Source organism: Schistocerca piceifrons, chromosome 2, assembly GCF_021461385.2.
Source record: "Schistocerca piceifrons isolate TAMUIC-IGC-003096 chromosome 2, iqSchPice1.1, whole genome shotgun sequence".
In the NCBI taxonomy this organism is placed as follows: Eukaryota; Metazoa; Arthropoda; class Insecta; order Orthoptera; family Acrididae; genus Schistocerca; species Schistocerca piceifrons.
Genome location: NC_060139.1, coordinates 416966183 through 417038271, shown reverse-complemented (window position 1 = coordinate 417038271; position 72089 = coordinate 416966183). Strand labels below are relative to the sequence as shown.

The window sequence follows — 72089 nt, the reverse complement described above, 5'->3', positions numbered from 1 at the left end:
AAGTACCCAACAGGACGGAATCTGAATATAAAGAATGAAAAATATACATAGATACATCAATCAATTTATAAACAAAGAAATTAAAGCAGAATGGTATAAATTACTACAGACCACATAACTGAACTTAATTAAATATTTGTACTACATACTATGTCTATACAAGCCGTGGCCAGTATTTGGCTACACTGAAGACACAGCTTTCTGCCGGTGCTAGTTCCAACACTGTACACGAATTTCATAAGAGGCGGTGCTTCATGGGCTGACTAGAAGTTTTTTCTCGTTTCATTCGCAAAGTGAGTACTCATCTTACGCAATGCCCCATTTCTTGGCTGTATCCCTGGATCTTGCAACGGCCGATGCACAGTCAGTTTAAGGAGTTCCACGTACACCGTCCCTCTTCATGATCAGGTTGCAATTTTTCAGTTTTCATAAGTAATTATCAAGATACCTCTGTTTCCATAGTCCAACCCTGGCTGTTCTTGGAGCTGACTGAAGAGCAGAAGAACGTAAGAAACTCATCCTGGACTTCAGACGAACCGGTGGTTGCTGATGTTCCTGGTGAGGATGGTCTCAGATGTTACAGATATTCTGTCTCTCTATATCAGCAACCATTTCACGTCTAACCTTTGGTTAGTCTGCGGATTTCATTCAGGGCAATACCGACTTTTTATGTAAGGAGACTTGTATCACGTAGGATTACTATGTTCACCATCAGAGTAGCATATTGCCCTTACTGTTTGTGAATGTCGTCGTAGCTTTAAGAGAAGCTGCAACATCAACTTAGAAAACACGAAGCGTCAAACGGTCTACATCTGGTTAATCGAATACTTCAAAAGTGAACGTACCTTAACAATTGGTGTTACTTCTCTCTGTGGATACGAGGAGTTTTCATCAATGGATTCTCGGTTTTCCGAGATAAACTGAAGTTATTTGCTAAAACGAAATTTCTTGGCCACTTTCTGATACTCTGAATGTGTGACGCAGTGTATGTATGTAAATATTTGTCTTTATCAGTGGTAAAACACAAAGCACTGGTGTAATATCCTACCATATTTGTTACTTCTCAAATCCGATTTCGGATGTTATATCATCGTCAGGTACAAAGAAAACTATATGTTGCAGTGAAAGTATTGTGGCAGCAACGGTTTTAAAATAGTGCAACTGCAGGGTATCGAAGTTGGTTTCCAAAGGTGACAAGTGTTAATGTTTAATTTAGGCCTAAAATTGGAGACCTTACATCAGCAAACATGCCATATAAAATATTTACATTACATTAAATAAGTGACACATCAAATTCAAAACTCCCTGTCAAATTACAGTTACTCAAAGGGAAAATATCTGGTTATATGTTCCAGTGGGGTGACTGAATAAGATACTCTTGTCCTTTAAATGTCAAATATTACAAACACGTACAGTATAAAAAACAAATGGGACTAAACAGGTAAATAAAACATCTGTCATAACACAAAGCAAGAGTATGTGAAACTACATTAGGGGAAACAAAGGAACAATTGGGGCATGTGTGTAGGATGGCTAATTTACGAAATGGTCCGTAAGGGATTATTAGCAGTACCTACAATTAGAAGAGCAGAGTAAGAGCTCGGTGTCTTACTATTCATTATTAATCTCGAGCATGTGGACATACTCATTTTTTATTAATTTCCATCATTTCAGAATGGGCCCTCAGACTTTGATAAGAATATAATAAATCCAGTTCCAAAGGAAGCAGGTGCTAACAAGTTTTATATTACCGAACATCAGTTTAATAAGTCATACTAGCAAAACACTAACACGAACTCTTTAGAACTGGTAGAAGCCAACCTCGCGGAGGATCAATATGATTCCGGAGGTATGTCGGCAAACCGCCCCGTCGACTTATCTTAAAAAATTAAGGAAAGGCCAATCTATGTCTTTAGATTTGCAGACTTAGAGAAAACGTTTGACAACGTTGACGGAATTCTCTTTGATATTCTGAAGGTAGCAGGGAAAATACAAGGAGCGAAATGCCATTTATAGCTTCTACAGAAACAAGATGGCAGTTAAAAGAGTTGAGGGGCATGAAAGGGAAGCAGTAATTGAGAAGAGTGTGGGACAGGGATGTAGCCTATCACTGACATTTACATTGAACAAGCAGTAAAGAGCCCTAAGGAAAATTTGGAGTAGTAGTTAAAGTTCAGGGAGAAAAATAAGAACTTTCAGATTAGCCGTTGACATTATAATTGTGTCAGAAACAGCAAAGGACTTGGAAGAGCAGGTGAACAGAATGTACGGTATCTTGAAAGGAGGATACAAAATGAACATCAACAAGAGCAAAACAATACATGGTATGTAGTCGGATTACTTCACGTGATATTGAGGTAGTTAAATTAGGAAACGAGACACTTAATGTAGTAGATGACTTTACTTATTTTGGCAGCCGAAGTAGAGAGGATATAAAACTTAGACGGGCCTTGATAAGAAAAGCGTTTCTGAAAAAGAGAAATTTCTTAACATCGAATATAGATTTAAGTCATCAGGAAGTCTTTCCAGCAAGATTTGTGTGGAAATTAAATATGGACGATAAACAGCTTCAGACAAGAAGAGAACAGAAGCTTTTGAACTGTGGTGCTGACGATTAGATGAAATCTGTGGCGCAACCTGACTAGAGCAAGGGATCTGTTGGTAGACGCATCTGAGACATCAAGGGATCACCAGCTTAGTACTGTAGGGAAAAATGGTGTGGAGGGAGCAAAATTCTTAGAGAGAGACCAAGAGAGAATACAGTAAGCAGATTCGGAAGAAAGTAGGCTGCAGTAGTTATTCGGAGATGAAGAGGCTTGCACAGGCTAGAGTAGCATCCGTTGTAGCATCAGTCCAGTCTTCGGACTGAAGATCTTAACAACAACAACAACAACAAAAGAGACATCTTCCTTCCTTTCTGAATGTTCAATAAGAGTATTGCACCTAGTTCCTGTGGCATTCTTTAAGCAGATCGTCCGCAAAAGTAGAGTCACGTTTTCTAAGTTTCTAAGATCTGTGGAATTCCTTCAAGTGGACTGGCCAGTATAGAAACTGCCACAATTTGATTTTTCGTATTTCACACTTTTCCAAAGCTCAAGTGCTGTCTTTACCAATGGTCGGAATGTGTCCAGCTGCGTTGTGCATTGAAAGTGATGTTTTAAGGTTCCTGGATTTAAGCTTTCTGACAACATTCAGAGAGGCTTTTTTCTAAATATGGAACCCTGCCGCATTTATTAAGGTCTTGAAGTGGTGGGTCAAGCACGGGGTGAAGAAGAGAGGAGACCTGTTATTTTCGTTTTATGCATTATGCAGCCCAAGAAGGAAGGAGTGTAGGCATTGCTTGATGCTATTCTTTAGACTGTAATTCACTTTGGAAGTTGTCATAACTCATCGGGGTGGATATTAGGCGATGCATCATGTTTGTGGGCCACTGGGTATTGATTATTGGCAGCTATAAAAGTGTAAGTGGTGATAGTGTTCCTGTACATTTTGAAAATACGAATCTCATCACTTATATATACAGTTAAGTATAAATAATTTTTGGTGTTAGCCCCATCCCATTGTATTGTGAATTTAGCTGCTTGCAGACCATTTGAAGTCGTCTGGTAGTACCTGTCCATAAACATATCACCACAGTTGTTTTATTTACCCGTTTAGTCTCACTTGTTATATTTTACCTGTTTATAATAGTGGACATTTTGAGAACAAGATTATCTTGTTCAGTTACCTCTTGGAGCATATCACCAGATTTTAATATGTATTATTCAACTCATTTTTCAGAACAACACTTATAATTCACCACAGAGTTAATTTTACGTGTCTGAAATTTTCTCTAACTTAATTATCCCAATTTTACTGAAATAATCCCTCTATGTTTCAGATCCAAATCAAACATTAACAATTTTTTTAACAATTTTTTCCTAATGCGGGGACACAGTCATTAAATACTTCTTTAAAGTCAGTACCGCCATTAGACTGTTGTTTATTTGTGTTATATTTACACTTACACGATTATGATTTTGGCTTCAAAGTGCCATTATCAAAGCCTACTGCTTTATTTCACATTCAGTGATGAAATAAAGCAGTAAGCTTTGCCAGAAATATCAACCCTTAGACAATGTGTCTAATAGTGTATTTTAAATATGACAGTATGCCATCTTAGGCTCTGTATACCACTTAAAACACTTCATAATGGCACTTTGAAGCCGAAATCATAATCGTGGAAGTGTAAATGTAACACTGTAAATAAACAACAGTCTAATGGAGGTACTGACTTTAAACAAACATGAACAGTCCTCATCCTTGGAAACCAACTGACATGCTGTTACCTACACTACTTTAAGGGGAGTTCGAAAGGAATTTTTTTTTCACATTTTAGGATTTTTATCTTATTATAAAATTTGCAATTTTTCGACATATCACCTATCAATTAAGATGGGAAGTATTTTATTTTATTTTTTAAGTATAATCTACACCGGTCGAAAATGTTAAAATTTTTACGTGCATTGCTTCAAGATCTAATAAAACTGGTAACTTTTTTATATAGAATGCTGCGGATTGCTGTTATAAACTGGAATGCGTTGGTCACGTCCAGAAGAGGATGGGCGCAATGTTGATGAAGTTGAAGCAAAGTTTGAAAGACAAGAAACTTTCTGATGTTAAACCTGTAAGAGGCAGGCTGACAGAAATATGATTGATGGAGTATAGCAGTATTATGGGATGCCCATTACAAATAATACTGAGGTTTTTGTTGAAAAGGAAGCAGGCAGTATGGGCTACCTTCTTCCACAGACTATCAACTGATGAAGAACTAGTTCACCACATTTGCCCTCCTGGACCTGATTTGTGGTGAAATTACCGCAATGCCCAGTACTCACACAGTTCCTACAGCCATAAACAGTCATCCCAGCAGTCATTGATATCATAAAACCTATTTACAGAGACCTGGAAAATTCTGAGTTACTGAATAAGTGTCTGCATGGTCAGACGCAAAATATCAGTTAGTCATTCAGTAATCTTATATGGGCTCACTTACCAAAAAATGTTCTTGTTGCAATGAAGACACTAAAGCGATGGGTCAGAGATGCTGTTACTGCTTTTAATTATGGCAACTTTGGTAGGATGGAAGTGCTACAGCATACGGGAATTAATCCTGGAGGAAACGGCGTCAGAGAATTTGAACGGATGGACAAGGTTCGCATTGATAAACCAGAGTATACAGCACAGTTGGCCACTAAGGAGTCCAGAAAGAAGAAAATATGAAAAAAACATGGAACCAGAGGATGTTATTCAGTATGGTGTAGGGTGCTTCTGAGTGGCTAAAAATAGAAAAAAATTAAGCATATTTTTGTGGCGGTGTTCGTTGCGACAAACACTTGGCTGTAGAAATGGCTTACGAAGTCACCGCCACACTTTTAATAGCGGGCCGACCGGTCCGCTGGAACAGTAAACAGAAAGATGAAACCCCAAACACTCTGATTAAATAAAAGTCGGTACTTATCTTTATTACTGAAGATACAGAAACACAGTAGTGAACTCGGTGTCTACAGAAATCTGTCTAGTTCGAGTCGGAGCGGCTAGGTCAGCGTCGGCTGACGACAAACAACAACTCTGCTGTGATGAACACACAACTGACTAGCAAGTACACAATTCGGTGGCGAGTATACAACTGAGCGGCGAATACAGAACTGTCCTAGCGCTCGCGACTCCAGCGCTTAAGAAGCCAGAAGCCAGCGGTGGCGCGCGCAGACTTGCGGCGATTTGCTGTCTCGCTGGCGCTGCTTATGCGGACGGCGTCCGGACTTTGATGCTGCCAACCTTTTGGCAGCGGGCTCGGGTGGCATTACTGGCTAGGACATAACACATATATTATGTGAGTTACAGTCTTTTCAAACTTTACAAGCTGTTTCTGAAAATTTGCATTTTCTTTTCATTTTTCCCTAAATCTTAGGAATCACTTCTAGTAGAATATTCAAATTTTCAGGGAGTAATAACATACATAACCTGAGTCCACTGAACTAAGAGAAGAACATAATGTTACGTATAATTAAAATTATTTAGGATAACATACAAAAAAGTACACAAAATTTTAACTGTGTAATTGAAAAATTGTATTTCTGAAAGCAATGGCTGAAATGCAATTATTGTAGTAGAGTTGACTCAGAACATAATGTTTAATGTCGTGTAAAAGTTTCAAGGTCAATGGCTACAGTGGTTCCTGAAATACAGGGAAGGCAAGTCACTAAATTTAACATTTTCGAGATAGGGTGTTCCAAGCCACCTTAAAACCTTAGATTCCACGAAACTTTTATGGCTACACATATTTATCTTTATTGCTGTCGATGGCACAACAGTCGAAAACCGGTTGGTGAAATAATAAATACTGTAGAATATTGCATCAGTCTCACGTGTCTTTCCATACATAATATACAAAAGAACAAACTGAATAGTCAATTAATGTAATACTGTTCTCAAATACGACTCTATAATCTTGTTATGCTAAAAGTGCAAAGAAATGAGTCGGACTACAGTTAAAAATTATTTCTTACACCGAAGTCTGTATTTGGTCCGTGATCTGTCACTGTCAACGTACATGTAACACACCCAGAAGAACAATTTCGAGGCAAAACCGAACAGTACTGAAGTCTGAAGGTGAAAAATAAAGTGGCCATTCTTCTTGTCAACAGCAAGTAAGATGGCTGACTGGAACAAGTTTGCTTCCAAAGAGGACACATAGTGCATACTGTCGACGGTTATAAAGTTGAGTAGATATCATCAGTGCAATACAGATACAAAGGTAAAAGGGGCAATAAATCAACGCAGTTTCTCTGTAACGAGCCACCAGACATCAGTGGTCATGGACCTTTATACCGAAATACTCTGAAAAAAATCGTTCCAATTTTTGAAGTGAACAACATTAATCTTGCTTGGCAATCTAACGAAAAATACATAGTGTAGACGACAACAGGTATTTATTTTTCTGGTAACGGGTTTGAGTCACAGAAGGACAATCTTCATATCAGTATGTAGTAAAGCCAAGACTACATACCATGCTGTTAACACATTAAAGATACGTTGAGTATGTAGGTTTTGAATACAGTTAGATGAACAAGAACATCTGTTTGTTTCACAGTATACTAACCTTTGTTAGAGACTGCATTAGGTTTACTTCTTCACAGTTGATGTACTTAAGCTGCATTCAAATTCTGTTAGAATTAACAAATTTAGAAATCAAGCTTTCGAAGCATTTCAAGCTGATTAACTTTCAGGTAGACTGACAAATGATAAATACCACGTTCTGTCTTAGCAATGTTGTCTATTCTCACAAACTCTGCTGAAGTGTAAGAATAATAAACAAGTTGGAATCAACGTGGTTTAAAAATGACCGTAGTTCTATAAGTCATTGTGTCTTTGGAACTGATTGTGCGTAATTTTAAATTAGGTCTGGGTCTAGCAACATTAAAATTTTTATCTGATGAGCATGGTAGGTATTATGTGTAACATAAAGCTATTACTATTTTTTAATTTTTATTGTATAGTGATATCATTAAAATAGTCTAGTCATCATTTGTATGTTTAAATTAATCTGTTTGGTTATTTACACAATTCTAACTGCATAAGTAACCTTGATTATTGTCACTGAAGGAGATAATAAGACAGATTTCCAAAATAAGAACATGACTGAGTTAAGGAAGGAAGTGGTTGGCTGAAAACGAGCAAATTAGGGTAATAAATAACCAGGTAACATCAATCAGAGGAGAATTAAATGAGGTTCATTAACAACTTAAAACCGAGCGAGGTGGCGCAGTGGTTAGACACTGGACTCGCATTCGGAAGGACGACGGTTCAATCCCGCGTCCGGCCATCCTGATTTAGGTTTTCCGTGATTTCCCTAAATTACTCCAGGCAAATGCCGGGGTGGTTCCTCTGAAAGGGCACGGCCGACTTCCTTCCCCATCCTTCCCTATTCCGATGAGACCGATGACCACGCTGTCTGGTCTCCTTCCCCAAACCAACCAACCAACCAACAACTTAAATTAATTAGTGGAATATTCGATTCTGAAGTAAGTAGGATCGAAAATACTATTGGGCCAGCAACTGATACAAATTTTTCTTATTAAAGATGATACAGATGAGCAAAGAACGATAAAGATCTTAGGGTTGAAAAACTTTGTAGTGAACGTTTAAAACGCTGTAGAAGCGCTTACAAAAGTATATGAGTGAAAAGAAAGCAAAATCGAAGGGACAGCAGAAAATGCTACCGAAAATCTGTGCAAAGAAGTTAAATCTTTAAGACAGCATTTGAAAACCGGACCAGTATTATATTAATAATGGTATGCGGTGCTGAACCTCTTTTAAAAGAAAAGTTCGACCCTGAGAATCAACAAGGAGGATGACATATTTTCGATTTTATTAAGAACTGTGAAAGAAGTTTGCTTATCGAAATGAATGTCAGAGAAAAAATCAATATAGTAACTGACACTATGGCAGGAAATGTGAAGACACGGTGATTGATTTCAGATATTTCAGATTTAACATTTGTGCCTTTCAAAGGCAAATTTATTGCAGAATTTTGGGCCAAACAACAAAAGCAGCATAATTTTCGGAGAAATTTCGTTGACGTTTGTACGCCAGAATTTCATGAGAGAAAATATGTGAAAGACAAACGTGAAGATTACTTTCGTAAACTTGAACATATAAAAGAGATAATAACAAACAAAAATAATTTTAGAGCTATGAAAAAGATATCTAATGACACTAAAAGGAACGCTGGAAGTAAAAACAAATTATTTTCTGCCTTCGTTGAGGAGAGTGGTAACAATAATTTAGACAAAAGGAAGTATCGAAGCATAAGAGGAGTAGGGGAATGGGAATAACCTGCGGATCAACATGATATTAGGACGTGGAAGAGGAGGCTACGCAAGTCATAGTCACAACCACAGAGAACGTGCTAGTGAGGGAAACTAAAGGCGGCGGAAGACATAGTAATTGGCATTATGAGAGAATGTGGAGCAGAAACAAACTATACAATAATATGTTCACTGGAATAACTAACAGTAGGAAGAACATGCAGTTCAGGAAACAGTACACAGTGTTAGGGAAGATGGCAAAAGTGGCAATGTGAGAGACGTTAAAGACGACTTCTGCAACTCATTAGTAAAATTTCCCAGTGAAGGGCAAGAGTTTATCATTGATAGAGAACAAAACATTGAAATCATTTGGGTTCAGAAACATCGTCATGGGCTGAGGCAGATACACGCAGAGTTCGAAGAATTGGAATGAGAGTTGCAGCAGTTTACTATTGGTGGCAGAAACAGCAAGCGGAATTGTGGTGTCAGTAGTTCTGAGGAATATTTTGAGCAAGTGGGGCACATGTTTTCAGGTTTACAAGAATGGTAATGAGAGAGGAAGGTGGAAGCACAGAGAGAAGGTAGTCACCTAAGGGAAACACCACCAAAATTGAGTGTAGAGACGGAGAAGAAACCAGGAATAGGCCACACTGCAGTCACATGTCTGGATGAAATTCAAGAATTTGTTTAGAGTGATATATACAGTGAGTATATTTTAATGTCAGGGGCAGATAATGCTTTAAGAAGTGCAAAACTTCCATAATCATCAATCATGGGTCAAGTCTTAATTGTCACGTGAGGTGATAAAAATAAGGGACTCACACCAAAAGGAATTTTGTGGGACAAAAATTGTAAAATTTTGAAAGAAGAACTCTTAGACTGTCTACCTAGAAAGGAACATAGCATGAACAAAAATAAAGAAAAGCTCAGAAGAAGAGTGAAAAAACAAGCAGAAGCTCAATTTAAGCAATGCTTTAAGAATCCAAGAATGACGAAATTTAAAACAGGGGATTTGCTACTTGCCCAGACTCATGGAAAGTCCAGTGCATTGCACAATGAAATTTTTAAATTTAACTTCATTTATAATAGCCCTTTTAAAATGACAGACACACCACTTACCAATGCTTACTTTCTAGAGCACCCCATGTTTGGTAAATATCTTGGCTTTAGGCGTATCAGTGATCTCAAGGAATACACTGCCAGAACTGACAACGAAATGGCGTTGGGGAAAACTATCATTTTTTCAATTGTTTGAATATAATGATGAAATTTCTACTGGAAAGTTGATTGTAAATATATTTGTAATATGTAACTAATATTAATGTTTAAAGAGTAACTTGCAAACAATTATAAATGAGAATTTTTCTTATAACATTTGTATAAATGTATAGCCAATTAATACTAAATATGGAATATGAGATGAATTAAATAAAACAAAATATTCTAAATAGTTACATTGTTGTATTGGACAGTGTGTGAGTAACAGTGTGAGCAATAAAAGGAGGGACGCTATGAGATTACACTGTACAATACGAATAGAAAATAAAAGGTAGTATAATAAATAGCATCGATTTTGTTTAAAGGAAGATGAAACAAACTAAATTAACTAAATGATAATGTAAATAATAAACTACTTGTATGAAAAACTGTTGAAAACTTCTTCTATTTTTCTTTTCATGGAACAGTAAATAGTGTATACATTCATAACAAAAATTTGCAATGTAGGTTTCTAAAATTTTATTTTTATGTTACACTCTATAAATGGTGGGATACATAATGTGAAATCTATGTTTTGTGGGAAATGAATGTTAAATATTGATGTAGTTAATGAATTCTAACTAAAGAAAATGTGATGCAAAAGTATAAATGTAACAAAGCATGTAAAGCTCTTGTCTCGCATTTGAACATACTTACTTCTTTATAGTTACCTTTCTCTAGTATACCTAAAAGAAATTTGGAGCATGTGTAGTGTATCTACACTAAATACACACAACATCACATAACATCTGTTTTGTCATAGCTACATTTACGTAATTTATAATTTTTTTTCTAAACCTATTTAAAACAATATCTTAGTAATGTATTGATTGTAATCTTAGTATTTTTATTTTTTTGTTTGATTTTATGTAATTTTGTAACATTATTACTATGCAAAAGTGTGTAAGAGTAATCGTTACTTTTAGCTATTGCGTAATATCTCACACTGAGTATAGTTTAAATCACATATCTTTAAAATCACATGTCACAATGCGCCCACTATATTAGTGTCATGCCCACTGAATTCCCCCACTGTATTAGTACCATGCCCATTGAATTAGTAAGTCGTTACATAGGCAGTGAGTCCCGAGCAGCCAGGAGAGCAGTAATTGTTTCTGTTGGTAAATGAGTCAGCACGTAGGAGAAAATCGTTTGTATGTGAGGAAATATGAACAGTTGACTGTGTGTAATATTGTAGCAAAAAAGGTGATTTATAGTGATCAGGTGGACAGTACCTTGTATTGTTCATAAGGATGTGGTTTTCTTGAGATAATAGGTGAAAGAAGTGTAAGAGAACACGAAAGGTGGACGTGCATTGACATAAAAATATCATAACCAGTCTCAAGTTGACAATGTATCGTATACAGCTGTTGGACCAGGAAATACATGAGACGTGCTATCCAGAGAAGAAGAATGTGGACTCAGTACGTGATCTGTACAATGGCAACAGATTCACGAGAAACCGCTAAAAGAGCACAAACTTCGTTGATTTCGCCCATCCGAGGCTAGACCTAAGCATTATGTTAATTAATCGATGTTACAAGGTTACCTCAGGGAGTCACACCTAGTGATACGTGGCTGGCGACTACGGGGCGCCGAGCTGAGTCCTGGCATTTCTTCCACTTACTTATGCCAGGCTCCTCACTCTTATCTTTCCTATCTGGCCACCCTCGGCCAGCTCTTGTTCTTTTCCGACCCTGACGCTATTAGGTTTCCAGGGCTAGGGGTCTTTCATTTTCCAACCTATACTTCTCATGCAGCGTCTGACCCGGAGCGGGCGGCTGAAAAGGCGTCTGTATCCAATGTTAGGGGAGGCCTCCAGAACTGCGGAAGGCAACGGAATACCACCGCAGATTATCTTCCCTGCATAATGCAGTCTCCATTTTATGCACAAAAAATGGCTTCCTCTCATGTTAAATCAGTGTCCGGAGGTAAAATAGTCTCCCATTCGGATCTCCGGGCGGGACAACTTGAAAGGAGGCAAAAAATCAAAACGAGAATTGGTACCTGGAATGTCAGAACTCTGCTACAAGCAGGAAAACTAGAAAACCTTAAAAGAGAGATGGAAAAGAATCATATGGACCTCGTAGGAGTTGCTGAGGTAAGATGGAATGGACATGGAGAGTTGCAGTCAGATGAATATGTATTCTACTACTCAGGAGGAGAAGTAAAAGGAATTAATGGAGTAGGAATGATTATGACAAAGGAATTGGCTAAATATGTGGAATATGTAGATTATGCAAATGACCGGGTTATTGGTGTAAGGCTGAAAGGAGCACAAAAAGATTTACAGATTGTCCAGGTGTATATGCCAACTTCAGTACATGATGACCAAATTGTAGAGGAAACGTACAATGTAATAGAGAGAATAATGGAGAAAACTAAAAAATGCTGCAAAATAGTAATGGGAGACTGGAACGCCATTGTGGGAGAAGGGAAAGAGGGAAACATAGTAGGCAGTCATGGTCTTGGAAAGAGAAATGACAGAGGTGAATGGTTAATTGACTTCTGCAGGGAAAGGCAGCTGATAGTGGCAAACACATGGTTCAAGAACCGTAAGAGGAGGCTCTACACTTGGAAATCACCAGGGGATAAATATAGAATCCAAATCGATTTTATACTGGTAGAAGAAAGATACAGGAATGGAATCAACAAGGTGCACACATTACCAGGTGCAGATATTAATAGTGACCACAACGTACTTATGGCAGAAATAGAATTAAGAATGAAAAAACTGAAAAAGGCGACAATGGTGAAGAAATGGGATCTAGAGAAGATAAGGTCCAACAAAGAACAAATTACAGAAATGCTGTCTCGGTACTTTCTAAACACATTACGAGACAAAGAAGCACCTGATAATGCCAACGAGTACTGGAATATGCTGAAAGAAGGAATCATTAAAGCAGGACAGCAAAATATAGGACATGTTAAAGGGAAAAGGTCAAAAAACCATGGGTCACACAAGAAATTATTTCCAAGATGGAGGAGAGAAAGCCGGCCGAAGTGGCCGTGCGGTTAAAGGCGCTGCAGTCTGGAACCGCAAGACCGCTACGGTCGCAGGTTCGAATCCTGCCTCGGGCATGGATGTTTGTGATGTCCTTAGGTTAGTTAGGTTTAACTAGTTCTACGTTCTAGGGGACTGATGACCTCAGCAGTTGAGTCCCATAGTGCTCAGAGCCATTTGAACCATTTTTGAGGAGAGAAGAAAATTGAAAAACAAGAACACTGAAGATGCAAGAAACATATATCGAAGGTTAAATAACGAACTGTGAAGAGAAACAGAGCAGGCTAGGAAAAAAAGACTAAAAGAGGAATGTGATGAAATTGAAGAACTGGACAGGAAGGGAAGATACGACTTACTATACAACAGAGTAAAGACTATGACATGGAAACAAAACAGAGCAGGAAGTGCTACTACGGAAATTTTGAGTAAAGACGAACAGGTAGTGTATAAAGATCGTGACGATGTCCTCCAGAGGCGGGAAGAATATATAAAAGAGCTATATGACACAAATAGCAAACCAGAAACTCTGGAACTTGAATCACACAACAGTGTAAGTGATGAAGAGAAAGGACCGACCATCATAATGGAAGAAGTAAAGTCTGCCATTGCTGCAATGAAAAATGGCAAAGCAGTAGGTACAGATACAATACCGGGAGAAATACTAAAATGCTTGAACCACAATGGAATAAGAGAAATATTCAGGTTATGTAATAAAATATATGACAGTGGTGAATGGCCTGAGGACTTTTTGACAACAGTAATGATTCCATTACCGAAAAAACAAGGAACCAAGAAATGCAGCGAGCACAGGACAATCAGCCTCATTTCACATGCAGCCAAAGTGATGTTAAGAATAATTAATAAAAGACTTGAAAAAGTAATAGAGGAGAATCTCGGCGAGGAGCAGTTTGGCTTTAGACGGAATACGGGCACCAGAGATGCAATAGGGCTCCTACGAATCTTGGGAGAAAGGTTTATTGAAAAAGGAAGAGACCTAGATATGTGATTCATCGATTTAGAAAAGGCATTTGACAATGGGGTTTGGGACAAGCTGGCGACTATTATGAGGGAAAAGAGAGTGGACTGGAAAACCAGAAGACTTATAAACTCATTGTACCTTAATCAAAAAGTTTCAGTTAAAGTGAGAGGAGAAAGTACAAACTGGATCAGACTAGGGAAAGGAGTAAGACAAGGATGCTGTTTATCACCTACTCTTTTCAACCTGTACTTGGAAAATATGATTGACCAATGCTCATTAGATGACAAAGGAGTAGATATTGGAGGAAGAAGAGTACGGTACTTGAGATTTTCTGATGACATGGTCCATCTAGACACAGGGGAAAAAGAATTACAGGATTTGGTGGACACCATTGCAACTAACGGAAAAAAATATGGAATGAAAATTAACACAAATAAAACAAAAGTATTGGCAATAGGAGGAAATAAGGAAATAAAAATTGTGCTGAATGGAGAAACACTAGAACAAGTGCAAAATTTTAAGTATCTTGGAAGCAGGATAGACACCGACTGGAAGTGCACCACAGAAATTAAAACAAGGACAGCAATGGCAAAAGAGGCGTTTTATAAGAAAAGGAGAATCTTCTGCAGCGGTATGGACAGAGAACTCAGAAAGAGACTCATAAAGGTCTTGCATGGAGTGTTCTTCTATATGGCGCTGAAACATGGACTATGAGGAAAAAAGACAGAGAAAGGCTGGAGGCTTTTGAGATCTGGACATGGCGGAAGATGGAAAGAATAAGTTGGATGGACAGAGTAAAAAATGAAGAGGTACTGAGAAGAGTGGGAGAGAAAAGGCAGTTACTAGATGTAATAAAGAGAAGAAAAAGAAATTGGATTGGGCATATATTAAGAAAGAATGACGGACTGATAAAAACAGTTTTCGAAGGTTATGTAGAAGGGAAAAGGAAGCGAGGAAGGAAGAGATTCCAGATACTGGATGACATGATGGACGGTACAACATACAGCAGCCTTAAGAAGGAAGCAATGGATCGCAGAAAATGGAGACGCAAAGGACCTGCTAATATAGCAGATAACTGATGATGATGACAAGGTTCGGCTCACTCACTGAGGTTATCATGACAAGAAATAGTATGTTAATTTGAACTTTCGGTTTTAGGATTTTTTTATGTATCTTTAGTTCTCCTCACTCACTTAGGTAAAGATGAACATGATTGATGATTTTAATTAGAATTATCTCCGTGACCAAGTGATGTCTTTCATTGACGTCTTCTTGAGGAGCATGCTACGGATCCTCCCGTTGTTGCAGAAAACAACAGTCTTGTTTACAGCGCCGAACACACAACTTCATTGTTTGGCCAATACCTACGCATCCTGTCGTACCTCAAGCAACGTCCCGCTACAGCATCCGATCCTAATTCTATAGAGTATGTTCGGTACGTTTTGGGAAAGCAGATGAAACGTAGCAGCTGACATCCAAGCAATATGGTAACTTTACGAAGTCTCACCACCGATGACTGGCTGCATCTGAATACGGCGTACCTAAAGAAACTTCTGGAATCTCTTCTTCGCTGATGTATCAGTGCTAAAGGTGGCGTTACACGATATTAGCTTGCTGTCTTCTGGGAGATGACTGATTTTGTTTTTGTTATGAGCTTTACAGTAAAGAGGAATACAGAAAAACGAAGTATCCTATTGTCATTTATTAAACGTCTGATGTAACCACTATCATGAGTTAACTTCGTACTATGTCACTATTAATTTGTTCTGAAAAGTCAGAAGCCTCGTCCTACACTCGCGGCCATTCTCGACCGCATCTAGCAGCCGACCTCGCAATGTCGTCACTAGGGCACGATCTCGCAGACGAAGGGCCGCTCCAATTCGCAGGAGATGTCAGTGTAGTAGCCCTCGCCATTCAGAGACAGGCAGTCTTCATCCTTCCTGTTCTTGGGCTCCCCGTATCCCCACACTAAGAACTCCATATCATTCAAGTGCCTCCCTGGAATCGGAAACAGTATTTCAGCGACTTACCTTAGAGGTAAACACTTAAAAACATTGAGTGTATTTAATACTACTGTTGAGAAGAGTCAGGATTTCCATGACAACACTCTTTCCTCAACAACGTACTTCATTCCACCACTGAAAACAATCTCTCTCTCTCTCTGTCTCTCTTTCTCTCTCTCTCTCTCTCTCTCTCTCTCAGTCCCTCTCTCTCTCTCTCTCTCTCTCTCTCTCTCTCTCATACATACATAAATTAATCCTTGTTCCATTGATGATGAATACGACATTTCGTTATGATGTGGAATGTGTCACTCTAACATAAATTTTCTTTACACAAAATATGTTTTGAACATTTACTATTTCATATCTAAGAATTCATCTATTGATTAGAAGGAGTTGTCATTCAGAAATTCTTTTAATTTTCTTTTAAATGTTGGTTAGCTATTTGTCAGACTTTTTATACTATTTGGCAAACGACCAAAGACTTTTGTGGAAGCATAATTCACTATTCTCTGTGCCAAAGTGAGATTTAATCCAGAATAGTGAAGATCATCCTTTGTTCTAGTGTTGTAGCTATGCACTTCGCTGATATTTTCGAATTAGGATGAGTTATTAATGTCAAATTTCATAAGTGAATATACGTATTGCGAAGGTACTGTGAATATCTCAAGTTGCAAGGTGCTCTTGTGTGGGCTCCAGCTATTGTTCTCAGTACACGCTTTTGTGCCATGAATACTTTTTCTCATCACGACGAAATGCTCCAAAATATGACGCCATATGAAAGCAGCGAATGAAAATAGGCACAGTAGGCTAATTTACTGACATGTTTATCACCAAAATTTGAAATAGCCGTAATAGCATAAGCAGCTGAACCTAGCCGTTTCAGTAGACCATCGATGTTTTTCGTCCAATTCAATTTCTCATTAGTGCACACACCCAGAAGTATTCAGTATCCTGCCTTAGCAACAGACTTCTGTTCATAATCTATATTTATCAATGGTGTTATGCCATTTACAGTACAGAATTGTATTAAGTGTGTTTTCTCAAAATTAAATGAGAGTCCATTTGCAGAGAACCACTTAATAATTTTCTGAAAGACATTATTTGCAATTTCCTCGGCTGATTTTTAATTGTTTGGTGTGATTATTATACTTGCATCATCAGCAAAAAGAACTGGCTTTGCATCTTCATGAATATAGAGTGGCCAGTCATTAATATATATATCAAGAACAATTAGGGACCCAAGATTGAACCCTGAGTTTCACCATTATTGATATTTCCCCAGTTAGAGGACTCTGCTGTTTTTGCAAACTATCTGTACTGTTAATTTCAACCTTCAGCATTCTTCCAGTTAAGTATTAATTAAACCATTTGTGCACTGTCCCACTCATCCCACAATACTTAAGCTTACCTAGAAGAATTTCATGATTCACACATTCAAAAGCCTTTGAGAGATCACAAAGTATTCCAATGGGTGATGTTCGGTTATTCAATGCATTACATATTTGATCAGTGAAGGCATATATAGCATTTTCTGTTGAAAAGTCTTTCTGAAAACAAAACTGACATTTTGTTAGTACTTCATTTTTACAAATATGTGGTGCTACTCTTGAACCCATCTCTTTTCTAAGAATTTTGGATAAAGCTGTCAGGAGTGAGACTGGGCGGTAGTTGTTAGCATCAGATCTAATCCCCCTTTTTATGCAATGGTTTAACAATAGCGTATTTCAGTCTATCTGGAAAAATGCCCTGTTTCAGTGAGCTAATACATATGTGGCTGATAATTCTACTTACTTGCTGGGAGCAAGGTTTTAGTAGTCTGTTGTAAATGCCATCAATTCCATGTGAGCTTTTACTATTGAGTGAATTTTTATTTTCCCAATTTCAGTGGGAGAGACGGGTTGAGTTTCTATTTTCTCAAATTTCACAGGTACTGCCTCTTCCATATACTGCCTTGCATTTTCTAATGAACAGCTGGATCCTATTTCTCTACAACACACACACACACACACACACACAGTGTCAAGAAATTTTGGCCGATACGACGTAGTAAATAAAGACAGGCCCTTGGAACGAGTTCTTAATTTGGAACTTGTGGAATTCATAAAGGGATAATTAAATTAAAAAAAGAAGAAAGATCGTGATCGAATACTGTATTTGGTTCCACAAGCTCTTAACATTGCGTCGTTGATCTCCAATGTCACTGACATCATGCTCTGGCCTTGATTAAGGATGGATATTCAATTCGCTATTTTTAGAAGAGATGTTTCCTGTGACTTACGATTTAAACTGAAAATTGTATCTAGACGGAGTATATGTAAATGTTGGTACGCAGACGTAAACCCTACGAATTCCTAAGGACCATTACAAGAGCACATCTTTTTCCACTCACTGTGTTGTAAGAATATTTCTATGGAAATTACAAAACATCGTTTCACCTGATATGTTGAAGACGAGTTTAAAATGCAGTTTATCGAACTATATGCTAATGACATCCCAGTCCTTACTCCAATTGAAACAGTTATCGGCTCATACGCTTACTATCTTCGACAATAACTGCATTTACAAGACCAGTTTTTTCTTAAACGGGAAAATGGAATAGAGATTGACGGATGAACATTACCGTCAGCTTAGCAGGACTGAAACTAAGACGTAGCTGATGTCCAAGACAAAAGCCCAAGTGTCTCACTGACTGTACTTCTCGCAGTACCTGTGCTTTTTACACTGTAACATGACAGTGTGATTAACAGTCTTATTTTTCAAAACAGGTACACAAGCCCATATTTCCAAGCAAAGATTTGTAAGGAAAATTTTTTTCACTGTAATGCAAAAGTGAGAGCATTTATATTTTAAATTATTTTTAATTACTTAGACGAAGACATAAACTAGTGAATGTAGAACATCTTTGTGCCTTTTAGACAGTTTTGTAGATATTGAAACAAAACGTAAGTGCATGGAAAGAGGTATAGACTGTGATGTAATGACACAGACTAAACGAAGAGCTTCCCTCTATTTACGAGAGGTCACAAAATGTGATAATATGCCCTGAACCGTGATTTATTTTCAAAAAACATTTTTAAGAATTTATTTTATTTACAAGCGATTCATCAAGAACATTAACACATTCAATCACACTATGTAAGCATGCAAGTAGTTGTCAGGGAGTAACTGATGGCATCATAACCAAATTCCTTTTAACAAATGGGAATTTTATTCACTTAAATAGTGCCTAAAAGCATTTTTTAAAAGAGACAGATTTAAAATTATAATCAGAAAGCACTCTCTAAATATCAGAGTTAGAATTTATTCAGAGGCAGAAAGAAACAAGTTTTGACTGTATGACCTTTCGGGCGGAGAACCTTGCCGCTCCCTTTTGACATGGCCGTCGTTACGACCGCTCACAACAGCCTCTGAAAGACTACACTGGTGCAAATCTGCAACACACCAGATAACTTTAATCTAAGAGTTTTAACAATTTACACAAGCACACAAACTATGCTCCCTCCCCCCCCCCCCCATAGGAGGGATGTAAATGGTACAAAACACTAACAATTAAAATATTAACCTTGCCACCGAAGGTGCACTTTGATTTTAAGTTCTAAGAAAAGGCTTACGGTGAAAGGGTGGCAACTTTATGTACTAAAATGATCATTTAAATAAAAGCCCATGAAATGCAATCTTATATAAAATCCTACAAGGTTGGCTAAACAATAGTTAAGATGCTCTGCAGTACACAGATACCGCCTCTCAAGATCATAGGCAATAATATCAAAGTTTCCAAAGATCAATACATATTTAAGGTATTAGGCCGTTACACTCAAAGCAATAAATTCGTTAACGCAGCAAATCCGACAAACATGACAGAGGCAGCTACTAACGTACGGTAGATTGATAGGGATATTACCGAACAACCCGAACCGCAGGTTGCTGTAACCCCTACTCCACAAGGGAAAAGGGGACCATCCAGTTTATAAACAACCACCTTCCCGCGGGTGGGCAAATGGAGAAGAACGGTGGGACGACCCCAAAACAAAACGGCTGTTGTCCTCACCAAGAAAACAAGAAGAATTTAACAAGAGTAAATCAAACAACATATCACCAATTCCTTAACTTCTAATAAACTGCGATTTCTCGAGAAGACCTGGCGCAGCATCCCCAAATCGCTCTCCCGAACCGTCCGCTGCCAGCCGCTTCAACGGACGCAAGAAGGCGCGCCGATCTTTTATTTCACGAAGTCACAGGTCGCACCGGCCAGACTGATGTCGTGGGTTGACTCCTGTTGCTCTCGTGTCGACCGCGAAGTCACTACCCCTCACTATACGCCGCGGCCCACTGGATTCACATGGCGACCACACATGCGCCGACGCTCAAGACGGACAAGTCATCTTGTGTCTCAGTGGACGACCGACCAACCGATCGATCCAACCGCCAATGACCACTGCCTGAGCAAACTCGAGCAGACTGGCGGCCTAACGAGCAGACTCAGATGCAGGAACTAAGCCCGGACCGGGCGACCACTTGCTGAGTTCTCTTACTGGCGGAGTGGAAAGACTCTCATTCTGCCGGCTTTAAAGGTTGATCCGAACGAAAGACATACTAGCACTCTGAACGACAGACAGACACTATCTGCCTAACAAATGCGAACGCGAGACAGACTAGCACGAGAGACTGACCCAGACTGCCTGACTGGCGAGCTCATAGCGCCCCTTAAATGCACGTGAACAGGCAACCTTTCCCCTTTCCCACCAGAGGGAGACACCAAAGCTGTGATTGCCACAGCGGCGCCACTGCCAGAAACGGCGCGCTCTTCAAAACAGCAATTTTTATCACGGCTCATGCCCTTTGTGTGATAGAGAACGGCGCGGCACTTTTCTTATTAATCAGTTATCGTAGACTGCTTCAAACGGATGTAATACAGCTCGCAGTGGGCGAATCACTTTTGAAACCCCATCTGCCCGCCACGAACTTCTCTCCCGTTCACAGAGCTTCACCTGAATTTGAAAGCTGTCTTTTTCATGCATCATCTTCGTGTGTGATCATACCCTGTCGCCCGTAGTGAGCTATTTCATAAATTTCGGAAGTTCGTTCTTCTTAAGCTATTTTTCGCTGATGGAAATTTCATTCAATCTCTGATAGCGTGAAATCGAACTATTGCTACACAGCCTTACATATGGTTTACAAAATATTTAGTTCTTACCTTCTGCTTTTATCTACTTCTCGAATGTTTTGTTTGTAATACTTCAAAATTTCCAGCTAGAAAACGCTTTGTGTCATGTAAATGTTCAACAACATCATAAATTGTTTTCGTCAGTGCAGCCGACATTGAGGTCATGTGCCGCGATTGTGAACACATTTTCTCTCTAACCTTATACTTTGCGTTCACATTCTTTTCTTAAATTCCACTAATGCTGACTTACACGTGTACACCATTCAATTACTCAGTAATTCAATTATTTCAGTGCTTTAAGTTTGTCACTAGGTTATTTCTGGTTGTTTCTTCTGTTACTGGGTGAATTATTTCTTTCTCCTTGGTTTTTCATCCTAGTTACATTTCTGGGAAGATCCCGGGTGGAAATCCTGACTCGGTATTCATAAAAGCGCCATCAATGAGCTAAGAAACTACTCTCCAGAATATGGCCAAGTACATTTAAGTACTTTCCGTATATAGTTTGAGATGGATGAAGGGTAATTTGTCTTAGCTGGGGCCAATTTGCTTCCCCTTTCACAGGTAAACTCAGTTTTTGCTCCATTTTCAAGCAGCTCAACAACGATGACAGGACGAGGTGTTAGAGTGTAGCCTGTCTTATGAAGTAGGCTGGTGAGTAATTAATTTTTGGGCTAGATATAATGAGAGTGGTTGTTGCGAACATAGGTCTGTGTTCCGATAAGCAGCCTTCAGAGATGTTTGCGCACACCAAAGATATCAGTACGTAGTCTGCTCAAGAATAGCACGCACCAGGTATGTTTAAGTGTTTCTCCTCAATACAGGCAATGTGCGACATTTTCAAAGCTGTTGGAAAATGTTATCTAACAAAGACATGTTCAAAGGAGTGCGATCAACGTTTTGAAATCATCTATACGGTGATGAAAGCTAAGATCCAAAGTATCACACGCTGCTGCCATTCACTGTTGTGGGCCGTCGATTGCGAGTAATCGAAAAAAAAGAAATAGCAATTTCTCGTGATGCTCTTCAGCTTTGGAAAAGGAACGTTTAACAATTTGGTTACGGTAAATGCCTCATGGACAGTAGGTTGTTGGTTGGGATGTTGTCAGGTGCGTTCAAATTTTTTATTTTTAGATCTTTATCGAAATGAATTTGGTCACTATTTTTATTCATTTCATTGGGTGGAATGTAATTTTGTATTTCTATTCGTTTGTAGCATGTAAACAATGAATTAACTTTTTCTATGCTCTCAGTTTTTTCTTCCTATCATTCTTTTTCAATTTGGCATCGGAATTTAATTACTTTTATTTATCTACCATAGTATTTAAACATTTGAAACTGCCGATGTATCGATTAAAAAATAAAAGACAAAATAATTTGATTATATTGACTGTGCAATGGTGTCAAAATGTACTTTTCATTACAAGATGTCATTTTGTTGGATGTTAAACGTTATATCAACATTTAAAACAGTCTTATTCCATTAAACACAAAGTAGCACAGATGAAGATTTGAACTAAATAACGCATTATAAATAAAACGAAATTCAAGGAAAATGAATGCAATGATAAGGGCAAAAGAATGGGGTAATGAAATGGAAGAAATTAAACCTAAATTATTGATAAGGACAGCAGTATAGGATGGAAATGGAAGCAATTAAATCGAAATTAATATATAAAAGTAATTAAAACCATGTGCACAAAGATTTAAATTGGCAAAAGAACGATAACAAAAAATGAGGGAAATTTTTAGAAGTTGATGTGTCGATTAAAATGGTGTGACAAAGACATAGTAATAAAAAAATCACATTTAACCTTATTAATTTAATAAGAATAGTGCCCAAAGTCATTTCGACAAATACGTAAAAATAAAAAGTTTCAGTGTACCTTACAAGATTCCGACCGACAACTTCTAGCACATGAGGCCTGTGCTGTAACCTTTGCGTTTGGCGACTAGCGTTTCAATTGCTTATTTTTTAAAGATAAAGAGAATCACGCGAAATTTTGAATTGTTTTCTTCGACTACACAAACGAGGGCTTACAAGGGTCAATGGCTTCCAGGTGTGAAACTTACGACAATACTCTGCATCAGCATACAGACGATTCAAACACTCAGCTGATGATCGCTCCTTGTAAGACTTATTTTGAGAGGTATGCACATACGAACCTGTATCCGTAACGAAATCGCCTTCGACTGCCCGATCGGTGAAGCCAATGTGGTACTCGAGGCTCTCCGGCGTGATAAGAGTGCGCAGGAGGGCTTCGCCGCGGCGCCACGAGTCCGTCACGGCCAGAGTCGCGTTCTCGGAGCGGCACACCTCGGCGGCTTCATTGTGCCTCCGCTTCTCCTTGTGGACCTTGTAGAAGCGGCCCGCCTCCTCCAGCCAGCGGTACGAGTCGGGGACTCCCACGGAGAGCAGGCGCTCGCAGAAGAAAGGCGACTGCCAGTCGCAGTTGAGGTCGTTGTACAGGCCGTCATTGCGGGTGTTGACGCAGTTCTCTTTACCTTCGTGATCGCTGGGCTGTTTGGGCTGCCACGGCAGGAAGGGGGCTGGCCGACCTGCAGCAAGACATGCAGGGATGACTGCGTGCACGCAGAGTGACAAGTACGCTACAATACCAAGATGCAAATTCCTGCTTGTTTACAGAGATGGAAGACTGGTTGAGATACAAGGCTCGATTTTCATATTTAATTTTCTTGAAATTAGGTTTTGGCTCCCCTAGTGGTTACCTATGGCACTGCGGCGCCGGGGTTTTAATATATACAACTGCGGATGTGTACAGTACCTGGGGACAAACAAAACGGTAGTTAGGTAACTTTTTATTTTCTAGGTGGCAACCAAAATTCAGAACTACCTCTCGCACAGTTGAAATTGCCCTCCACCTGGTCCTCAACCACTTCAGATGAATATTCGAATGGTTGTTTCAAAATGGACGGGATCAATTGTCTTCCCCATTTTTGCGTCCAGTTGAACTTTAGCCCCATTTCCCCCTCGGTGACATGACAAAAACCATAATAATGATTCTGGTGTTATCTTCAACAGCATATGAACAATATACACTCTAAAATACAAAAAGGTTCAGTTCTATCAAAAGGAGCTTCCCACAAAGGACATTACAGCAAATGCGGAGCTTGGAATCCATATGTTATCACAACAATCCGCCGATGAAATTAGGACATAAACGGCCAGAATATCAGGCCTATGCAAAGCGAAACCACCTTGCAGTAATTTGTACAAAGCGGGAAGGAAGGCGCTGACGGTGATCAATGTGGATATAACCATCACTGAACTAAGAGCTGACAATGATAATGCCACAGTTTTGATGAAGAGAGAACGCCATGAAGAGAGGACGCCACCACAAGAAGATTACTGAGCTTTTAGTTACTATTACTTATAAAAATCTTCAGAAGGATCCTATAACGAAAGTTTTGAGAACTATCAACCAACTGGTAAAACAGTCTTCTTCCTCTTCAGGCGATAAAAAAGAACTCTGCAGAACCGACGCTTATCCACTCAGGCTGTCTGGCCTACAGAGATGCATATGCCAAATGTTCCTCTGTGAGTGCCATAGGGTCTACCACGCGTGAGATGGCTCGATATCTCGCCTCCTTGCCTATGTTGGTATAACCGACAGTTACATTAAAAACTGAAGGAGATTAACGTCGGATCAAGGGACAACCCTGTCAGCTTTGATGTTGTGTCCCTGCTCACTAGGTACCTAAACGAAACTATTTCATACATAGCAGATATTTTTCCGGCTAATATAGTGGCTTTATTTAGACCCTTTCTTACCACAACTTATTCCCAGTACAAGAAGAAATCGACGGATTGGCTATGGGCAGCTCTCTTATTCCAGCTGTTGCCAGTTTATTGATAGATTTCTTCGAACAGCGGGCGCTGAGACGCGCAGTAGAAGATCAGCTAAGTCGTGCCGTTAAGGGAACAATACATTTGTACTTCGGACTCACGGTGAAGAGCAGCTGGACGTCTTGTCAGAGCCTCTCAATGGTATTAAACAAAAGATACAGTTTACGATGGAGAAAGAGAGCGACGGGTGGCTGGGACGCGGGCCATAAGGTATGAAGACAAATTCACACACTGATACATACTTCTGGAAGGAATCAATCCCTCATTCTAGATCAAAATGAGATGTTATTAGAACCTTGATGGACGGAGCCAAAAAAATCTGCTATCTGGTTTATTTGCAGGATGAATTACATAACTTGCGGTCAGTCTTCAAGGAAAATGGATATGCTAGTGGGTAGACTGATCCATCAAAGAAGAGAAGAAGCCGGAAATAGCAACAATGATTGTCATCTGGAAAAAATTTCCTCCCGTTCATTAATAAAAGTACGGATCGAATCGGAAAACTTTTTGTCAAGTATTGGGTTGAAATGACCTTCTCACCCAACAATAAGATGAATGAGTATTTAATAACATCAAAAGATGTACGGCACGCTCAAGAAACACCTGCGATAAATAAAATTCCGTGCAATTGCGGACAAGTGTATATTGGAACTAAGAAAGGAAGTTGTAACATCCGAATACCCGAACACAAAGGGAACTATCGACTATGACAGGCCGAAAAGTCAGCCTTAGCAGAACACTTCTTCTTTTTTTTTTTTGTTGAGACGGGAACAACAAAGTTAAATTTAGCGAGACGAGCGTTTTGGCAAAAACATCGTATTATCATACACTTACATATAGAGAAGCAATAGAGATTCCTAAACACCATAGTATCTTCAATAGAAAAGAAGAAGTTTTGAAGTCAGATAAAATATGGATGTCGACTCGCGTCAACAGAACGGAAGTTAACTGGTAGTTTTTCATCGAGAATGATGACGCCATCCAAAGACAGTCATACAGTCGGCATCACGTGACGTATGGTGGTGCGCCCATGTGCTTTATAAATGTGAGAGCCCTCAAACCTTAGTGGCAGTACCAGTTTTAGCGCAGAAGATGTCTACCGCATTTGGAGACGAAACGTAGGATGCTGTTTTATACATCGACAACGGCCTCTCAGCCCGGAAGAAGGCCCCGGGCCGTGAAAGCCCACATTGTCTAATTATATGTATTGTTTCTAAATTTTTGGAATTTGCGAATCACACCTTTTGTCGATGTTTATCAGCTGACAGAATTTTTTATACACAACTCCCCACTCAGGAGTCCTTTCACTTTATTTTCGACAGCCATTGGAAACTTCAAACGATAGTCGCCTCTTCGAAAGTGCCTTTTTAATAGCGGTTATTGTTACTATGGAAGTAGCTCATATACGTTACCGTTTTCTTTTTTTCAAAAATCTTCTGTAGAGCATTAAGCCTTGTCTGGCTTTCTTATATGATTTCTAACCATCTAAAACATAAAAATGATGGCGCAATAATTTGAAAATAATGTGCTAAGTCTTTGATGAGTACCTGTGTGATACAAGAGTTCGGCTTCCATTGATGCTGCACAATCGTTAGAATGTCAGCAGAAATAGTGACATACGGAATTAGTTGTGATTTGTGTTATGAAGGAAGATTGGGTTTAACGTTCCGTCGACATCGAGGTCATCAGTGATGTAGCACAGGCTCGAATTATGTCAAGTATCGGAAAGGAAATCGGACAGGGCCTTTCAAAGGAACCATCCCGACATTTGCGTGGAAATCCAAATCTGGATGGCCAGACGCGGGTTTGAATAGTCGCCCTCCCGAACGCGATTCCAGTATGCTAGCCACTGGGCCACCTAGCTCGATATCTGCACTGAGGATTTGCTTACTACAAGCACTGTCTCACTTATCATAAAAAAGCTCCATGGTGGTAACAATACGCCCCTTCACTTAAGAAGGCTGTTGCTGGGCTGTGTTCGTCATCATGAATGATTACCAGTTGGCAGGTTGGCCACCAATTGGGTGGAGCATTGATGGTGAATGATCGTCTAAGGGGGCTGTCAATACCCGCTGCTCCCAGTACTATTTTGAGGCAATGATGTTAAGTTCACAATATGACTAGCATTACCCCGGGTACATCAGGGTGGGTACTGATGTGCAAGTTATAAGGAGCTGCAATGCCGGTCAATTTACAGTGTGACTGTCAGTACTCAAAATACATGGTTGCATCCAACAATTAAGAAGAAAAGATAGAAGTTTCGTAACAGTGGGTGGTGTTGGTGGTCAATACTGCAGAGGAAAAGTAAAGGATGCATGCAGTAACCAGACTAAAACTGACGCAGGTTGTAGTAGTTATGCAGATATGAGGAGACTTACGGTGATCGATTAGTGTGGATAGCTATATCAGACCTGTCTTCAGACTGAAGCTCACAACAACAACAACAACTGTGGCCTCTACTCCTGAAGTAGTGTAGCTGCAAGGGTAAAATATATAGCGTTCCATTCTAAAGACGGTTAGATAAACGAATATTGCTGGACATTCTGAGAAGATAATGATGGGTTCGAGATTTATTTATTATGGGGTAAAAGCGCACGTTATGTAAGATATTTTAAAAGGGCCTTACCGACACAGTAGCCAATACACAACTAACTGGAGGGGCAGGCTCTGTACCAGTTTCTTTCAGCTGCAAAAATAACCATACTAACAATGCATTGTACCAGGCTTTTGAGAGGAAACAGATGTTCATGAATTGGATGTTATTCATAAATTTTAAATCATTGTGGTTTTTTATTTTCGTGTTGCTGTTAAGTGTCGACGTCTAGTTTCTGGTTCTGATGCAATATTTTCGTGGAGCTTATCCCCTTATGAATACAGACTGCCCTAACTCTTAGTTATATGCTATTATCAAACTTAAAACTGCAACAAACTGCTTTCTTTACATTGAGCGTTGACTTCGATTTACGAAAGTACAATTAGAATAATGATTGAATACTGTCACTTCGACTGTTTATAAGAATTTCTAGGTAATTGCTGTTAGCAGTGAATACTGTACCAGTTCTCCACATAACTTGTAGCGAATTTATGTAGCGACTGATGCAAAGTAATTCTAAACAGTGATACTCAGATCGAATACACTTTTTTGCCTGGTCTTTTTTGATGTGCTGCATGGATTCAGTAAGAAACTCCTTTTTCTGTCTTTGTAAATTTAATACCAAAACCAACATTTGTAAATAAAAGCTGCTGGATTTTCATAATTTCCTGATAAACTACACGAGGTGACAAAAGTCACGGGATAGTTATGCACATAAATTATACAGATGGCGATTGTACCGCCTACAGCCTGGAAAACTGTGGCCTGGTCAGATGTGTCCGATTTCAGTTGGTAAGAGCTGATGGTTCGGTTTGAGTGTGACTCAGATCCCACGAAACACTAGACGCAAGTTGTCACCGAGGCACTGTGAAAGCTTGTGATGGCTCCGCAGTGACGTGGACTGTATATACGTAGAATTTATTGGGTCCTCTGATCCAACTGAACCGATCATTGACTGGAGATGACAATGTTTAGCTACTTGGAGACCATTTACAGCCATTCATGGATTTCGTGTTCCCAAACATGTCACCGGAGACATTCGCACTATGCTAGGAAATAGATCAGACACGATATTAGGAGGTAGCCTGTTACTTATATCATCTCACTGTATTACTCTTGAGATAATCAAATGATTAGGAATGGATCAGTGAGAACCGTATGGGATTACCTTTGGCTAGTAACTTTGCTCATGGCATTCTGAGGCAGATGGCCGTATAACAGTTGTGTACATTAAGTAATATTGTAGGCCCCTCTGATCTTAACACATTATATTTGCTTACGTTCAGGTTCTACCTACAGTCCCTGCAGCGTGTGTTAGAGCGTTTTGTTAAGGTCTTCTACTGTTACTATCTTCCTGTAGATAACAGCTCCGTCCGTGAAAAGCCTCTTACAGATTCTGTCGTTACCAACTAGTTAACAGTTGCAGAACATCAAGGATATACTCCATATTTCCGTTATTTCCAGACACAATAAGAAGATATTCCTCATATATAACAGATCTCTGCTGAAATGTGCTTTCTTCATATCATGGTCAGAGACAGAACTTTTATGTTGGTAACCACGTTTGTGAACGGTTATTACATGTTACGCATAGTCATGGAACGTATACAGTTAATGGCGAAGTCTGACAGAAATGAATGTACATTCCGCAACACAGGTGGAAGATCGTTTCTTCGAAACCTCGTCATTGTCTCTCATTTTGAAGCTGAAGTTGGAAATTTGGCTCAGATATGTCTACAACCATTTCCGCTAACGGTACAAAAGTGTGGTGCACTGAACCGTCATCCTTGGGTTCCAAGCGCTTCAAACAGCAAGATATCGACAGATGCGAAAGGAAGACCACAGATAAGAAGTTTGTGTGACGTGTATAGTGCATTAATGCTGTCACGCTGGCACCAAGTTTTCACCACACTTCTGCCTAGTGCCATTGTGGACGTATCAGACGATGAGAACGTCGTCACACCCCCTCTTATCCACATTTCACACCTTCTTTTGACGCCTTGGCGATGGTATCAGAACCGTGACGCCCAGTGTTGTAATCTCGCAGTTTTTTTTTTGTTTTTTTTTTTTTTTTTTTTGATAGAAGTAGGTGAGGAAAATATTTGAGGCACACGGCTGCTCAGAATCGACACGAATAGACCTCCGGGGGTGGCATACATGGCGTCGCGTCATTGACACCCCTCCCCCCCCTTCCACATTTCATTGAAGAGTTAATCCTCTCACATTTCGCGTTCGAAAACAACAGTTCTGAGATCAGCAACAGTTTCCATAAGCTCCCTTTGGTGTTCGGATCACGCTGAAGTATCGTTGAATAGTTTCGAACAGTACCTAGCGGCTACAACCTGTGCCTAAGAGTAGAAACTGCAGTTGCGCTGCACTCGAAAGGGGTGCGACCAGTTGAATGGGGACGCAGCCTATGTCCTTAGAGAGGCCTTGAAACGTCCGGGAGGTCGGCGGTGCCAAATGTTTTCAGGAACATCGTCCTGTTACTTATCATGCTGCGAAATGTTTTCGACCGCGAAATGTGTTGGAAACAACGACCTAAGGAAAAGAGTGGTTCATTGATGCGATTTATGCCACCCTTTGTCGATCCTGAACGGTGATGTGTCTTAAATGTGTGCCACGCCCATCCATAAGAAAACCCCATGATTTCAGCACGGGGCATCGTGGTTATAATCTCTCTCGCAGAGCCTTCAAAGAAAGGAGTTAAATGCGGGCAGGAGGGAGTGTGACGACCTTCCTATCATGTGACGCACCCATGGTGCCGTGGTGAAATCTGTCGCCGCTGTGACATCATTAACCCCCATAACAAGTCACTTGAGTTTCTGAGCTCTCCCGTTTATCCGCATGTGTCCACACATTGGTGTTTGAAGCGTCGTCCAGCCCATGGGTAATGCCGCAGGGTGCCACGTTTTAGCACCATTAAAGAAGAAGGTTGTAGGCACTCTTGAGCCAAGTTTTTACGTCAAAATAACAGTTACAGGATTCCCAAAAAGTGATTGCTTAGTTGTGTTGCGCAGCGTGTACAATAGTAAAAGCAAAAACTCACTACACATGTGTCTCATATGGCGCGACATGGTCGCTAATTAAAACCCTGCGACACGTAGTTCCAAGAAAAGTATAGTAAAATCTGTGAGAGTCCCTAAATAAGATTAAATTGTTAATGGGTTGTATTACATAAACAGGGAAGAGACAAGTAAGTGCGAGAGTGAACCAAACAACGTAAGAAAATGGAGCAAATATGCAATGGACTCTGTACCATGCAACGACATGGCAAGATATACATACGACAGGCCCTCAGTAAATCAAATACACCAAAGTCGGCATTTTAACAATTTTAAATTTAGCTGTAACCGTGTTTATCACTGTAATAACCTATACTTTTGGAAAGCCTATACACTTTACCTATTGCACTCTTCATTTGTTTCATTCTACCGAGCGAGGTGGCGCAGTGGTTAGCACACTGGACTCACATTCGGGAGAACGACGGTTCAATCCCGTCTCCAGCCATCCTCATTTATGTTTTCCGTGATTTCCCTAAATCGTTTCAGGCAAATGCCGGTATGGTTCCTTTGAAAGGGCACGGCCGATTTCCTTACCCATCGTTCCCTAACCCGAGCTTGCGCTCCGTCTATAATGACCTCGTTGTCGACGGGACTTTAAAACAACACTAACCTAACCTAACCTTGTTGCATTCCATTTTTTTTTTTTTTTGGTCATCTGTCTACTGACTGGTTTGATATGGCCCGAGACGAATTCCTTTCCTGTGCTAACCTCTTCATCTCAGAGTAGCACTTGCAACCTACGTCCTCAATTATTTACTTAACGTATTCCAATCTCTGTCTTCCTCTACAGTTTTTGCCCTCAACAGCTCCCTCTAGTACCATGGAAGTCATTCCCTCATGTCTTAGCAGATGTCCTATCATCCTGTCCCTTCTCCTTATCAGTGTTTTCCACATATTCCTTTCCTCTCCGATTCTGCATAGAACCTCCTCATTCCTTACCTTATCAGTCCCCTTCTCCTTATCAGTGTTTTCCACATATTCCTTTCCTCTCCGATTCTGCATAGAACCTCCTCATTCCTTACCTTATCAGTCCACCTAATTTTCAAACATTCGTCTGTAGCACCACATCTGAAATGCTTCGATTCTCTTTTGTTCCGGTTTTCCCACAGTCCATGTTTCACTACCATACAATGCTGTACTCCAGACGTACATCGTCAGAAATATCTTCCTCAAATTAAGGCCGGTATTTGATATTAGTAGATTTCTTTTGGCCAGAAATGCCTTTTTTGCCATAGCGAGTCTGCTTTTGATGTCCTCCTTGCTCCGTCCGTCATTGGTTATTTTACTGCCTAGGTAGCAGAATTTCTTAACTTCATTGACTACGTGACCATCAATCCTGATGTTAAGTTTCTCGCTGTTCTCATTTCTACTACTTCTCATTACCTTCGTCTTTCTCCGATTTACTCTCAAACCATACTGTGTACTCATTAGACCGTTCATTCCGTTCAGCAGATCATTTAATTCTTCTTCACTTTCACTCAGGATAGCAATGTCATCAGCGAATCCTATCATTGATATCCTTTCACCTTGTATTTTTATTCCACTCTTGAACCATTCTTTTATTTCCATCATTGCTTCCTCGATGTACAGATTGAAGAGTAGGGGCGAAAGGCTACAGCCTTGTCTTACAGCCTTCTTAATACGAGCACTTCGTTCTTGATTGTCCACTCTTATTATTCCCTCTTGGTTGGTGTACATATTGTATATGACCCGTCTCTCCCTATAGCTTACCCCTACTGTTTTCAGAATCTCGAACAGCTTGCACCATTTTATATTGTCGAACGTTTTTTCCAGGTCGACAAATCCTATGAAAGTGTCTTGATTTTTCTTTAGCCTTGCTTCCATTATTAGCCGTAACGTCAGAATTCCCTCTCTTGCCCCTTTACTTTTCCTAAAGTCAAACTGATCGTCACCTAGCGCATTCTCAATTTTCTTTTCCATTCTTCTGTATATTATTCTTGTAAGCAGCTTCGATACATGAGCTGTTAAGCTGATTGTGCGATAATTCTCGCACATGTCAGCTCTTGCCGTCTTCGGAATTGTGTGGATGATGTTTTTCCGAAAGTCAGATGGTATGTCGCCAGACTCATATATTCTACACACCAACGTGAATAGTCGTTTTGTTGCCACTTCCCCCAATGATTTTAGAAATTCTGATTGAATGTTATCTATCCCTTCTGCCTTATTTGGCCGTAAGTCCTCCAAAGCTCTTTTAAATTCCGATTCTAATACTGGATCCCCTATCTCTTCTAAATCGACTCCTTTTCCTTCTTCTATCACATCAGACAAATCTACACCCTCATAGAGGCTTTCAATTTATTCTTTTCACCTATCTGCTCTCTCCTCTGCATTTAACAGTGGAATTCCCGTTGCACTCTTAATGTTACCACCGTTGCTTTTAATGTCGCCAAAGGTTGTTTTGACTTTCCTGTATGCTGAGTCTGTCCTTCCGACAATCATATTTTTTTCGATGTCTTCACATTTTTCCTGCAGCCATTTCGTCTCAGGAATACAGATATACAAGTCGCTGAGGAATGAATTAAATAGGAAGTGCAGACTTCCTATTTATTTCATTCCTCAGCGACTTGTATTTCTGTATTCCTGATTTTCCCGGAACATGTTTGTACTTCCTCCTTTCATCAATCAACTGAGGTATTTCTTCTGTTACCCTTGGTTTCTTCGCCGCCACTTTCTTTGTACCTATGTTTTCCTTCCCAACGTCTGTGATGGCCCTTCTTAGAGATGTCCATTACTTTTCAACTGTACTGCCTACTGCGCTATTCCTTATTGCTGTATCTATAGCGTTAGAGAACTTCAAACGTATCTCGTCATTCCTTAGTACTTCCGTATCCCACTTCTTTGCGTATTGATTCTTCCTGACTAATGTCTTTAACTTCAGCCTACTCTTCATCACTACTATATTGTGATCTGAGTCTATATCTGCTCCTGGGTACGCCTTACAATCCAGTATCTGTTTCCGGAATCTCTGTCTGACCATGATGTAATCTAATTAAAATATTCCCGTATCTCCCGGCCTTTTCCAAGTATACCTCCTCCTCTTGTGATTCTTGAACAGGGTATTCGCCATTACTAGCTGAAACTTGTTACAGAACTCAATTAGTCTTTCTCCTCTTTCATTCCTTGTCCCAAGCCCATATTCTCCTGTAACCTTTTCTTCTACTCCTTCCCCTACAACTGCATTCCAGTCGCCCATGACTATTAGATTTTCGTCCCCCTTTACATACTGCATTACCCTTTCAATATCCTCATACACTTTCTCTATCTGTTCATCTTCAGCTTGCGACATCGGCATGTATACCTGAACTATCGTTGTCGGTGTTGGTCTGCTGTCGATTCTGATTAGAACAACCCGGTCATTGAACTGTTCACAGTAACACACCCTCTGCCCTACCTTCCTATTCATAACGAATCCTACACCTGTTATACCATATTACCCGATACTCATCCGACCAGAAATCCTTGTCTTCCTTCCACTTCACTTCAATGACCGCTACTGTATCTAGATTGAGCCTTTGCATTTCCCTTTTCAGATTTTCTAGTTTCCCTACCACGTTCAAGCTTCTGACATTCCACGCCCCGACTCGTAGAACGTTATCCTTTCGTTGATTATTCAATCTTTTTCTCATGGTAACCTCCCCCTTGGCAGTCCCCTCCCGGAGATCCGAATGGGGGACTATTCCGGAAACTTTTGCCAATGGAGAGATCATCATGACACTTCTTCAGTTACAGGCCACATGTCCTGTGGATACACGTTACGTGTCTTTAATGCAGTGGTTTCCATTGCCTTCTGCATCCTCATGTCGTTGATCACTGCTGATTCTTCCGCCCTTAGGGGCAATTTCCCACTCCTAGGACAAGAGAGTGCCCTGAACCTCTATCCGCTCCTCCGCCCTCTTTGACAAGGCCTTTGGCAGTATGAGGCTGACTTCTTATGCCGGAAGTCTTCGGCCGACAATGCTGATTATTTATCAAAATTTAGGCAGTGGCGGGGATCGAACCCGGGACCGAAGACGTTTTGATTATGAATCAAAGACGCTACCCCTTTTTTAAATTTTTTTTATTATTATTATCAATCCAACTTTCTTTTTTATGTATTTGAACTCGCGACATGTTTTTTTTATTTTTTTCAGGTTTATTTACTTTTTGTTTAATTTTCCTGGACCTCTTCCACTTCAGGCGTTGGCCCCTATCATCCATATCACCCCCAAAATCCTATCTAACCTAAAAAAAATTAACAAAAAGAAAATAAAAATAATAAAAAAAAGAAAAAAGAAAATCTGTTGCCACCGCCACTTTCACCCTAACTTAACCTACTTTTTATTTATATTTTCATTATTTTTTTAAAATAATATATAAAGGAAGTGAATAAATCTTCTTGCCGTGACAATCTGTCCAATACCCGTGAAACAGAAGAACACTTCTGATTTGTTTTATGTTACGGCTTCTGGCAAAATTAGTTTTCCTGAAGCACTTTCACCTGCTGTACTATAAAAATAAATAAATAAATAAATGCCAACTTAATTATAATGAAGCACAATTAGTATCGACTCGCTGTAGTGTTGTGCACCAACCAAAAAAAAAAAAAAAATTACCGCTTCATTATGGCAAAGTGTGAAGTAAGAAATTCTGAAACAGAGCTTTGTATTTCCGACTCGTTTTAAGGTTGTGGCGCTCTTCCATTATATATTGTATGTACTCGTCTATACTCGCATGTGTATTCGTAACTGCAAAATACGCTAACTGGCCGATAATCCAAGCAAAGCTATTGTGCTTTGATGCAGGAAAGAAATGCCAGTCTGGTTGAAGTACATCTTTAAGTGTTATAGCAGAGTCTGTGGTTCTAGTAATTATTGCGAGTTTTTTTCTAGTCCAGTTCCATATGTGGTATTGGTCGCGGCAGATGAGAATGTGTGCCAAGGTATCTACAGTATGGCAATGATCGCAGTACGGACTCTGCTTCATTTTGATATTGTGCAACTTTTCACCTGTGGGGACCTTCTCGTTCACAATGTCATACCACGTGGACATTACTTTGGAGTGGAGGATGGGATTGTTAATGTTTTTCCAGACGTTACTCCAGTTGACCGCTGGATATTTCGCTTCAATTGGGTTTTGCCTATGGTGTCTCGTGAGGTGGTAATAGGTCCTTCTGGTGTTAAGCAGCTGTGAAGTATCTTGAATATAGCTCATTTCCAGGTAATAATTCCGGACGTGATCGAGTTGAGCGCTGATGCGACCAACATCGACTGGGGCCTTTTTGCTCGTTGGGGCTAACCTGTTGAATAACGTTTTCGTAATTGTCGGATGGGGTGTCTGCAGTATTTTGCGGATTCGGTCCATATATACGGCAGTGCATTGGTTCTTGATGTCTTTGACGCCCAAACCACCAGCGGCGCGGGTTAACACTATGGTTGGCATGGCGACTTTAAAGATGTTTCCGCTCCATATGAACCAATACGCTGCAGCTAAAAGCTTTTGCACTGTATCCTTGGGTACTGGTAACACTGCTGCGATGTGATATATTTTGCTTAGCGCATAGCTGTTAATCAATAGAGCTCTCTGTATCCGATTGAGCTAGTTTTGTGTTCACGCAGAGTAGCCCTGAATATATGTAGTTTATGGTCCCAGTTGGTTACTGTCATCTCTCTTGGGTTGGCCATTGGAATCATACCTAAGTGGTTCGTCTTCTCTGTTCTTTGTAGCCATGTTCTTTGAATGGTCTCCATATGGGGTCCGACAGGTAAAATTTTCGATTTTTGTTCATTGAGTTTGGCTCCGGAAGAAGTGACGTAAGCGTGGATTTTTTGTTGAACGACTTCCATTTCTGAGTGCGTGTTAACTACTACACTGACGTCATCAGCATAAGCGTGACACACGGTTTTTGTACCCAACACCTGTAGACCTTGTAACCTGTGATTCAGGTTTAACAGTAACGGTTCTACGGCGATTGCGTATAGTGCCATAGAAAGGGGGCAGCCTTATCTCACTGATTGCTTGATCGGGACTGGTGAACTGAGCTGACCATTAATTTTGATTCGAGAGGAAGTGCCGACTATACATTTGCGTATGATCTGAATAAAATGAGCACTGAATCCCATCCGTTGCATTACAGTTAGTAGAAAGTGGTGGTTGATGCGGTCAAAAGCCTTATCGAAGTCTAAAAACATGAGACCAACATTGCATTTGCATAGCCACGAATAATATATATTGTCTCTATATTCACATAATGCATTCGACATTGATCTCCCTGGGACAGCACTCATTTGATAAGAGCCAAGTACTTTCGGCGGTACCGTCTTCAGTCTACAGTTTATGAGTCGGGTGAAGAGTTTATAATCGGAATTGAGGAGTGTTAGTGGTCGAAAATCCTTCAGCGGAGCGCTACGTGGTTTTTTGGGGATCAGTACAATCATTCCTTCGGTGAACTAAGATGGCATCTGCACGTCTCCCAATAATTCATTGCATATTTTGGTGAATTCCGGTCCTAAGATGTGCCAAAAACAAGCATAAAACTCTATGGGTAGGCCATCTAAACCAGCAGATTTCTTTGTAGGCGAGTCTTTGATTATGGCACATACTTCTTCCTCAGTTATGTGGGCTACAAGGTCGGCGTTGTCAGTCGGATGGACCGTGGATTGAATGTTGGATAAAAGCGGCTCACTTGCCGTCGCGTCAGTCGCCGATGCGGAGTAAAAATCTGTATAATGTTGCACCACGTAATTTTTTACTGTGACTTGTTGATCGTATTCGTTCCCCTGTTCATCACTGACAGTGTGGATTAACTTTTGTTTACCTCTCCTGGCTTCCCGTATGACGTGATATACGGACGTATTCTCGTGCGTCAGTTCAATCGGAGGACGCAATCGAACTTTTTTCCCCTCTAGTGATTGTCGTACCAACGCCGTTATTCTTGCTTTAGTGCGTTTTATTCTAGAGCTGTTTGCTACTAATCCCATGGGGTCATCATCTAGTTCGCGGAGGCAAAGAAAGTGATACTCCAAGGTGCGTTTTCGCCAGTACGCTTTCATGCGACCATATCGTGCGATGCATTTTTTTATCTGCGGTTTCGCAGACTGTAGCCACCACATGATGCGTGTTGGATATCTGGATTGCATCCGAAGATAACGCTGCTATGTGGCATGGACCTCCTGTTTCAGTACTGCGTCCTCCAAAAGTGACACGTTTAGCTGCCATACGCTCCTTCCCAGGAATGTTTTTTGTTTAGTATGCTTCGCAGTTATATGAAATGCGCAGTGATCCGAGAAGTTAAGAGGCCAAGTTTCACAGTCAGTTACATTATGGAAAAAACCTTTCGTTACATACAGCCTGTCTAGTCTGGTTGCCGAAGTACTGGATACGTACGTGTATCCTCGGGTGTGCGGGCGAAGGTGGCACCAAACATCTATCATATCTAGCCCGTTAATTAACAGCAACAGCTCCTCACAAAAGTTGAAGTTCGGGGTTTGATCTTCTGGACGCAATACGCAGTTAAAATCTCCACCCAGAATTATGTGCAGTCGAGGATCCGTTATTAATGGGACAATTTCGTCCAGGAACAGGTTGCCCCTTGCTCGTTTTCCGCTGGATCCAGAGGGAGCATATATATTAACAAGAAGCTGATCATATATTTGTGCAGTTATGCCTCGTCCAGATTCAAGTAATGCTTTTGCTGTACATGGTATGCCGTGTTTGAACAGTATTCTTGTTCCACATTCATTGCCTATGTTTAAGATCGCCTCATATCCGTACACATCCGCTATTTTGGTCGTAACTACCTCTCGTAACATCGCTATGTCCATGTCGGCGGCATATAAGAAGTCCTTCACAGATTGTAACTTTACGTCCGAAACTATTCTGTTTACATTGAGCGTGGCGATTTTATACGCCTGCGTCATTCGGTAGTCCAACTAAGCGCATTCAGTGTCGTCAGACCATGCTGTCCCCGTATCAGTTCCGCAGCGGTCAACAGTGTCCATTGGTTCTTCAATTGGAGGGGCGAGGTTCATCTGTACGTCCTCATTCGGGTTGGGGATGTCTGGTTTTCCGATGTCTACCACGCCTTGCTTTCCGCTTCGATCTGTTTTAAGAATTTTTTTGGTACGGGAGAGTTTTTTCTCCACTTCTTGAATCTCTTCAGGGCTTTGTTTTCGTGTTTGCCGTTTAGGTTTCACCGGCTGCTGTCTGATGTTGTCTTCCTCAGCATTCTTCAAATCTTCTAAGCAGGTGGTGTTCCGAGCTAAATTATCGACCGTGCTCTTGGTGGATGATGGTGTCAATAGAGAAATCGGTTCACTATGAGGTTGCTCATTCCGGGATGGTTCTTGCATGTCATTCTCAACAGCGGAGGAATCGGATAATTTGCTGTGGCTCCCAATATCTTTCGGTGTCTGTTGTGTAGAAACCGTTACAGCTGTCACGATTTCCTTAGGTTCGGGTGGTCTAGCTTCTGTTGTGTCAGTGGTGGCAATCTGGGCTTCTTCTCGGGTTGGATGGTTCTCCGAATTCACATCAGGGCTTGGGGTCAAGACTTGGCCGCGGGCAGCCGTAGCGTAAGTCGCTGGCAGCGCAGTCATAGCAGGCGGTCGCGGCGCCTCGTCAGCCGGCAGCTGCGCCACTCGCCGCTGTAAACACTCCGCGCGGACGTGGCCGGGAGAGTTGCGCGCCGCGCACGTCCTCGGCTGGCCGTCGTATATAACGATACCTCGGTATCCACAGACGCTGATGTATGACGGTACATGTTTGTGCAAATTGACCTTTAATTGCCTCACTCCGTTGAGAACTTGGAATTTGCGCGCGTTGGACAATACGGCGTTATCACTGCGTTTATTTGTTCCGCCGGTACTTCGAATGGTAGTTTGAATATCCTGATAGTTCGTATTCCAAACCCTGCATGCGTTACGGTGACTTCGCCTTCGTTTCCATCACAATGTTTAAATTTCATAATTCCTCCGCAAGACTCAACTATTTTGTCACATAAGTTAGCATTCCTCAATTTCACAAAAACAACGCTGCTCACTATCGAAAGATGCATTCCAATGACATCCTCTGAATCAACTTTCACTTCGTATTCCAACCAATCTTCGATTTCGTGTAGTTTAGGTCGGGCGTAATTACGATCAAACGAGAATTTCAAAGTATCTTGTCTGTTCAAGTGGGCCATCACGGATTCATATTTCAAATCTCAATATGCGTAGAAGTTCTGCAACGATGCAAGAAGCACTGCGACTTACCACGCCGAAGCACAGCAGACCGCGGCGCATGAAACTCAGCACACGTCCGCACAGCACGGCTGACGCGGCGAGACGCCATATGTTAGAGTTGTGGCAATTGTGTAGAATTACAGCAGCGACATCTATCGAGCTTACGGCACAAACATATGTTTTGGCTACTGTGCTGCAGTTTTTTTTATGAGCAACAGCGCTATGAACGATACCGCAAAGGTTTTATTATGTTATGATATATTATAAAACAGGCATTCATCGTCATATTTTAAGCAAATATTTCCGCATCCATGAAAGCAATAATCTGTTGCTATGGCATATTTTATTGTTAAGTAGTAATCTCTCTACTACCTGTACTTCATGTCCCACATTTCGCTGCAGATCTGAGGATGGTCATTTCTGACCGAAATCGTTGGTCTAAGAACCAAACGTTTTGTGATCATTCACGGAAATAAAAGAAATGTACTGTACATTGGTCCATAAACAAGTCGTTTTCGAGATGACTGTGAATTTCCGGTAAAGAGTTGCAACTGACCTCAATATGTGGAACTGTCCTAATTCGGACAAATTTATGTGAACGGTATATATATCCGCGCAAAAAATACGTCTACGGCGAGTTCTTTTACATGCCTCATTCCTGTGTTTCAAATTTGTGTGAATCGGTTGAAATTTTATTGGGTGAAAAATACGTGTAATTAACAGCCGTCCCTTTGTTTTCTGAAAGCCTTACCGTTGCCACAATATAAGCAACATGGTTTGACAGACAATAAAAGCAACCTATACTGTATCAGTCGTCAACTGAGCCAACAAAAATGTGCATCGGTTCCCAAACTGTCTAAAGTCAGTACTATAATACACTAAAAGTTGCGAAGCAGAATAAGAAACTGCTACCACACTACAGAAAAGCGTGTATGTTCTGGGAAGGGAGTTAACCCTACTTCTCCAGCGCAGCGAGCTCTGCTACCTGCAAGGTGTTAGCACGCTTGCATCTTATTTATAGACTAAAGTCCCTTATAATTGTTACTACTACTAACAAGTAAAAAAGTGCAAATATGTCATTTTGATTTGAATACTGTTGGAGCTGCCAGATAAGTCGAAAAGCTGGTTCCCTTCTTTCACATTCCTGACTCCTGCCAAGAAAAAATCGCCATTCCTCTGCTATAAAAGGAGAACTTTTCATTCTGGTAAAATAAATACTTGACATGAGGTCAGACTTGCCTGTACGTTATCAGATAGCTGCACTATTAAATATTTGTTTCTTCAGGAAAAAGATCTTTTAAAATTAATGAAATAATTGTGGCTGAAAACTCCATTTCTTCATTCAATGTGATTTCAGCAGATTCTTCTATGCGAAACATTATTTTTAATTGGTCCTGTAGATTGCAGGGCAACTGTTACATTGTACTTTATATATTCCACTCTGTTCTGTTATTGGGATGTATAAGTTTCCTCTTGAGGGTAACAGATGTCAAAGTCTGTTGTTTATCGAGAAGGACATTTTAATAAACTGCCTATTCAAAAGAATTTTTTCTAATTGTTTAATGAATTTGTGAGCCAGAAAGCTTTTCGTGTTACCTAAACCTAAGTCTTCTCTCTGTTGGTAAATTTTATAAGTAAATCAGAAGTAGTTATACGATAATACTAGTTCAAGCAGATAGACCAACTTTTGTAACTCTGGTATAGTTAGTTAACTTTCTCTGATAATTACAATTGTCTCTTTGGCAGGTATATTTGTGAATAGATTGACGAAGTAAAATGCAAATTTAGCTTCTCTGGGAATTTTTACTTGTTTAATGAGCAATGTTAACTAACATGTATTTTTTAATGAGTATGTTGTTTCAAAAGTGTGAAATTCTAGATGGATATTATTTAATAGTTGGTAAAGATTTTATACTGGTGTATTCTTGAAGTTAACAATCCATTTAATTGGAGAGTTAGTTTTGTACCTTTGGTTGTGATGAGATTGGTGGAAGTAGAGTTAATTAATTACTAATATTTTACTTATTTATCAAACAGGAGAAAGAGAGTTTAAGTATTTCTTTAATTATTGCTCGAATTTAGTGGTTGGATTGTGATTCAATTTAATAATTTTGTTGTCCTCCGTGCAGGATTACAGTGGAGTTTCATTTATCCATCTTGTGCATTGAGGTTTTGTTTCAAGTTTTTCAATATTTAGTTTGTTTTTCTTTCCTTGCTAAATAATTTTATCAGTAGTGCGTGCTAAGACAATTTGTTCATTATGGTTTCAGTTGGCCATATCTGTAGCTAGCTTTGTATTTCCTATAAAGTTTTTTACTTATGGTGATTAAACATTAGTCTGATATTTATAAGGCCTTTGATTTGTTATGTATCTGTGAAACTAATGTTTCTTTTATTTATAACTCTTTCATAGAAATTCTATGTATTAGAAGTTAAATTAATATAGACACTGAGGTATTTCTTTGTAAGGGGCTCAATTTTTTTGTATGTTTACCAAGTAGAGGAGTTGCAATTTTGTGCATAAGATTGTAACATAGTCATCCACATAATTCATTTCTAGCAGATGTAGCATTTTAGTAACTCAAGATGCAGGTGCCAGAGGCAACTATTAAGTTCTTGTTTTTGTTTGTGCTGTAGCTTAATTTCTTCACGTAATCAGACTTTCTCAAACTGTCTGCTAGCTATTTTGGCTGCTTGTGAACAACATTTTTTCATGATGCTAGCATAATTTGGTATTAAACTATAAAATGCACATTCTTTGTTAAATATGATGTGGAAGGCCAGTTTGGTTATCTTTAGTTTCGTGTTTTTAAATGAATACACTAATCTTAGTGCCTGGCTAGACAAATTTAAGGTACTTTTATCCACTGTTGTCAGTGTTTCTTCCATGACTGTATTATTTTCGCAAAATAAAGAACAACCGCCTTCAGTCCCAATCGTGATTTTATTTCAATGTATGACGCGTTTCGAGACCTTAGGGGTCATCTTCAGGTGCTCTGACAGTCTTCATGAATTTATTTCATGTTTAGATGATTTCTGGTCCTTGCAAAATTACTTTTATGTATTAAAAATAAATTCACAAATTTCTTAACTTCACTATTGTTAATTGAAAGGAAGAACATAATTTTTACATTACAGGAAACAAACCTACACTGATACTACAATACACAGACAATCACACCAATATTAAAGTATATTTTTCTCTTGACAGGACATGCACAACTGTTGATTTTCATCATCAGTGATAAAATCTGCTACAGTTGTAAAAATTATTTCAAAAAGGAAAGTTCCCAAAGCGCAGCCCGCTTTCTGGGCCTGTGTCTATATTAAGGTGCATCCGCAAAGTTATAAATGAATAATAACACCCATTCACATAGTAAAAATAAGAAAAGCTAAATTCTTAGAAAAAAAACTTGTTCGTAAACTGAAATGTGAGTCCATGAATAATGCATAACTGATTTTAAAATAGGTTAAAGTATGTTAAAATAGTGCATTCCTGGTACATGACATACTACAGGACATCCTCTTCAATCCTAGACCTGCCAGAAAGCCTCTCGAAGAGGGGAACCTGTGCAAAGGGACAGAGGTATTCAATTAAATGAGCGGGAACCACCGTTGAATGGAATGTAAATATATTAACAGCCAGAGATCCCATACCCCATTAAAAACTTGCAACTGTCCGGAAGTAAGGGGTGCCACACATGGATCCACTTCAGGACAGACAGGGGGTTATATGGACCGTGATTATATGGAGCGTGCTCCAGTAGGCATGGGTCAATACAGAATGTAACTCCATGAGCACAGTTTTCGATTCATTAGTGATTCATACACACCCATCCGACCCATACCAAGCTACACATAGTTAAAAGGCAGGCGCGAGAGATCGTGTAACTGTAACATATGCAAGTGGACTACTCAGTCTATCTGACGGTAAAAATATGAATTAATTGTAACCGCCAACAATAGGTCTAAGAAACCACAAACCGGCATCCGCTGCAGTGAACGCTAACTTCTTTTATGTAGCAGTGAGGCATCAATTACGGATTACCATGTTTGCAAGTGGATACAGTGCACACCAATCAATAGGGTCCACCCAAAGTAAATTCACACAATTCGCGTAATGTCACTCGAGAATTCATATAGCACATTTAGAGAGCATAGACCCAAAATGTCACTAATTTGTACCCATACAAAGCTGTGGAAGAACTAATGAAAATGGAAAGAAACCTCTAAAACATTTATGGCTTACCAGCAATTTAGCAGAAGCATCTAAGTCAGAGCAATACTGCTCACATTAAGAATATCCGTTACAATAAATAGCTGAGTGAATGATTTTTAAAGAACATTTCTCACAGCAGAATTGACCACACTAATAAAATCAGAAATAAGACCAAAATAATGAAAACCAGTGACAACAACCAAAGCAATAAAAAACGTATTAGTCTCGAATAACTGAGCCCAGAAACGTGGTGTGGTCCTAAGTAACCAATCCTCCATAAGAACATTCCGTTTTAGAAAAAAATAATTTTTACAGCTGTAGCGGCTTCTGTCATTGATGATCAAAATATCCTTCTCCACAAACAACGAACTTGGACACCACTTACCTCACACAATACAGTAAACATAAACATCCCGATAATAGATAACAGTGGAATATACAAATTACAGTGTAACAGTGGCCCTGCATTTTACACATGCCAAACAGCAAGAATTTTCCGTACACCTTAGGAAGAACACACTGATGTTTTTAACCACTTTCGTAAATCCACAACAGACAGCTGCATATACCTTGGGCAAAGACTAAGTGAAATCCACAACAGTAATCCGCACAGAAAACCATGTCAACAATCTTGACCCATGAGCACAACCAGAAATGAAGTTATACATAGAAAAAACTTTTGAAAACATTTTAAAGCAACAAACAGAGATTAGCAGCCACAGTTATTTCAATAATTTTTTCTAGAGAAACAATATTCAGTAGTGAAACCATTTGATAACATGCACCTACATCTGGCCTATTCACAAATATTTGTTTTACAAAAAATAGCGATATCTGTATAATTGATAATATAGCAGCTTTGTACGTTCCTTGAAATAATAGCACACATGTATTTACAGAAATGCAGCATCTTTACATTCGAAATTCTATGACCCGTTTGGACTTCTGTTTACACATATGTTGTAGAATGGAAAGTGCATATACGTTCATAAACATGTTTACTCGTACTGTGCTTCAAAACCATGTATCCACTACTACAAACAGCAGTTTATTTTTCGAGTAGCTTTCGTTTCGTAAACTTACGTTCATACACTGCCACTTTTTATTACACCAGTGAAATCTTACTAGGATCATAAATAGCCTAGATCTGAAAAAAATTATGTAAACTGTGAAGGCATCTCAAGATGGGGCCGCAGGGATTGGAATGGCTTATGCATTGAAATAAAATCATGATTGTGACTGAAGACGTTTTTTTAATTATTATTTTACGTAAGTAATATGGCTACAGAAGGAACACCGACAGCAGTGGATAAAAGTAAGATATATTTCATTGTTGTAATCAGTATGTAATTGATCTACATTCAAAATATTGATGAGTTGCCGCACTAAAAAGACTAAAACTGGTACAGAACTCGCAGGTGAGCTTAGAATGACATACAGAAGAAGTAGTGGGATTGTGAATAATTTAAAACAGACTTAGAAGGGGGGGGGGTCATTTGAAGACACTAATGCAAATGTACTATTCATCAGTGAAGCATAAAACAGAAAGAGATGGAATTTGCTAGTGAAGTCGCGTAATATTTGAAAATAAACATTTTTTTTCAGTGAGATGACGCTCACTAGCGAGGCAGAACGTTAGGTGCTGATGCAATTTCGATAAATGATACACATGTGGAATTACTGATACATCCACAAGGTATTTATTGTTGCTGTGTGCATGATGTGTATGCTTACATATTTTTTGATAAATAATCGAATACTTGTGAACAATGCAACAATTTACGGAATTGAGATGTAGCTTACATCTCATAAAACATCCTGTAGAATTGGGAATATCTTGGATAAGTAATTATACACTTTAGAAGATGGTGGATTACATTTCGATTGACTGTTCCGTTTTAAAGGCCTCCTTGGTATACTGTATTGTGATTGGTTGTGTCATTTTATGGATGAAAAACACTTTTTTAAATACTCAAAGTGCTATTTGCACTCCTTAATTATTTTGACCATCACCATCTTGGAGTTTTAAATTTTTGCCCTTCGCCATTTTGGATTGAGATGTCATGCATTATGCCCCAGCCTACAGCCAATCTCCAGTAGCACTTTCATTTTACAAGGTCATTTAAGAGCAAACTGCGTCAATTTTAGCATAACTGCGCAACTCATTTAACATATTCTAACACTTTGAAAATAACTCATAACTCTGGTTATGGAAACTAGCGGCAGTTCTGCTGATAAAATTGTCGATCCAAACAACAAAGCCATTTTTATTTTCTACAGATAGGGTGTAACTGACAATTATGTTTAACAGGTGAGACATCATGATGCTTGATATAAGCAGTAACACATGCAAAAGGGTACTGTAGAAGTAATATAACTTTTGATAAATCCTGTTAGTAACAGATAATGTTTCAGCAGTTCCTCAACGGATAGCCTACAGTTTCTCGGGAACGGGAGAGAACGGGGCGACTAGTACTCAAAATGCTGTCCATGACTTGGACTCTAGTGCGGCACACAGTTCAGAGTTTATTGTCTCCGCTCTATGCGTACCGTGAAGTGCGAGATTTGAAAGTGATCCTATCCTCAAACTTATGTTGGTGTGCTAAACTTCAGGACGAAAAGTAACTTCCGTACTAAGCGTCACCCCCACGTAACACAGTTTCCTGAAACTTGGATCATCCATAGATAGAACTGCGACTGTAAAATACAGAACGCAACTGTAACAAATACGCAATGAGACCAACACAAACGACACCTTTATTCGAATACAATATTTATATTGAAGTCACCGCTATTTATGATGGTCCTCTAACAAGGGATTCCTAAACATTTTCTGTGACGAAGTGCTTGGAGAATCCTGGTACTCTGATGGAAAAACCTCCTTTATTTTGACTGTTGATAGAAGATTAATAAATGAGAAAAACTTGTTCTATTCAAGATTAATTCAGTTTCAGATTATAATTAACACAGAAATAATGATAAAATTGTTTAAAAATCAGTATTGTCTAAATATCTACAAAGAAAAGCGCCGTGTTATTAGGATGTTTTTTCTCAGAGTACTTGAAGAGCGATGTTCCTTGGAACACAATTTCGGAAACATGCCAGAGACAGTAGAAAAGGACAGGCATTTTTCTTAATATGGTGCGCTGACCAGTGGCTGGTGCACATGGACGGGCTACAACATGTTTCCCCAACGCGTCTTACATGTGTTCGATGGGATTAAAGTCGAGGGAACGGGCCGAATATTGAATTCGCCGAATACCCTCTCGCTTCAAGAGCTCCACCACCTGCGCTGTTCGTGCGGTCGTCCACAAAAATGAAGTCAGGACCGAATGATCCTGAAAAGGCAATGAAGTTAATTAGTTAGTAAGTTACGTGTTCCATCGGTCAATAGCACGAAAAAACCGTTATGATGTAGAACGTGTCAAATGCACAAGAAACGCGCACAGGAAACAAGTGTTCTTTTTTTACGTTGTAGTGTTATACATAAATATTTCTATTATCTATCCCATTCCCTTAAATGGCACAAAATGCATTATTAGATCTCCAGATTTATTTACTCATATTCAAGAATTCATCTATGGTATAGAAGGAGTTGTCAAGGAGGTATGATTTCAATCTGCTTTGGAAACTGTTACTGCTGTCTGTCTTTCATTTATAAAAAAGTTTTATAGCAGTATATTTTACCCCATTCTGTGCCAAGGATAGTTTAAGTAAAGGATAGCGTAGGTCTTTCTTTTTTCTCGTATTGTAATCATGAATGTCGTTGATTTTAAACTGGTCTATGTTGTTGAGAAAAAATATCATTGCTGAGTAAATGTACTGTGAAGCAGTTCTAAGAATTCCTAACCTTTTAAACAGATGCCTGCCAGATGTGCGACTATGTACCCCACACATTATTCCAACTACTTTCTTTTGAGCAGTTAATACCTTTTACCTAAGTGTTGAGTTGCCCAAGAATATTATTCCGTATGACATCAGAGAGTGGAAGTATGCAAAGTATGTTAGCTTACTAATCTCTACATCCTCAAAACTGGCAATTATTCTGATTGCAAAAGTTACTGAACCTAGTCACTTTAGGAGATCCAAAATATGACTTTTCCAATTAACATTCTCATCCTTATGTACACCCAAAAGCTTAGTATGCTCTACCCTGGCTACTGACTTTTTTTATGTGTTATGTTTATTGAAGGAATTATACTTTTTGCAGCAGAAAATTGGATGTACCATATTCAAAGACCTGGAGGGCAGGACGCCCATGCGACTTTATGCCTCCCCCCACGATAAGAGATGGGTCACCAAAACAAGATGGAAATCAACCTGTCCTTCGGACGCCAGCGTCAGTTCTTCGGAACGCTCCCAACGTACGGGGAACGATGCTGTGAGCAATACCAAACTCCTGGACTACGCTCGTCAGAATTCATCTTTCTTCCACTTACCCGATGGCTCTTCTCCATATCAGGTCACCCACATGTTGTCTCCGGGCTATGAGCTTGTGATGAAGAAAACAACCACAGTGCACCGTTACCACTCGCTGATTGACACACACTGTCCCTTTCCGTCCTTTAAACTGCCTCGCGTTGCGGGGCCCATTCCATTTGGCACTATAGTCACGCTCATCTCATTCCATGCGACGTAAAAATTTCTGTGTACGAATGGGTGACCTCCAGCGACAGGCTCTCACACTTTCATTCGCGTCCATTGTGTTTTTGGTATGTTATGTTACGTTATCTAGTTCGACATGTGTTTTAGAAACAGTGTACTGTACATCAAAACGGTACATTTCTGGACATGGGTTCCTAATCAAAACATTGTCTTCTAAGCCACTCAATAGCCCCTAGAAGCTTATAATATGAATTTTGAAGCAGCCTGTATAATTTGCCTAAGATCTCTCTCCTTGTGGAGTACTTTAAGCGTCAGATCGATTGCACTGTTGTAATGGTTGGCTACACACTGAAATGAAGAAGTCATATACTTTGAAGAGCCAAAGAAACTGGTACACCTGCCTCACATCGTGTAGGGCCCCCGCGAGCACGCGAAAGTGCCGCAACACGACGTGGCATGGACTCGACTAATGTTTGAAATAGTGCTAGAGGGAAGTGACACCATGAGTCCTGGGAGGGCTGTCCATAAATCCGTAAGAGTACGAGGGGGGTGGAGATCTCTTCTGAACAGCACGTTGCAAAGCATCCCAAATATACTCAATAATGTTCATGTCTGGGGAGTTTGGTGGCTAGCGGAAGTGTTGAAACTCAGAAGAGTGTTCCTGGAGGCACTCTGTAGCAATTCAGGACGTGTGGGGTGACGCATTGTCCTGCTGGAATTTCACAAGTTCGTTGGAACGCACAGTGGACATGAATGGATGCATAACTTTTGTTCTTTGAGGCCCGCAGTGAAAAACATGTCTTTTAAAGACATGATTATTTATGAATAATATCCAGCTACACTGCTATGTAAGTTGCTTATATTTTATCTCATACACCCATTTCGGCAAATTGTCATCGTCAAGTGCTTTGTAAATACATAGATAAGTGATGGTCTTAATATAATGGTTTTGTAACTATGATCTGGAAATTTATAATATATCATTAGGTGTTTTACCTTAAACGTAACATCGTTGCTGTCATGTTCTGTCTGTTTTCGAATTATTACTGACCAAAAATTGCGACCACATTGATGATTCACTACTGGTGCTGTGACGAATTTCCTCATTTGAGAAAGTTCATGATTACCGACAAAAGCTGCTATGACTATGTGACAACAGTGATGAACTCATGGATTGTACTGCCTGACGCCAATGACTTTATCTTGCCTGATATTATGCAAATTATGAACCTGATGGTGGTCTGTGGGTCGAAATTGGTAATTAAATAAAGAAATCTTTTCATCATCTTTTGGAGGTAATCACGACATGTTTGAAATGTTTACGAACTGTGGACACAATCTTTTGAAAATATTTGAATTTCCTCATATCGCACGCATACCGTTTTTACGATTGTCATGGAAGCTCCACACCGAAAATGATTGCTGGCCGACGCTGCAGCGAAGAATTTCAAGGGAACGAGCATTTAAGGACAACAATCGACAAGTTGGACATAATTAATTCTCACACTTTGCGACCGAGGCGTAGGATTCCTACGCTAACGTAAAATCATAAAAAATTTCAATGCAGTGCCACCATTCAACTTCGGAAGAAATCGAGAAAGTTCAAGCAGTCTAGTTACTCGAAATGAATAGTTATGACTATGGTTTTCTGGTAGCAAAATGGCTATCTTTTGGCTGATTTCATGGAACAAAGTTCAACGTATAAGCTGATGCATACTGCGAAAATCCCAAAATAAAAAGCACCATCAAAAATCAACAGCACGAAAAACTTTCGTCGAAGGTAGCCTTCCAAGGCAACACACGTCCACAAACAGTTACCTGTACCGATAGTGAGGTTCAGTATTTCCCTTGGAAATATATCGGCGACCTACGATACAGTCACAACCTCGCAGCCAGGCGTATGGCCCATTAGACTGGTGGCCAAAGGTTTGACGACAACGTGAAAAATTAAGACTGAATCGTCGACCGATTGAGTTATCAAAGGAAGAACTTTTAGGCAGACGGATTGAAAGAGAGAGTACAACTTTACGCGGAGGCCTCCGAAGTGAAAGGAGATTTATAGAAAAGTGTAATAGGTTTGTAGTAAATTGAAAGAGTCACTGGAGACTTATTCTAACAAATATATATTTCTCATGACTCAACACCGTTTACTTTTTGAATAAGGTGTTACTAAATTCTCTCCGTATCTCATCGTTTCTTATGTACCGTAGAATATTTGCACTAATTTTAGTCACAGTATTCTGAAGCTTCTCTTTCATTGTGTCCGAGTTTCCGTTTAGACAACCGTTGTATTAGTGAGATTACCTACGTTTCATTTCTTGTGCAGTAGTGGAAATCAGTGTAAACGCATGGATATCTGCAAGATAATTAACATTGTCGGCTGGATAAGTTGTTCACAATGTATATGCGATAGTATGAATTCCAGTATATCGACAAATGCAACTAAATGATACTGCATGTGATGTAAACAGCACAGTATATAACAAGACTTCAACGATTCAGGTGGCAGAGAGTGGAACTCTGTATAAAGACAGCCGGCTCTGTGCGGTGTTAGTGTGTGCGTACGTGGCCTTCCTGTTGATAGGAAACAGATGTCATTAGCGCCAGTGCGTGTTGAGTACATAAACCACGATTGACACAGTGCCGTGAGGAAAACAATTACCATGTGATGAAAAAGCGAAAATCATTACGTACAAGGAAATGAGACTCTCTGATAATCAAATCGCTAAGCAATTGATCTGTTCATTGCAGTGATTAATAATCTCGTTACATTGGGTGCACGATATGGACGGAACGGAAAATATGGGCAAAGGAGAAAATTATCTGAGGTATAGGAAGGACTACTTTTGCACAAAGCAAGGGCCACAAACCAATATTCTTCTCAACTTAATGCTGATTTACAGTTGCCAGTAATTACCATATGACAAATACCTTGCATTCAAGAAACAACTGCAGAAACCCTATCTGACACTCAAATGTAATCAGCGTAGATTGGAGTTTGCTGAAAAATATATGCGACAGATCTCAGAATGGGATAAAGCGATTTTCAGTGATGAAAGGAAGTCTAATTTAAATGAGCCGCATAGATTTCAATATCATTGGCATGATCCGACAACAGAGCAACAGGTAAGGATTAACAGAAATTTAGTGGAAAGTTAAGTCAGGCCTTTATTAGTTGAACACTGAGGTGCTAAAGAAATAATTGATTAGAATCTATGAAGACCTAGGTGACGAAAGTCTAACATTTCAAGAAGATAATGCTGCTGTGCATGTTCCTGCTACAACAAAAAAGTGATTAGAAAATAAAGTATTGATGTCTTGTTCTGGCCTGCACGTAGCCCAGATCTTAACCCCGTGGAAAACTTTTGGGGAGTATTTTCAAGATGTGCTTTTCGCAATAGATGGCAATTTGAGTCCGTATGTGAGCTGAAAACAGGATACGAGAAGAGTGGGAGACAGTTTCCCTGCAAGACCAATAAACCCTAACGCAATCAAAGGGAAAGAGAATTTTTATTGTAATTAGGAAGAACGGAGGTTAGATATTGTGCTAACAAGGCAATAACACAACAGGACAGTGCGTGCCTGTATACCCATTCCCATACAGAAAATGCAAACGCCTTATTTTATTTCTTGTGTTATGAAAGGAACAATGTAATTCCACAATGATTATTAATGTCTTATGTGAGTCCACTACTTTCACAGTTAATTCGATAAATGTATGCTTCAGACATAGCACTATTAGTTTCGTGAAACCCTGCATTTACAGTGATTTCCACTATTGTACTGTTCAACCGGATGGGCAGGTAATCTTGTTAGTCTAAAGTGTTATGTTTCACCTTCACATACTAATCATCTGATGACAGTTACAATCGATATCATTCTTACCGTCAACTCCAACGAATACGCCCTCTCTGACCTCGTCCGAGATACCAACCCAGGCCCACCAGAGTCCGTTCTCCTTGGCGAATATCTGGTTCAATCCGTCGACGGCGTTACGGTCTGGCGGTATCGCCAGCCGAGATCCATCAGCCTTGCAGGCCTCCTTGGCCGCCCACCACGTCTTGAACGTGCGGTAGAGCTTCACCAGCCCGTAACCAGGCACGAACTGGTAACCTCGCGGGATGTCCGACACTTTGGCTGCAACACAAGTCACATTCGTCACCCCGATAGGTTATCCATAGTTGTTCTACTACCTATGAAGTGTGGTTTCCACTATATCATTATGCACCATTATGTTACAAGTTCTACTGCCTCTCTTTATTATCTGCTTGGGGTCTACAGTAAGTTCTGTAGCACAGTTTCCAATCACTTTGAAAGCGACATTTAATCTTCTATTAATTAACAGAAAAGTATAAAATACCAAAGAAGATTACAAATCTTGTAAAAGCTACACTTGAAGTCTCGAAAGAGAAAGCGAAAAAGCAAGATGGACATTCCATGACTTTCGACATAAAAACAGGTGTCATGCACGGAGATGGAATATCACCACTCTTGTTCAAGATAATCTTATAGGATGCACTCGGTGTAGCATACAAAGCAAAAGAAGGAGTTAGCAGATAATGTAACATTACTCACGAAAAGTCTAGATTACCTTAAAATACGACAAAAAATATATTCAGAAATGCATGGTAAGTGGGATTAAAGGTAAATGACGAGGAAACAAAATGGCTCTCCAAATGGCTCTAAGCACTATGGGACTTAACATCTGAGGTCATCAGTGCCCTAGATTGCCCTAGACTTAGAACTACGTAAACCTAACTAACGTAACATCCATGCCCGAGGCAGGATTCGAAACTGCGATCGCAGCAGCCACGTGGTTCTGGACTGAAGCACCTAGAACCGCTCGGCCACAGCGGCCTGCGGAAACAAAATTAATGAGGGCAGCATGAAATTACAAGACAAAAAGGCGAAAGTCCTATATGTGTCTGAAGAAGTAAATGAGTTTAAACACCTGTGGGTTTTAGTGAAAACCGGAAATGATAAAAAGCAAGAAATGGGAAGAAAGATAAAAGCGTCTCCAAGAGTGTCACATTTACTCAGCAAATTGCTATCGTCCACTTGACGTTAAAGATGATCCGAAATACGGATACACTACAATGAGACAGGTTTTGTAGTATGGGCAGAAATACTACACCGGCAAACTTCATGGGTAAGTAGCTGTTGTTTTGAGGAACAAAATGAGGATAGGCACCCATGTCGTGAAACATCATCCATCGACACTACAGAACGTCAAAGTTACAGGCATGGGCACCTGTACATGTGTACCCAACAAGGAGGCGCAGTGGTTAGCACTCGATTCGTATTCGGGAGGACGAAGGTTCAAACTTGCGTCCGGGCACTCTGATTTAGGTTATTCGTGATTTCCCTAAATCGTTTCAGACAAATGTCGGGATGGTTCCTTTGAAAGGGCAGGGCCGACTTCCTCCCCCATCCTTCCCTAATCCGATGGGGCCGATGACCTCGCCATTTAGTCCCCTCACCCTGAATCAACTAACCAATGTGTATGTGTGTATATGCAGAGTGATTCCGTGATAACTTTCAGGGATGATGGAGAAGGATAAATGTATCAGTCTGAGGTAAGGGACCATGACCAAGAAACGAACGAGTCAAGATTTACATGCGAAAATCGCTCTCATATCTCTCTGTCAGTGGAATACATGCACCGGTGCTGTTGTTGCTAAGATTATAGGACAGTCAACTTTCAGAGGTGGTAGTATGGACCAAAAGAAGAAAAATTGTCTAGCAAGTATGGCTTCTAAAATGATTACTTCAGGAGCTATGAGCGATTGTTCAACTTCGCTACTGTGAAACACATCTGTTGAACAAGTGCTCATATCTCTTCAGGTACGCATTTTAGAGCCCATGTTTACCGGACACTTTTCCTTGTTTTGCTCCATAGTACCACCTCTGAAAGTTGTCTACCCTACAGTGTTAGCAACGACACTACCGGTGCATGTGTTCTAACGTCAGAGGTATCAGAATGATTTTCGTTTATAACTTTCGACTGGCACATTTCCACACAGTGGTCCCTTACCTCAGACTGACCCACGTACCAATCTCCATCATCCTTGAAAGTTTGTAACGTCATCACCGAATCATCCTGTATACATAAATACATATACAACCGCCGCGCGGGGTAGTCGCGCAGTCTTCAGCGCCTTACCACGGTGCGTGCGGCTGACCCCCATCGGAGTATCGAGTCCTCCCTCGGGCGTGGATGTGTGTATGTTGTCCTTACCGTAAGTTAGTTTAAGTTAGATTAAGTAGTTTGTAAGACTAGGGACAGATGACCTCAGCAATTTGATCCCATAGGAACTTACCACCACCATATGCATCGACAGGCTCTGTGGTTTCGTTGCATGACACTTACAGACCCGGATTCCTATCTTCATTTTGTTCCTCATGACAAATTCCACATACCTTCAAACTTCCTAATTTTGAAACACCCTGTGTAATGAACCATATGTTGTTGATGTAGCGAAGACAAAGGAGAGCGAGATGGTCCAGCCAAGTGTCAGAGATGAAACCTTTAGGTGGACCGAAAATAAGATGGAGAGGACAGATGGCCAAGGGTGTTCCAGTACTTGGAGGAAGAGAATGCCAAGGACGTCACGCTGCGGAGGAGGCTACTTGACGACGCCAAAACCCAGCCGGCCGCTGTGGCCGAGAGGTTCTAGGCGCCTCAATCCGGAACCGCGCTGCTGCTACGCTCGCTGGTTCGGCTCCTTCCTCGGGCATGGATGTGTGTGTTGTCCTTAGGTTAGTTTGGTTTACGTATTTCTAAGTCTAGTGGACTGATGACCTCAGATGTTAAGTCCAATAGCGCTTAGAGCAACTTGAAGCCAAAACCCAACAGCTGTTTGTGAGGTTACGAGACTAACGGTACGAATTAATTCATATATCCAGTTCCACAACATAGATTTTGTGTCACAACAATTCGACTCTTCTGTTATCAGGACAGATAAATCTATATTTGTATCTTCTTTCTTCTTCTACATATACAGGTTGAGTCACTAACTAATGCCGAATAAAATAACTCCGAAAGTATGATAGTAGGTGAAACGTTTATGGGACAAATGTTGCATGGGACAATGGGGGCCATAATATGACGTTCGTTTTTTGTTGCTAGGTGGGGTCGCATCAGAGATATGAAGATCATCTTTTTTTTTAATGGGATGCTATAATTTGTGTGGTGTGCGTACTGAAAGACCTTCGGTACACACACAATCAGATTATTTGACTCGTCGCTCTAACGAAGTAGGCGAGTGTCAGCAATATGTCTCGTGGTCTTATCGTGGCGTGTTTATCTTCTGCCGTTAGGTCAGACGATAGAAATGCCACTTGCACGCTTAGAGATTGACGGTGACCCACTTTAAACAGAACATGATTAATTTTCACACACATTTATTAAAATAATAAAAAGCATAGTCATTACGTAACTTGATTCTGGATGCTGTTTACAATTGAAAATCTGAAGTTCCTTTGGTCTTGGTACATTAATCTTATTCTCACATATCTCTGATACTTGTCAAAGTGTCTATTCATTTATCTTCATGGCTATGTACAGGAATATTGTAATCTTATTAGGCACAGACTGAAACTTGACTATAGACTGGTGCAGACAAATGCAGGCTGACTAATCGGAGGTCTGTACACTCGTTATAATACCTCGCGCGTTCAGATATCACTGCGCGAGTGTGATCCGCGAGGAGAAAAGGTTCTACGTTAGCAGCAATCTCATTGGCTGCGTTACATATTAATACGCTGATCGGCGGAAGCAGAATTTGGTCCGTCTCCAAGGCAGCGCCATCTCGTAGTGCGGAGATGGACGAGCGCTGCGCCTGCGCTGTTGTGCTTAGCGGGGCGCGCTCTAGTGGGAAAGTTGTGTACGCGCTGAATGCGTGGAACTATGTACACAACAGTTTGGTACCTATTTTCTGACAACGGCTATCGAGACGAATCCAATGATGTGTAACAGTAAGGTCTTTGAAGGTCAACTAAGGTCACAAAGGTGGCATGAACGTCCATTTACAGAAGATGTTCGAAGTGATGACCATTGGTATCAATGCAGTGCTGCAATCTTCTTATCATGGATTGAGTGGTATTCCTTATAATTGCGGCACTTACCGAAGCACATGCTCTGACGATGTTATCTCGTATATCGTGCAAATAGTAAATATTCGCCGAATACGACGTATCCATCTAACGTACCATTGAGTGTAAACACCATTCGACGGTTTCGCAATACAATACTAACAGGAACGGTAAGACAAGTATCGTCGAGTCAAGCGAATGTGAATGAGGTATTCCTTCGAAGAACAAGTGGATATGCTTCTCATGTACGGTTAATTCATACGAAATTCAGTGAGAGCTAGAGACTTATACGCTGAAAGATATCCTCAACGTACTCATCCTACACGTCGTACGTTTGCCGGCCGAAGTGGCCGCGCGGTTCTGGCGCTGCAGTCTGGAACCGCGAGACCGCTACGGTCGCAGGTTCGAATCCTGCCTCGGGCATGGATGTGTGTGATGTCCTTAGGTTAGTTAGGTTTAACTAGTTCTAAGTTCTAGGGGACTAATGACCTCAGGAGTTGAGTCCCGTAGTGCTCAGAGCCATTTGAACCATTTGAACGTCGTACATTTAAATATGTGTATGATAAATTGAGGACAATTCGATCTTTAACGCACCGGAAATATATCCGGCAAAGGAAAGTAACTAACGGGGAAACGGAAATTGGTACTCTTCCCACTGTGGTTCGAGACCCTTGTGTTAGTTCGCGTAAAATCGCAAGTGAATCTGGCATGAGCCAGAGTAGTGTTGTTCGTGTTCTGCATCGCCATAAATATCATCCTTACCATATCAGTCTCCACCAAAAATTAACTGGTACGGATTGTATGCGTCGCATTGAATTCTGCCGATGGGCAGAATTCAGCGGGATGACACATTTATTAATTTGAATTTATTTACTGATGAGGCTACATTCACGAGCCATGGAAATGTTAATTTGCATAACATGCATTATTGGGCAACTGGAAACCCATGTTGGCTGCGGCAAGTTGCAAACCAAAAACCGTGGTCGGTGAATGTATGGTGTGGGACTCTGTAGGTCAGAATTATAGGCCCCTATTTTGTCAAGGAAATCTTAATAGGTATACCTGCTTAAAAGAAGTCCCTCTAACTAAGGGCTCACCTTCAGAGGACGTCATGTTTCCAAGTAGAGAAGAAATTAGCATATTTCATCTAAATATAAGATTTATTAGAGATAATGTTAGTGAACTGCTTATAGATGTTGTCTCTGAAATTGTTGGTACATCGGAGCACAAATTAAATAATTTGACAATTCAGATGAGATGGCTGTTATTCAAGGAGTTCATTGTGGGGTAGGGGAGTGGCCATATACGTAAAAAATAGTATTCCGTTTGAGTCCATAGGCGTATCACGGCACTGCACTGAACAGGTATTTGAATGTTGTGCAGGGGCAGTTGAATTTAGTGAAACTGAACTTCTAATAGCTGTTGTCTATAGGTCCCCTAACTCTGACCTCAGAGCATTTCTGCTCAAGTTATAGAGATTTCTTGATTCTCTTTATAGAAAGTACCAGAAATAAGTTATAAGTGGTGGCTTCAATATTAATATTGTATATGACGTTGCAAGAGAAAGGATGTTGGTCATCATCATCATCTTGGACAGTTTCCAGCCACTGGCTGGGTCTGTCGGGAACACAAGCCTCTCCATCGTGTTCTGTCTTTCCACCATTCCCCCTCTTCCACCTTCGTCCAGTTCTCTCCTCTTCTCATCACACATTCCTTCACTCCCTTCACCCATCTATCTCTTGGTCTTCCTCTGGGCCTCTTCCCCTCCAGTTGCAGATCAAACATCCTCTTTGGAATTCTTCCCTCATCCATTCTCTTCATGTGTCCATACCACTGCAGTCTTGATTTTTCTATCCTGTCCTGTACTGGTTCCTCCTTTAGTCTTTCCCTCACATACAAATTTCGCAATCTGTCTCGTCTTGTTACACCCAACCTGCTCCTCTGGAACTTCATTTCACTAGCCTGTATTCTACTTTTGTCGCTTTTGTGCATTACCCATGTCTCACTTCCGTATGTCAATATGGGGACAAAGTAGGTTCGGTATATAATTCCCTTGGATTTCTGTGGCACCTCCTTGCTCCAAATAAGCCCCCTAATGCATTTGTAGAACTGCCCTGCTTTTCTGCACCTTTCATTTATTTCCATTGCGTTTCCCCCCTTACTTTCAATCACGCTTCCCAGGTACTTGAAGTTCTCTACCACTTGTAGTTTTTCCCCTCCACAAGTTATATCCACATTTGGCCTATTCTTCTTCCTTGTTGTGACGATTATTTCACTTTTCTTTGCAGAGAAATGCATTCCATATTGTGCTGCCGTTGCCTCCCATGCATCTAACTGCTCTTGCACCTCCTTCACGCAATTTCCCCATAACATCAGGTCATCGGCAAAAAGCACTGCTTTCATTTTATGATCTCCAATTGCATCTGATACTTGCTGTAGGATTTCATCCATAACAATAATAAACAATAAAGGCGAAAGTGCACTTCCCTGTCGCAGCCCATTTTCCAGCTTGAACCATGCAGTACGTTCCCTCCCCACTTTCACACAACTCTCACTTCCCTCATACATTTTTCTGACTTTTCGTGTAATCTCTTCATCTATCCCTTTTGCGTTCAGCACATCCCAGAGCTTGTCCCTACAGATACTGTCATACGCCTTCTCAATATCCAAAAAGGCCATGATTAAGTCCTTCCCGTACTCATAGTGCCTTTCCTGCAGTTGCCTTACCACAAATATGAGGTCCGTTGTTGATCTTCCCGGTCTGAAACCGTACTGCTCCTCTTGCAGTCTACTTTCAATACTGCTTCTTATTCTCTTCTCCAGCATCTTTTCATAGATTTTTCCACAGTGGCATAGCAGGGTGATTCCTCTGCAGTTCTCACATCATCTTTTATCCCCTTTCTTGAAGATCGGGACTATAATTCCTTTCTTCCAATCCTCAGGAATTCTGTTCTCCTTCCACACCACCCTCAGCACTCTGTATAGCCACTGGGTTCCTACTTCTCCTGCTGCTCGTATCATATCCACTGTTACTTCGTCCCAACCTGGTGCCTTGCCCCCTTTCATCCTCTTTATGGCTTCTTCCACTTCATTCCAAGTTAGATCATCAATTTCCCCACTATTATAATCGTCTGCTGCCTTAGGCTCTCCATCGCTGTTAGTTACCTGCTTGGCAGCATTCAACAGATCTTCAAAGTACTCCTTCCAAATCTTTTTGAGCTCATGCATTTCCTCCACAACTCTTCCATTATTATCCATGATCCTCAGGCACTCGCTTCTGTCGTTCCTCTTATTTCTTACCATGGTGTAAAGTACTTTTTTGTTCCCTTCACTGTCCTCTTCTAACATTCTTGTCCATTTTTCCATCCACTTCTTCTTCTCCGCCCTTACTATGGTCTGTGCCGCTTTCTTGCTTTCCTTATATTTTACCCTAGCTTCCTCTGTTCGGGTCTGGAACCATTCTCTGAAGGCTTTGTTCTTTCGAAGTACTGCCACTTTACATATGTTGTTCCACCATGGGGTTTCCCTACTTCTCCTCTTTGTGCTAGTTCTTCCGCACACAGTCTCAGCTGCCTCAACTAGAGCCCTCTTAAAATCGCCCCATTCTTCTTCCACTGTTCTCTGATCTTCCTTTGGCAGCTTCTTCCTGATCAGTGTCTGGTACTGGGTCCTCCGTTCATCCTCTTTCAGCATCCATGTCTTCAACCTTTTCTCCTGTATATCTGTTGCCCTCCTATCTTTTTTCTCTCTCAGGGTGGCTACCAACAGCCGATGGTCGCTGTCTAAGGCCTCAGATGATATGACCTTAACATCTGTGAGGCTGCTCATCATCTGCCTATCCACTAGTACATAGTCTACTACTGAAGTTTGGGACCAGTCCCCACTGTACCAAGTTATTTTGTGACTACTCCTCTTCTTGTACCACGAATTTGCGATCGCCAGCCCATTCCTCTTGCAGAATTCCAGCAACAATTTTCCTTCTCTATTTCGGTTCCCCCAGCCCTCTGGTCCCATTATCTCCTCGAATCCTTTCCCGTCTGTGCCAACATGTGCATTGAGGTCCCCTATTATAATCTGATTTCCTCCATTTAGCTGCTTTTGCATGTCATCTTCAAATTCCTCCTTCTCCTTTTTTGTACACCCCACCTGTGGGGCATATGCTTGGATGATTTCAATGCTTTTTCCTTTCACCCGTACTCTGGCTTTTATCATTCGATCATTGATACCTTCCACCTCCTCCTGCAGACCCTCTCTGACCACTATTGCCACTCCATTTCTTCCCCTCTCATTCCCTATCCAGTACAGTTTACATCCTTTACTTAGTGGTTTTTCACCAACTCCTCTCCACCTAGTCTCAGCAAGTCCCAAGATGTCCAATTTCCTCCTTTCCATCATTTCTACAATTTCTTCTAACTTCCCAGTTAGAGTCCTTACGTTTAAGGTGCCCAGCCGTAAACCATCTCGTAATCCTTTTCCATTGCTTGGTCGGTTTCCTTTAAATCCGTTCCGTGATCCGAGGCATGTTCCCTTTTTGAAAGCAGTTGATTTATCCACTACTGGCTTGCTAGGCCTATCGCAGCTTCACCAGAGCCCCGTTAGCCGTCACGTTTCAGGGTTAACATAGGGCCTTCTCAGCTACCGTAGCGGTCCTGGGGCACACAAAGTCCCCGCTGTACATCGCCCCTAAAGGCAATCCCCTACTTTGTGCCGTTGCCCATCTCCCACGACTTGGACGAGGGGTTGGACTTATGGGAGACAAGAGAAAGGATGTTGGTATATCTCCTAAATTCATATTATCTGATGCAGACTGTGTTTTTCCAACTAGGGTGCAGGGGAACAGTAGCACAGCCATAGACAAATTTTTATTCATACTTCGTTACTAGATAGACATTCTGTTAGTAAAATGGTGAATGGCCTTTCAGACCATGATGCACAAATTTTAATACTAAAAGGCTTTTCTCCTGAAACAAATGTCACATATAGTTACAAACTATGTCAGAAAGTCAATCTAACAGCAATAGAGAGTTTTTTAACATCGTCAAGGAACAAGAGTGGTAGGATGTTTATAACGCCGGTAACACAGATGACAAATATAATGCTTTCCTTAACACATTTCTCATGTTCTTTGAGAGTTGCTTTCCATTAGAACGTTCTAAACGGGGTACTAGTAGTAAAAGGCAGCCCTGGTGGCTGACCAGTGGGATAAGTCAATCATGTAGAACAAAGTGGGTATTATATAAAAATGTTAGAAGTAGTCACAGTCAAGCTACGGAGCCCATTACAAACAGTAATGTAAGGTGCTTAAAATGTTATTAGGAAGGCAAAGAGTGTGTGGTATGCAAATAACATAGCTAATTCACGGGATAAAATTAAAACCATATGGTCAGTTTGTGAAGGGAGTGTCTGGTCAGCAGCTCAAAGTTGACGATAAAAAGTCAGTTCGCAGTAAAAATATTTCTGTTACTGAAAAATCAGATATATGTACAGTATTTAACAATCATTCTCTGAGCATTGATGGTAAATTAAATAAAAATTTAATTTCTACAGAGAATCATATAACTCTCTTGTCAAATGCCTTTCCGAGATCGATGTCAGAAATACTCTTCTGTGATACAGAAAAGGGGGAGATTGAGTCAATAATTAAATCATTGAAGACTAAGGACTCTCATGGTTATGATGGAGTGCCTATTAGAATATTACAGTGCTGTGCTGCACATGTTAGTCCTGTATTTAGCTATATTAGTAAGTTTTTCTCTAGGAATGGTCAGTTACCCTGAACGATTAAAGTACTCAGTAGTAAAGATGCCTTTTAAAATGGGAGGAAGGGATAATGTAGACAATTTTCGACCTATTTCTATGCCATCAGTGTTTGCTAAAGTTATTGAAAAAGCTGTGTATGTAAGGATAATAGGTCATTTCATATCACACACAATTATCTATCAAATGTACGGTTCGGTCTTAGAAGTCGTTTAACAAATGAAAATGCTATAGTCTCTTTTCTCTGTGGGGTATTGGATGGGATGAACAAAAGGTTTCGAACGCTGGGCATATTTTTTTTTATTTAACTAAGGCGTTTGATTCTGTTGATCACAAAATATTGTTCCAGAAGTTGGACCATTACGGAATACGGGCAGTAGCTCACAATTGGTTCACCTCTTACTTTAACAACAGACTGCAGAAGGTCATTATTTACAGTGTTCAGAATGGCTGTGATGTGGGGTCTGAGTGGGGTACGATCAAGTAGGGGGTGCCCCAGGGATCAGTGTTGGGGCCACCCCTGTTTTTTAATAATATAAATGATGTCCCCTCTATTATTACAGGTAAGTCTAAAATATTTCTGTTTGCTGATGAGACTAGCCCGGTAGTGATGGATACCGTGTGCAACATACTGGCTCGGTTTCAAAGAGTGCAGTTCACGACATACGTTCATGGCTTATAGAAAATAAACTAATGCTAAATCATAGTAAGAGTCAGATTTTTACAGTTTCTAACACACAAATCAACAAAATCTGACGTTTTAATGGCACAGAATGGGCATATGATTATTGAAACTGAACAGTTCAAATTTCTGGGTGTTCAGATAGATAGTAAGCTGTCGTTGAAAGTCCACGTTCATGATCTTGTTCAGAGACTTAATGCTGACATTTTACTATTCGAATGGTATCTGAAGTGAGTGATAGTTCGACACGAAAATTAGGCTACTTTGTTTATTTTCATTCACTTATGTCGTGTGGTATTATATTTTAGGGTTACTCTTCCCATTCTAAAACCACGTTTTTGGCTCAGAAATGGGCGGTTCGGGCAGTAACTGGTGTAAGCTCACTAAACTCTTGTCGATCCCTTTAACGAGTCTGGGTATTTTGACGTTGGCCTATCAATATATATATTCCTTAGTGTCATTTCTTGTTAACAATATTAGCTTATTCCTAAGAATAAGCAGCTTTCACTCAGTTAATACTCGGCAGAAGTCAAACCTGCATTTGGATAAGACTTCCTTAACTCTTGTGCAGAAAGGTGCGCAGTATTCTCGTTGTATTGTTGACTACGTTTACTTAAACTTGTGGCTTGACATTTTCAGGTTCATAAATATTTTATTTTTATCTGTCATTACTTTTATGTTGTAATGTGTAGTGACACGTTCCATGACCTTGGATATTTGCTCCTCAATTTGGTATTACGAAACTTGAAGTGTAAATAAAATAAAAATACACCACATTCATGGAAGAAACATTAGGTCTGTTATTGGAAGAAATACCTTTAGGAACAAGGACAGGATGGGGCTTCAATACGATGGGAAGGGGACGAAACAGAGAGGTCACCGGTCCTGTCGGATTAGGAAACGATGGGGAAGGAAACTGGGAGTGAATTTAGTGAAACTGAACTTCTAATAGCTGTTGTCTATAGGTCCCCTAACTCTGACCTCAGAGCATTTCTGCTCAAGTTATAGAGATTTCTTGATTCTCTTTATAGAAAGTACCAGAAATAAGTTATAAGTGGTGGCTTCAATATTAATATTGTATATGACGTTGCAAGAGAAAGGATGTTGGTATATCTCCTAAATTCATATTATCTGATGCAGACTGTGTTTTTCCAACTAGGGTGCAGGGGAACAGTAGCACAGCCATAGACAAATTTTTATTCATACTTCGTTACTAGATAGACATTCTGTTAGTAAAATGGTGAATGGCCTTTCAGACCATGATGCACAAATTTTAGTACTAAAAGGCTTTTCTCCTGAAACAAATGTCACATATAATTAGAAACTATGTCAGAAAATCAATCTAACAGCAATAGAGAGTTTTTTAACATCGTCAAGGAACAAGAGTGGTAGGATGTTTATAACGCCGGTAACACAGATGACAAATATAATGCTTTCCTTAACACATTTCTCATGTTCTTTGAGAGTTGCTTTCCATTAGAACGTTCTAAACGGGGTACTAGTAGTAAAAGGCAGCCCTGGTGGCTGACCAGTGGGATAAGTCAATCATGTAGAACAAAGTGGGTATTATATAAAAATGTTAGAAGTAGTCACAGTCAAGCTACGGAGCCCATTACAAACAGTAATGTAAGGTGCTTAAAATGTTATTAGGAAGGCAAAGAGTGTGTGGTATGCAAATAACATAGCTAATTCACGGGATAAAATTAAAACCATATGGTCAGTTTGTGAAGGGAGTGTCTGGTCAGCAGCTCAAAGTTGACGATAAAAAGTCAGTTCGCAGTAAAAATATTTCTGTTACTGAAAAATCAGATATATGTACAGTATTTAACAATCATTCTCTGAGCATTGATGGTAAATTAAATAAAAATTTAATTTCTACAGAGAATCATATAACTCTCTTGTCAAATGCCTTTCCGAGATCGATGTCAGAAATACTCTTCTGTGATACAGAAAAGGGGGAGATTGAGTCAATAATTAAATCATTGAAGACTAAGGACTCTCATGGTTATGATGGAGTGCCTATTAGAATATTACAGTGCTGTGCTGCACATGTTAGTCCTGTATTTAGCTATATTAGTAAGTTTGTCTCTAGGAATGGTCAGTTTCCTGAACGATTAAAGTACTCAGTAGTAAAGATGCCTTTTAAAATGGGAGGAAGGGATAATGTAGACAATTTTCGACCTATTTCTATGCCATCAGTGTTTGCTAAAGTTATTGAAAAAGCTGTGTATGTAAGGATAATAGGTCATTTCATATCACACACAATTATCTATCAAATGTACGGTTCGGTCTTAGAAGTCGTTTAACAAATGAAAATGCTATAGTCTCTTTTCTCTGTGGGGTATTGGATGGGATGAACAAAAGGTTTCGAACGCTGGGCATATTTTTTTTTATTTAACTAAGGCGTTTGATTCTGTTGATCACAAAATATTGTTCCAGAAGTTGGACCATTACGGAATACGGGCAGTAGCTCACAATTGGTTCACCTCTTACTTTAACAACAGACTGCAGAAGGTCATTATTTACAGTGTTCAGAATGGCTGTGATGTGGGGTCTGAGTGGGGTACGATCAAGTAGGGGGTGCCCCAGGGATCAGTGTTGGGGCCACCCCTGTTCTTTAATAATATAAATGATGTCCCCTCTATTATTACAGGTAAGTCTAAAATATTTCTGTTTGCTGATGAGACTAGCCCGGTAGTGATGGATACCGTGTGCAACATACTGGCTCGGTTTCAAAGAGTGCAGTTCACGACATACGTTCATGGCTTATAGAAAATAAACTAATGCTAAATCATAGTAAGAGTCAGATTTTTACAGTTTCTAACACACAAATCAACAAAATCTGACGTTTTAATGGCACAGAATGGGCATATGATTATTGAAACTGAACAGTTCAAATTTCTGGGTGTTCAGATAGATAGTAAGCTGTCGTTGAAAGTCCACGTTCATGATCTTGTTCAGAGACTTAATGCTGACATTTTACTATTCGAATGGTATCTGAAGTGAGTGATAGTTCGACACGAAAATTAGGCTACTTTGTTTATTTTCATTCACTTATGTCGTGTGGTATTATATTTTAGGGTTACTCTTCCCATTCTAAAACCACGTTTTTGGCTCAGAAATGGGCGGTTCGGGCAGTAACTGGTGTAAGCTCACTAAACTCTTGTCGATCCCTTTAACGAGTCTGGGTATTTTGACGTTGGCCTATCAATATATATATTCCTTAGTGTCATTTCTTGTTAACAATATTAGCTTATTCCTAAGAATAAGCAGCTTTCACTCAGTTAATACTCGGCAGAAGTCAAACCTGCATTTGGATAAGACTTCCTTAACTCTTGTGCAGAAAGGTGCGCAGTATTCTCGTTGTATTGTTGACTACGTTTACTTAAACTTGTGGCTTGACATTTTCAGGTTCATGCCACCTTTATGACCTCCGTTGACTGTTACACATTACTGGATTCGTCTAGATAGCCGCTATCAGAAAATAAATGACCTTCATATCTCTGACGCGACTCGACCTAGCAACAGAAAACCAACGTCATATTATGGCCCCCGTTGTATCATGCAACTTTTGTCCCACAAAATTTTCAGATCCTATCATACTTTAGCAGTTAATCTTGGTGGCAATTGTTAGCAACTCACCCTGTATATCTCCTACATATACCAATAACAAGACGGCAAAACCATTGTGTGCGTCTGTTTGAATAAGCAAATCTCCAAAACTACTAGAAAAATGTTGATGGGGTTCACACAGGTAACTTGAGCGTAGCTTGTGGCAACGTACAGTCTTCATCTCATCAACACCTTATCACGGATTTCAAGTTTTATGGAAAACCGTCGTGGCAGTCTGTTTCTTTGTTTAAGGATGCTAATCTCCAAAGCCACTAGATGAATATTTGTACGGTTCCCACAGATAATTGGATTGTAGCTTGGGGCAAGATACTGGCCTTATTGGGTAAGAATCACAACACTGTAAAGAAAGATATCTCATTTCGAGTTCTATCCAAAATCGTCTGCTGGGCTTAGTAGTTCCGTTATTTAAGCGCCAGGGCGTAGTACACCAAAGAACCATTAGATGGTGCTGTTAATTTAATTAATACTAAATCATTGTTAGAGATATTTTCGGGAGTTAAGTCAGTGGCAAGCATTAAGTGCCGCAATCTTATCTTACTTGATAAGGATACTGAAACACCAAACATGTCCGTGAGTTGTAACTAATGGCCCCCCACGTCATACAGCCTGGGTTGCTTTGTGTCCCAGATGAATGCATTCTGGAATAAGCAGTTTACCAGGTCTACGCCATGCACGTGTACGTCCATCAATCGCATATAGAGAGATCCTATACTGAAAACAGGGCGCCATTCCACTCTTCACTCAGTTCTTTCATGACACTAACGCAGCCATCGTTTGGGGGTCGTGTTGTCACTGATAGCCGGCCAGAGGCATACCTGATGAAAATTCTGCTGCCAGAAGACAGTTCCAAGAGATCCGAATTTCCTTCCTGGATGACGTTAGGTCGGCCGCCGCAGCTCGCATTACGAGTACGTGTCGATCTGGCGTCTGTACTGCACAGATGTCCATCACCTGCTCTAGAGGCGTGGCAATGTGCCACATACCACTTTTGAAAGCAGTACGTGTCACCGATGCATTGTGCCCAACATGTGCAGCAATCCACCTACACGTCCACCCAACTTCCCGCAGGTCCACAATGCTATACCGTTCAAGTTGCTGCAGCTGTTCAACAGGAGTATGTACTCGTCCGTGGAGCATATGTGTACCCTAAACAGAAATATGCAAACACTGTTCACTTCTGAACTCAGCACCGTTGCTGCCTACAGAATCAAAATTGATGGTGCACAGACAGGTGTCCTCAGCGCCATCTGAGCGCCGACGACAACGACAAATGAATATCTAACACAACATCACTCAGTACGTAGGTATTATACCGTGATGCCACTGAATTCAGTCCTTTAGGGCATTTAGGGCATTGCATTATTTTTCCTCAGTATATTATCAGATAAAAAGACTGTAAATGATCATACACCGAACTAAAGCCGCGCGGGGTAGCCGCGTGGTCCGGGGCCTTGCCACGGTTCGCGCGGCTTCCCCCGTCGGGGGTTCGATTACTCCCTCGGGGATGCGTGTGTGTGTGTGTGTGTATGTGTGTGTGTGTGTGTGTGTGTGTGTTCCTTAGTGTAAGTTAGTTTAAGTAGTGTGAAAGCCCAGGGACCGATGACCTCAGCAGTTTGGTCCCATAGGAATTTACCACAAATTTCCAATTTTCCGAACTACAATACATTGCAGCGTGCTGGATTTACATTGCAGACAGTTCCCCACTGTGATTCGAAATACGATACATTGCTTGCAAGAGAAGAATCATACTCACATTGTTGGCACGAAACTCCAGGCGTCGGAGCCTGAAAATGGGCAAAAATGGGCTCCATTATAACCCAGTCAAATGTCCATAAAAATAGTTTTTGTGTTATGATATTACAATTAGTTAAAGCATTTTTGATAGTTTTCATAACCAATGGAAACATGTACAGATTTAATAGTTTACAATGAAATGAAATTATTAATAGATCTGGTACACAGATTTCAAAATTCATATTCAATCAATTAACTGTGCCTGATGGTAAGCAAGTCCTGTAAGAGAATCTTATTGATATTTTCACTATACTGTTTTGAACGGTTAAAGTTAGTGACTATCTGCTGTACGCTTTGTCCCAAGTTAGCCACTTATCAGTGATAATATACGTCCCCCAGTCAAAGAGACGCTGTGTGAAGCAACGCAGGTTGTTCTCACTTAATTCATTCCGGTACTCATTATTTTTCCTTTCCTGGTAATACTTACCTGCTTTGAATATTGCGCACCCTTCACACATCAATAAACAAAGAAATTGCAACTCGGAGACCGCCTGTTTGTTCTACACACACTGTTCTGCATACACTGAGGGGCAATAGCCATACGATAGCGATAGACACATATAAAATCGCTGTGGTATCGCGTACAGAAGGTATCAAAGGGCAGTGCATTGGCGGAGCTGTCACTTGTACTCAGGTGATGTATGTGAAAAGGTTTCCAATGTGGTTATGGCCACGACGGTAGTTGGAGCTAGAGCATAGAACATTCCATTTTGGAAATCGTCATCGAATTCAATATTCCGATATCCACATTGTCAAGAGTGTGCCACGAATGTCAAATTTCAGGCATTATCTCTCACCAATGACAAAGCAGTGGGCGACGGCCTACTTAACTACCGAGAGCAGCAGCGTTTACGTAGTGTTGTCAGCGCTAAAAGACAAGCAACACTGCTTGAAATAAGCGCACAAATCAGTGTGGGACGTACGATGATCGTATCCGCTAGGGCAGTGCGGCTAAATTTGTCGTAAATGGGCCAACAGTACGGCAACGTCTGCGGGGCCTCTCCTGGATTCGTGATCATATCTGCCGGACCCCGGACCTCTAGAAAACGTGACATGGTCAGATGAGTACCGATTTCAGCTGGAAAGAGATGATGGTAGAATTCGACTGTGGGGCGGACCCCACGAATCCATGGACCCATTTTGTCAACAGGGCACTGTGCAAGCTGTGGGCTGTGTTTACAATGAATGGACAATTCGTTTTGGTAGGAACCCAAGAAATGGGGGTAAGCCTCCTAAGGATCAGAGTCATAAAAATATTATAAATTTAATTTTAGTTTTTATGTTTCTCGCTGAGTAGGTTTGGTTTATGAAGAACAAATTTGTTTGCTTAAATAGTAAAACTATAATTATCCTTATTAGAGAATAAATAATAAAATATAGTTCTAAAGTGTTTTCTCTAACGGTTAATAATCTAATTATTCATCCTAAATCTCTAATTGAAGAATATGCTAGAAGGTGTCTTAGTGATGTTTGATTTAAACCTATGGTTCAGCTTAAAACCGATCATTGGCTGGAAATGGTTATGATCGCGTACTTGGAGGCTATTTGAAGTGAAACAACGATCGAATTTTTATTTATGGCGATGCGCCGTTTCACCAGGCTCCCGATTGGTTAAAAGAAAATTCTTTACAGTTGGAGGAAATGATTTGACTATTTCCAACGACTTATCGAGTCCACGCCACGTTGAGTTGCTGCACTAAGGCTGGCAAAATCACGTCTGACACGATATTTTCAGATATCCCATGATTTTTGTTACCTCACTGTGAATCGTGAAAGTTCTACACCTGCACTCGAACTGACGCTATGAGTTCTGTGAACAGCATTCTAGCATAAGAGCTGCCTCAGTATGTCATTTTATCTGTTCCTAAATAGACTGCGAGCAAATGACTGCTGGAGAGACATACCATACCACCTGTCCCGTGTTACAGTCATCCTTACGCCATCGACATGTTTAACAGCGTTTACAAGTCCACCTGAGGTGCTGTCTCTACACTTGTCACGTGAGTCGAAGCCACCGTCCTCATACGGGATGAGGCAGCTAACGTTGACGTGTACGCAGACGAGAAATCCAACTTGAGACACGGTACTGGCTGGCGCCACACGGGACGTGTCAATCAACACGATCTGCGACTGTAGCGCTCTCCAGGGGTAGCTCTGGCCCGCAAAGAACATATTTTTTTTTTCGAAAATGGACTCCCGTAAAATTACATCACCTGTTGACAGCAGCATTGTGTTAGCGTGTTAAATGATAGAAAGGACTATCCAAATTCAAAAAATCTAAATGCTGTGGCATTAATAATAAGATTGATGTACTATATAAGAGAAGCGTATTAGTAATGGGCGAATCTATTGTTCAGTCTTTAGCCCCGCCTCCCTCCCCCCCCCCCCCAACACACACACACACACACACACACACACACACACACACACATCTATCTATAGTTTAGTGTCCGTATTATTTGCAGATGACACGTGTTAACTGAAGTGGCACCATTTACAATTTTTTTACGCACTAGCTAATAGCAAATGGAGGTATCCAAGGACAATTTAAGTGTTCAGAAACGTAAAAAAAAAAAAAAAATACCAGAAAGTGAAAGAGAGCGGTTTGTTGAAGTAATGAATCTAAAATGCACGATCTCAACACGCTAAAATGGAAAACAGGTACTTGTCAAATACAACGCAATCCTCACAAGAAGAGCTTACAGTAATTTGGAAGGACAAGGAAGCGAAGCAAAGAAACTTAAAGCTAAATGTTGTAGAGAACAGTTCCAAACTGACAGTTGTAGGTTGGTTGATTTGTGGGAAGGGGACGAAACAGAGAGGTCACCGGTCCTGTCGGATTAGGAAACGATGGGGAAGGAAACTGGGAGTGCCCTTTCAGAGGAACCCCCACGGCATTTGCCTGAATCGATTTATTGAAATCACGGGAAACCTAAATCAGGATGCCTAGAGACGGGTTTGAACGGTCGTCCTCCCGAATGCGAGTCCACTGACAGTGGAGTGGTTGAGACGAAGATAAATAATACAAGCCAAATGGTTGCAGATATGATCCCACATGTTTTCGGAGGATAAATGGATTTGAGGACGATGACACAACTGATAACAATGTGGTCCTTTCAAGCAACATCGATCACGATAACAACTCCGAAGATTGTAATCAAACTAATGAAGGTGGAAGTTTATCCCACAGTCGTAAAACTCAGTTTGTTTGGAACTTATCAGAAATAATGAAAAAAAGCAGAGAACATGCGGTTATAGTGACGAACAGCAAGTTTTTGAAAAAAGGAAGACGAACTTCATTCGTT

The 72089-nt window shown here is 40.3% G+C and overlaps 1 protein-coding gene across 1 annotated transcript; it reads right to left on the bottom strand.

The window, feature by feature from the left end:
* Nucleotides 1-15774: 15774 nt before the first annotated feature.
* LOC124775439 (macrophage mannose receptor 1-like) lies at nt 15775-68801 on the bottom strand. Its single transcript, XM_047250272.1, has 4 exons — nt 68744-68801; nt 52710-52961; nt 23420-23812; nt 15775-16087 (listed from the first exon to the last, which is right to left on the bottom strand). The coding sequence occupies exons 1-4, from the start codon at nt 68799-68801 to the stop codon at nt 15933-15935; spliced, it is 858 nt and encodes a 285-aa protein (XP_047106228.1). The 3' UTR covers nt 15775-15932.
* Nucleotides 68802-72089: the final 3288 nt, after the last annotated feature.

What these genes read in the sequence shown, in the direction of transcription:
- LOC124775439 (XM_047250272.1), bottom strand. Translation starts at nt 68,801, where the DNA reads ATGGAGCCCATTTTTGCCCATTTTCAGGCTCCGACGCCTGGAGTTTCG. An exon ending in CGTATTCGTTGGAGTTGACG is followed by an intron (nt 23,813 to 52,709) that starts GTAAGAATGATA and finishes GTCTTGCTGCAG; the next exon opens with GTCGGCCAGCCCCCTTCCTG. An exon ending in CGATTTCGTTACGGATACAG is followed by an intron (nt 16,088 to 23,419) that starts GTTCGTATGTGC and finishes TTCCGATTCCAG; the next exon opens with GGAGGCACTTGAATGATATG.